Source organism: Corylus avellana, chromosome 10 (genome assembly GCF_965113065.1).
Source record: "Corylus avellana chromosome 10, dhCorAvel1.hap1.2, whole genome shotgun sequence".
In the NCBI taxonomy this organism is placed as follows: domain Eukaryota; kingdom Viridiplantae; phylum Streptophyta; class Magnoliopsida; order Fagales; family Betulaceae; genus Corylus; species Corylus avellana.
The window spans coordinates 19,386,918-19,447,865 of NC_142499.1; the positions used below are offsets into that span (position 1 = coordinate 19,386,918).

Sequence of the window (60,948 nt, forward strand, 5' to 3'; positions counted from 1 at the left end):
AACCATAAATAGTTTTACTCCTTGTTCTCAGTTTTAAAAATCGTTTTCACAAATAAATATACTTCTAGCCATAATAATACATGTATGTACGGTTGCATCTCCCGTAGCATATACATACTATTACATCCAGTAATAGATCATCGTCGAAAATCATCTTAATAAATCATCATCATAATGTATCATTATAAATCATCATTGTAAATCGTCATAATATATCATCATTGAAATTATATTATCATTTTCTCATATTATGGCCCATTTACACTATTACCCCTGTGTACAAGGGTTGCTGGTCTTGTGACCATGGCACTGAACTGAGGCCTCAGCCATGCCCGACCGTCAATTAACTCTTTCTTGGTGCACTCAACGGTCTAGTTGATGGAATACCACCTTTGGGCATAGCCTCCTTCAATGGTTTCGCCTCCATCCAAGTATCGGTACCGAACTCTTCTCATCTTTACTTATCTTGGGGCCAAAAATACTCTCCTCCATTCATGTGCCCTCATTTCATAACATTTATCTCATCTCTTGTACTTTTCTTTGTACTTCTTTTGATGCATCTTAGGGCAACATGTAGGAGGGTTTATCATCATTTTTCTTTCTTATAATCATCATCATTTCTCAACTTTCTTTTCTCAAAATGGAAACCTTTTCAAATATAAACTTGTTGTACTTAGAAAGCGTCTAAAGAAATAGAAACTTTCTACATAATTCATTTAGAAAATCCTTCATGCATGCAACATAACTTCATAATACGTAAATAAAATAATCATTTACAATTTGATACAAGAATAAATAAATAGCATGACATGAAGTAACTTTAGAAGGGGTAGTGAATTTACTTACCTTTAGATTGAAGCTAAAAGTGATCTGAAGGAATCTAGTTTGCTCCAATTCTGACTAACACCACTACTATATCTTTTGAAACTAATTTCTAAAGTCTGCTATCTTTTGTGTTCTTTCTTTCTTGCAGCCCTTGGTCTCGCCCTTTCTCTCTCTGTTCTGAGTAAACACTCTTAGAAAGAAGAAAGACCGAGTAAAAAGCGGAAGAAGGAAGAATATGTGCAAGAGATTGGATAGGAGTAGTGAAATTGTGAAGGAGAAGAGCTCTATTTATAGGAGAAAATCAAATACTATTCTACCTTCAATTTACAATTATACCCTCATTTTACTATTCCACCTACCCACTTAGTATACCTACCATTGACTATTCTACCTTCAATTTAAAATTCTACATTTCTTATACCTACCATTTACTATCATTTTATTTCACCAATTACCATACTTTAATTACCACTCTCTGTAATACCATAAATTTTCTAAGAATTAAAATCCTTGGCTCCAATGTATATTAAAATAACATCATTATCAAAATAATCTATTTAAATAGCTTTGAAAATTCTGGGGCACTACAATCTTCCCTCCTTATTAGAATTTCGTCCTCGAAATTCAAACCTATAATATTATCGTTCAATCTTCAAATTGAGGGATTCAGATTTAAAATATTCCTTTCAATCCTTCATCAAAGCCTACTCTCTTTTATCATATTGAAATTCCATCTCCTTCTTCTAGGAGTAAATCTTATTCACAGTCTAAAGTCTCGATTTCTGCAATCATTCATCAGTTCACACTAAAATCTTACCTCAAAATCTTTTCCATTGTTTTTTTTTTTCCAACCTCAATAACAACAATCGAGTTATTCATCGATAGTCTACAGTCAAGGTTTAAACATCAAATTAATAAATCATATAATCAATAGTCCATACCTCCAAACAGCATAGCCCTCCTTTCAAGCCTGCAATAATTTTCTCGATCTAGTTTAATCAATCTTATCAAAAAGGTGTAAAAAAAAAAATCATCCCTGCCTATATTCTCTTTAGTATCTCAGTATTCCAAATCATTCATACGAAATTTTAATATGATGCTCTAATAATTATTAACTTTTCACGATCATAAACCTATAAAAGTAAATAGCACCAACATTCTACAATTTATATTTTCCAAAAACATCATTACATGAATATACCTCAGAAGTGACATCATAATTCGATTCATTCTAAATACACACTATTTGTATTTTCTCATCCCAACTTTTGTGTCGATGCTACAATATCAGCGAAAATCTTCCAGTACTACATTTTTACTTGATAAATCATAACTCAACAATAGAAACTCGTAATTATGATTTCAACTCAAACGAAATACACGATTACATCAAATGTAAGATTCTCATCCATTCTTGACTAATACATATTGTGCTTGCTGCGTTCTAGAGATGAAATTGATAAGCAAGCAAAGTAGGATATGGGTAAGTTTCCAAGCTGGATGTCCCAAAACACTCATGTTATAATTTCTCTCCCTTGGGTCTTGCAAGGTCAAGAAGAGAAAAGAGAGAAAGATAGTCCTGTTACTTTCTAGAAATGAAGATTTGAAAAGCATTTCAGGACATGATGTGCATGTGACTCCTTCCTGAGACTTTCAAAATACCCACATCGGATGCTCTCTCTCTTCTGTCATATACGAAGACTTGAAGAAAAGAGAGATATTTAGCCTGAGAAGCATGATCAAGGATAATCTTGCTTCCTCAGGACATGATCAACGATAATCTTGCTTCAATGGTTTACTACTGAGAGTATAAGGTGTTGGGTTTGTGAATCAAGTCGTGATGCTGCATTTTCTTTTTTCTTTTTTTTTCTCTTGAGGATACGCTCAACTAGAAAAAAAAAAGTCGAGCTTTCATTGTATGGAAGGCTATTAGCAAAAGATTTCAGGCGAAGGGGTATGATCAGAAGGCATGTGTTGCAATGGAGAAAGAGGTGGAAATTTATAGGAAAGATTTCTGGTAATGAACGAGCGTGTGTGGTGCGCGTTGGCATGACAATTGCCCACGCATGGAATCCAAAGTCGTTGAGTGAATAGTAAGTTTGAAAAAATGAGCTCAGTCGAATTTATGACAGGAGACCAGATCCTACTTCAACGAGATCTTTTGACAAAAAAATCCTTCGCGGCCCGAGGTCGCCTAACGCTTTGTTGTTTACTGTTTATTTCACTTGAAGTGAAAAATTTCTTTAAAGCTACTCGTCTGCTGCTTCCAGAAACTTCAAAAAATCTCTTCAGTTTCTGACTCTCAGTCTCTTCTCAATACTTCATCTCTCCCAAATCCTTCGTATTCTCAACCATTTTTCCTTACTCTCCTAAATATGGGAGCATCATCATCATCTGTTAACAACATCGATTTGAATGTTGCTCTTGCAGCACAACCTATTGTTATTCCTATTATGCAACCGGATGTGCCTGCTGTTCCCCCTGAAGTGCCTGCTATACCTCCTGTTGTACCTGTTGCACACCCTAATGAACTTGCTACATATCCTGACGTATGGCAGCCAACTTTTGTCTTTGACAATCGTCCTATCACTATTCACGATTCTGTCATGCTCCATGATTCTACTGCTGTAGTAGTGGCCAAAGGTTTCGTAATTCCACGGGATCAAACGTTCTTAGCTGATAGGTTGGATACTGATGCTATTAATAATTCATTGGCATTCAGTATCCAAGGTGCTGCTTCAGTTTCTGACATGGCACAACGTTTGAGTGCCAGAAATGTTGAGCTGAAAGTCTCAAGAAACCAAATTGGGGTCTTACAGCGACTGCTCAAATACTACAAACGAAAACACGTGGATTTGAAGCAGGAGAATACTCAGCTGAAAAAGATGATGTTATCCTATGCAGAATACTTGGGACCAAAGGTGCTAGAAATGGAGAAGAATACCGAACGTCTCCAGCGACAGCACGAAAAACTTCGAGTCGATGTTCAGGGGTGTTGCAAGTCTCTCCGCACACGCTCTAGTCAGGTACCTCATTAGAAATAAATATTCTCTTCAATTATATAAATATATACGATTCTGCTCATACTAGGTTTTCTCTGTGCAGAAATAATCTTCCTGGAGCAGCTCTGAGGAATCATTACCACATGTCTCTTTATGCAACAAATTCCTTTTTTTTTTTCTTTTTTTTTTTATGGACACTGGTATGTAATATTATAAGAAGCTTGTTCTCCAAACATTTCTATTCGTAATCATTCAGTGCTCATTCAATATTCATTATGAAATCATTCTGTCATTGTAATAACTTCCTTTAAACAAACAATCTGTTTAAAAAGTAAATCACTCAATAAAACATCTAAGTATGCACCATCACATGTTATCAACCTCTAAAATACCTTAATATCATTGAACATATATCTTATAAGAGAAAATTTAGATCATGTCACTATATTATATCACTATATTATATTGTCTTTCAACTCTTACCTTTATACTTTAAATTACCTCAAGGATAATAATCCATTACTTTGGCTGTTGTTCTTTTCTTCATTTTGTCTTATGCACCTAGATAGTCTATTAATTTCTCTTGTTGCTTTTATGGATTTAATTCCTTATGTCTTGGAATGTTCTTAATATGCATGAGATGAAAATTTGTGCCAATGGACTTGTTTTTGTGGTTACCTAAAGAATGAGCTTATGTGGTATATTTTGCCTATGCTTTATCCCTTGTGCACATTTAAGCTTTAAATTGAGGTTTTGTTTCACTTTATTTGTGAGATCTGTTTGGTAACCATATGAGGTTTTTGACTAGTCATATTTTTCAAATTTGCTAATTGAACCTAGGGCTTATAAATTCATGCTTTCTCTTTTGTGATCAGCACCACAAGTTTAAGGACACTTTCTCATAGAGAAAAATAAAAAATAAAAATTAGTGAAACAAATAAAATCAAAAGATTATATTCCAAAAGGAATTTATTTCACTGTGTCAAACTTGTGCAAATTGTTTTACAAAGAGAAATGTATAGGATGAGAGTGACTAGGCTCTAGTATGATAAGGTTTGACTTTTGATTTGATATACTTGTCAAAACCTCATGGTGGTGAAACTTTCTCCTCATTTTGTAAGTTGACCATTTTTCTCTTTGAATGGCTTACACACACACCACACAAGCATGGGTTGAATGAAACATTTTTCTTTTCTTGGGTTAAGCAATATGAGTTTCTTGCCATTTCTAGTCTCATATATATTTTGCATATTTGGAGCATGTTTGGAATTTTCATTGTGCGATACATGAATCGTTGATGTGTGTATCATGTGTGTTCATTGGACTTTTGAGGAGGAGAAGTCTTGTTCATTTCAAGTTTCTTGTTGTTATTAAGTCATGCATTGAGGGGGAGTTTTGTTTTGTTTATACTTCTTGTATTTTTTTTTAAGTTTTGATCATGAGTATTTTTGTGTTGATGATACTCTTATTCCTGTTCTCCATATGTTTGATATGTTTTGTGAAGTGTTTCAAGAATCCTTTTGTCAATTTGTGACAAAAAGGTGAAGAAAATTGGATTGACAACAACCGTTTATCATGGATATCCCACATTTTGGTTGTCTTTGGATTCTGCTAGGTTTTGTCACCGAATTGCTAAAGGGGGAGTTTGTTAGTATTTTTGTTGGCTCAATTCGGTTCCAAAATGCAGAGGCTACTATTTACGGGCTCAAACACTGATATAAAATGCTCAGAATCGAATCTATAGAATTCATAATGTTGATTCATGTGTCATGATTGTCCATGCAAAGTTTCAGCTCAATCGAACCACAAACACCCATCGATTGAACCTGTTGATCAAGAACTAACGGAATTTCCAAATTGCTAATGATTGCTGATTTTCACCCTCCGTAGTCCATGTCCGGACAACAGTTTTAGAAGCTCTATTTCTTCTCCGCAAGGACCTGTCCGGACACCCCGTACTTATTATGCCCAAAAACATTTTTTTTGTGGGCCCAGGTGGTTTGATGTACTGATATATATACATCATTGTAGAAGAGAGATGCATGAATTTTTAGAACCCTAGAATTCGTGTGAGGCTGTGCTTGAGTGATTATTTTATTGTGAGCCAAATTGATTCCCTTTAGAGGATTTTTGTTAGTTTTGAGAACAAAATCAAGTTGTAGCAATTCTCATAATTATACAACCAACATACATAAACTGAAAATCTATAAATTAAGATACAATCAAACCATTGTGCTTGAATAGGGTTACATCAATACCCCACAAAGGGTTTTAGCCGCTCATGACTCTACTAAGCTCCAATAACTATTTGCTGAATTTTTACTCTAGGTAGCAGTGATGTCTTTCTTTAATGTTTATAGGCCTATTTATAGGGATTCGGAAAAACCTAGAAGCCCTAAAAACCCTATGAAAATTGTAGGTCAGTCTCTCATTCCAAGTGGGAGACTAAAAACCCAATCCAAGGTGGAAAAGGATTGCTGCCGCATTTTGGAAAGCCGAGTGCGCTCGATCTCACGGTATGTGTGCTCGAGTGCACCTACACTCGAGCCTAAGCTGGAATATGCTCGAGTGCATCAGTGTGCTGCGCTAGATCCCAGGTCTCCAGAATGCTCCCAAAATGTCCTTTTAAGCCCAATTTCCACTGGAATTCTTTCATCTGTCATATAAGACCCTGAAACACAAAAACAAAACAAAATTAAACAAATAACAACGCTAAGGAATTAACATATGCAAGTTAAAAGGCTTGAATGTGCAACATTCATCGCTCATCAATGTTGTTGTTCTTCACATTTTGGGCTATGTCAAGGGTACCATGTTTCATGGTCTTCACTTCTCTTCTCATTAATCTCTTGAGTTCTAGGCCTACTCTTATGCTAATTGGGCTAGTGATCTCACTGATCGTCGTTCCACCACTGGATATTGTTTCTTACTTGAAACTTTTTTAATTCATGGTGCAGTATGAAACAATCTGTTGTTGCTCGATCTAGTACTGAAGCTGAGTATCGTGCTCTTGCTAACACTACATCTGGACTTCTTTGGTTACGATGGCTTTTTTTCGACATGGGTGTTCCTCATTCCACTAGTTCTCATGTTCATTGTGACAATCAAAGTGCCATATAGATTGCTCATAATTATGTTTTCCATGAGCGCACAAAACATTTCAAGATTGATTGTCATTTCATCCAGCATCATCTTCAGCATGGTATTTTACATCTTCATTATGTCACCTCTGTAGATCAATTGGCTGATATTTTTCCCAAATCTCAGCCACCGGGACAACTCAATGATCTTATCTTCAAACTCAAGTTGGCTTCGCCCCCTATAGTTTGAGGGGGATGTTAGAATATTATATTTCCATAATATTTATGTGACAAAATATTTTCATAATATTCTCAATATATTACGGAAATATTCTCCATATATATTATTGCAATATTTGATACCGTATTCATTATTGTAAACATGTTGATTTTATGTGACTTTGTAATTATTGTATTTCCTTTCTTTTAGGGCCTTATTCAACTATAAATAGGTCATTTTATTGTACAATTAAACATACATCAAAAATACAAATTTCTTCTTTACAATTATCTTTCTGTTGTCTATTTTAACAAAAAGGTTGAGGAAACTCACTTCTAGTTGAGGAGAAAATGATGAAGAAAAATGGTTATGACACGCTTGGCCAGGTCACATCCAGGACAAGATCTGCTTCCTGCTCCAAAGGGAAGGAAAGTCCCTCTAACTTTTATATTCTATTACAAGAGAACTAACAATTCAATTAATAATTTCGAGAAATATCTCAAAAGAATTTTTTAAAAAAAAAAAAAATCATAATATGTACCAAATAATTAGAAAAAAAAAAAAATGTTTTACATATCTATCTAAGTATATATACCACTTACATCCCATCTTGATGGATTAAAAATCTTGTGGGCTTTCATAAGTTTCAGGATCCATACGAATAATTCCAAGCCAGACAAAAACTTTCCATGCTTTTGGTATTGTGTAGCCTAAAAAAAATAACTTTCACCTAATGAGCCATGTTATAAACAAGACGAAAATAAATAGTGAAGAAATACTTGTCATATTTGATTATCATTGATGCTAATATCGACTTTTGCCTCCTTGAATACCCCTATGAGACTTATTGTACGTAACATCTCATCAACTACCTATATCATGATAGGTAGTTGATGATATAGGTAGTTGATGAGATACATTAGCACCAATAATATATTGACAGGTGACAATCTAATCTAAACTATAAATTTATAAAATTATATGACAGGTGAAAAACCAGCCTCAGGGTCTCATATTTCGGCTTTCTGGGAAGGACATGCAAGCAAAGGCGGCAAATTTCAGTAAGGATGTGAACAGAGATTTTGAAACCAACAACTGGGACGGCGAGAAAGGTTTTCGTGAGGCCAAGTGTCAGGAGTTCGGACCAAAAGGAGACTAGCGTTCGTTGAATGCGTGTGAGAGGGATGGAGCAGAGCACGACCATATGACAGAATCTATTTGTTAGGTTTTAGGTTGGCCTAATTCAATGACTTGTCTTGTAATATTATTGTTGTTGATATCTTTCTTTGAGTGTTTAAAACTTTGGGTAATCGATTTTAGGTTCTCAAAGACTAGCTAAAGAAGTCTCTGTTTTCCCGTCAAAAGCCCTGTTAAAACGATACATGTAACGGGGAGTTACTGATTTCCCGTCAGGAGTGTCATTAGGACGAGACATGTAACGGTAGTTACTGTTTTCTCATCAGAAGTTGCATCAAGATGGAACATATAACGGAAGTTACTGTTTTCTCGTCAGGAGCTACGTCAGAACGAGGATGTGACATGAGTGAAGCTGAAGCTACTGTTTTATCGTTAGGAACCCTGTCAGAACGGGACATGTAACAAGACCATAGACGAAGCTACTGTTTTCTCGTCAGAGGCTACGTTAAGACGAGACAAGTAGTGGAAAGGAGACATTTGTTCTTCATGTCAGGACGAGATTGCTTTCTCGTTAAGACGTGGATTGTTTCAGATCTACAAATCTGGCTTTCACGTCATAATGAGAAAATGTCCCTAAAAAAAAATTGAAGACAAAATGATTGCACTGGGGTTATTCCACTATACATACAATATTAGGGGACACATCCCTAAACCTCAGTTTCATATATAATTATTTCAATTTTCTAAGGCATCATTGTCGGAATGCCGGCCCACAGAGAATATCCCACCACCTTACCTGGTGCCTGCTGGAGTCTTTAATTCAAGTGGTTGCTGGATCTGGGCCTGAAACTTGTGGCCCAGTTATAGACAACAGGCAGCTGAATCGGAGTTGTTCGCATTGACTCATTAATAGGAATCAAAGTGTTTGAATGATTTTTGATTCCGCACATTTCATTGATTTATACAGAGTATTTTATACATGGTGTTTGGTGTTTGTAAAATGAAAAGAAAATACAATTTGATTTTGGTGAATATATATTTTTCTTCTTGAAAATGCTAGGTCTTCTCCTCCTGATATTTCACACATTTCATCATCTCAATGTAATTAACTACGGGTATTTGACTTTTTTTGGTTTGATATCGATCATGGATGGTTAGATTTTTTTTTTTTTTTTTCCTCGGTTCCACGGTTAGGATTAGTATGAATTAATAGCTATCATTAATATTATTAGCCTTTCAGGGTTTTATATTATTCTACATCGAAGAACTTAATTTGGTAAGTCGTACTCCTGCCCATTGTACTATTCTCATTTAGCATGAATTAATATGTTACAATTAGCATATATATATATATATATATATATATATATATATATATATATAAAGGACATTCCCCATAAAAACTCAGTTACCTAAAGGTTAGGCGTATCTGCCAACCTAAAACCGCTAACTGCATCTGCCTAGTTAGACAGTTAGCGGTTTTTGCCAACTGCATACTAAAGCAATTACGTGATTAGCGATTAATAACCACCCGCTTGTACCAGCTTACCCATAACATTCACAACCGAACCTTATATATATATATAACAATTATTGGTCAAAATGTTGGTTTTGCAAAGCTACATTAATTAGTATTGTGCATGTGATAGTAGTTGGATAACAATATATTTTCTAGCACTATTACTCTTTCATAATTTATATTGTTTCATTTTTGTGATAAATAAAATGAAGATTTTAAAAGCCTTTAATTGTACATTAAACTTTAAAAGTTAATTTTTGCTTGTAGGTTTGTAGCTTTATACACATACATTTTGTTACAGGTCCATAACCCTGTAAATATATATTAGAATTATTATTAAATAAGATAATGATGTATTACTATTCTTATTAGGAAAATAAAGAGACTTGCTCATAAAGCAATATCTTTAGTAAGAAATATGGGATTTGTCTCCCATTAGAATTATATTTTATATTTATGTGTATTTCTAGTTTTGTCATGTATAGTAATCTATATAAACGTAAGAGTGATCAACAAAATATATGAGAAGTTTAATATTCAACTCTATTAGTTGTTTTGTGAGGTTTAAGGTTCCTCGAATTACCCTAAAATTTGAAGGCCCAGGATTCTTCGAATTATCCTACTAAACCCTATCAAAATCTATTGCTCTCGTTGATTATTCATCTATTATTATGAAGGCTTGTAACAACTTGGTATTAGGGCTACGTAACGACGACAAACCAAATCAAAATTCAAGAAAGCATAAAATCAAATAACATAAAGATTTTGGTACAGAGTGGAAACATTTTTAGAACTTTTCAAAAGTAAAACTATTTTGGGGGCCAACCAACCCTAAAGGCATTCACTATAGAATACTTGTGTTACATGTTGTTATACTTACAAAACCTTTGCAAGTTGTTATACTTTCAAAATCTTTGCAACTCCGAAGAATCAATCTTGTAACATTGGCAAACAACCTACAACCTAATCACCTCTCACCGCAATGGCTCCAAAAGTTTTTGCCTTCTTCTACACGAATCACCTTCACAAATGAAGCTCCTTTGCTTAAAACCATAACTCTATTGGTTGGAGGCTTTTCTGATGTTTGATTTGGCAAAGATGAAACTATGAGAAGTTTATGATCTGTTTAGGCTTAAGAAATACAGTAGTTAAACTTCTTTCACAACAAATACTTGTTAAGCTAGAAGTCATGGTATATGAGACTTATACAAGAGCGAGAGGAAGCAAGACTTTTTAAGCTGAGTCGGCTAGGGTTTCATAATTTTCTCACTTAGCACTTTAACGTCTGTGATATCTATTAGGTATTTTATTTCAAATACCTTAATCATATACAATATATATATACACAAAGTAATTTAAAAATTGAAATGAAAGAATTAGTAGCACTTGGACATACCAAATATACGAAATGAGCCCATTTGGGTTTATAATTTCAAAAGGTACAATTTAAAAATATTGATTTTAAAACATGGGATTTTTAAAAATGCAAATAAGTGTTGGATAATATCACAGTTTACCCTTTAAAATTGCAATATATATATATAAGTCGGACAAAATGATTGGCATTGGAATTATCCCACTATACATACAATATATATTAAGGGGACACATCCCTAAACCTCGGTTTCATATGACTTCTATATTAATCCAGTGCTAATCAACATATTCATCTGTAATTTTCACTGTCAACTGTCAACAGATCACAAAACCTTTAACAATTATATTTTATAAACTATCTCATGATTTGTGAGAAGTCCAATTTAGAAGTCAGTGAAAATTAGAATAAGCTATGAGACCCATTTAATTAATTAAAGTGCATGTTGTTCTCTTGCATGCTTAGTGAGCCAGAAGCTTCTTAACCTATAATATTAATGGCAAGGAAAAGATGCAAATTTGTTATCTTAATTAATAAAACTATAGAGGAAGAAAGTGGACTATAAAGAACAAGTGTGGTCCAAGAATGCAGCCTCCAATAGCTTGAAATTTTTGGTCCAACCAAAACTAAAAATCACATCTATAATGCTAGCTGTTTGTTTGGTCATCTTATTATGCATTGGTGTGAATTGTTAATTTAACGCAGCGTACAGGAATAAAAAAGCCATAAAATTAAGGATGTCAAAAGGAAGACCTTTAGAGGATGCCATAGTATAAATAACATTATATTAGATGCACTCGTATTTAACTTAATCTTTGGTAAATGGATCTTCTATATGATCCCAATCTCTTAAATTTTGTTTGAAATTTAGATAAAGAATGAGAGAAAATAGTGTGTAGCCTGAAGTGTTTGGGTGGGCCAAGGCCGCCTAGTACGAACCTACCTGCTCAACATCCTGTGTTTTGCAACTCCTTCTTTCATTCTCTACTATACCTGAATGAAAGAATCTCGGTCCTTCCATCTCTCTCACCCATTGTCTAGGCTATGCTCTAGCTAGACGTACCAAATGGCACTTATTCGCGCAAAACTCAAAACCCAAATTTTAAAAAAAAAAATGAAAAGAAAAGAAAGAGACAAGAGCATGACATTGATAATTGGACTTCACTGAAATGGATATGGTCATTAATTTTGGTTGGGCCAAAATATGTAGAATCGACCAACTTATCTTACTGCCTTTAATGTCATTGGCCCACATGCCTCTTGAGCATGGCTGTCCCCATTCTCTTATTAAAACCAGCAAAAGCTCAACGGAAGCAAAGTGAATTTACATCAGCCAATGGGATGTGGGTTCTTTTTTCTTTTTTCTTTTTTCTTAAGCATGTCGGTTCGATTATATCTACCAACTGGACAAAATAAACATACGGTTGCCTCGTAAAATGATTGAAGTTTACCCTTTTTTTAAAAAAAAAAATTTTAAAAAGAAAAAAGAAAAGGTATTATAGCAAGATATATGGCGTCTCCAAACTCTCTTTGAAAATTTTGTATAGTGGATTATAAAGTAATAATTGTTCATTTGTAAAAATAAATCATAAATATAGTGGATTATATATCTCATAAATGAGGCTTACCTAATTTATATATATATATATATATATATATATATATATAATAGAACAATTTTAACTTTTCCATCCTAGACCATGTGGTCACTTGTAAGGTTTGAATGAACTTTAAATTATGAAAAATTAATCTCCTGAAGTATGAATCAATTGAACTATAATACAAAATATATAGAAAAATTTTAAAACATATATATTATAAAATATAATCTAAATCATAAAAAATCCACTTCATTTCATCTAATAATGTACACTTATCTTGCACGACTAATGTTAAGGACCATTTTTTTATCCTCTTAATTATTATTGGAATTTGAAATAATTCACTATTAAATTTTAATTTAATAATAATTTTAAAAAATATGTCAGTTTTAAACAATAAAAAAATATTCCCTAAGAACACTAGTAACAGATGCCCTATATGCCATTCCCTTCCCTATGCTTAAAAAAAATCTCAAAAAAAAAAACTACAAAAACACACCCACATCAAAAGCCATATATTTAACCTACACCAAAGGGTATCTACATACCCAATGCATTTTTTTTTTTTTTTTTTTTTGAACAAATGCGAAATCTTATTCAATAACTGAAAGATCCAAAGGATCATAAAACAGCAAGGGAAGCTTCCTTCCTTACAATGCTACCGATTTCAAATGGTAGGGAATCCGACCAAGTAATCTCAGTAACAAAATTGAGAGCCAACTTTGCTAACCCATGGGCAACACCGTTGGGCTCTCTCTTTACATGGATAAAACGTGAATTTCCCAACCCAGTTAACCCAGCCACAACTCCTTCAATTAAATGCCCATAAGAACTCAAACAAGGTTGATCTAAGTTAATAGTTGTGATAATCTACTTGGCATCCCCCTCAAAGGTGATATCTGTCAACCCAATGTCCTTAGCAAAAATTGTTGCGTGAAGTGCAGCTTGAACCTCAGCCAAAACCGGATCAAACTTACTATCAATGGGGATCCCACGGGCTGCCACAAAATTACCCATGGAATCCCTAGCAATGAAATCCAAACCCGTTTTGCCTCTTGTGTTCTCTAAGGCCGCATCCCAGGTGATTTTAAACTCCCTCAGAGGTGGAGGCTTCCATTGTATCTGCTGTGATTCTAGGTTCTGATTGACAGCTACTTCCACTGTTGCCACTCAGTCCGTATTTAGCACTGGAGGGCGTATCTTGGATTCATGTAGAAGTTTATTGTCTCTGCTTACCGTTGAGGCCTTGATTTGCACACAAAATTGGATAAGGAACACTCCAATAAACATTCGGAAGCTGGAGGAATTTGTGGAAAGCTATGATGTGCAAGAGACAGAAGGTAAATCTTTGTAAATTATTTGACACTTTTCAATTAACTAAATCTTCTTCTATTGTCAATTGTCATTATATTTTACATATTATTTGATTTGATGATTTCATTGATTTGTACTTGTAGGGGTGCGGTGCTATGCCAATGTGCTATCCTCCAACAAGGCTTCTTTGGCTCACAAACTATGCTGGAGGGACTTGGGTCATTTGAGACTTTATTTATTCTATCCAGATTTGAGATTTGGTTTTATCCAGACTTGTTCGTGCTTACTGCTTTGCTTCCATTTGGTTTGTAATGTGTATCCAGATTTGTGATTTGTCTTTTTAACTTTTTCATTTGTATTTGGATTAATAGATTTGAGCTATTTATGACTATGTATGTGAAATATATAATGTAGTATGTGATGTTTTGGGCCAAGCCTTATTCAAAAACATTGGCTGGCCCAAAAAACAGCATATCTTTTTTTATATTTTTTGGAACATTTTGGCCCTAAACCCTTAAAATAAGAACAAAAAACAGGCAAATCAAAGGTCCAAAACACTTAAAAATCCCATTTTTTTTAAAAAAAAAAACGGTTATAATTGTCGGTTATTGGATTGAATAACCGCTAACCACCTAGGCGGTTGCGGTTGCGGTTATTAAAAACTGATAACCACCCAAGTCGGTTGCGGTTAGCGATTATAGCCAATAAATAATGATTATAACCGTTTGAACACCCCGAATATAACCTATCTTCTTTCATAGGTTATGATAAACTATCACCTTCATATAAGTCCTTTTGTCTTTCTGTTTCCAATTATTTTGAACCTCGGTTTTATCACCAAGCCATTAAACATCAACATTAGAAGGATGCCATGGATAATGAAATTTCTGCTCTTGAGTAGAACAAGACTTGGGTTCTCACTGATCTGCCTCCACATAAGGTTTCCATTGGTTGCAAATGGGTTTTTAAGATCAAATATAAGGCAGATGGATCAATTGAAAGGTATAAAGCAAGGTTAGTTGCCACGGGTTACACACAATGTGAAGGATTGGATTATTCTGAAACATTTTCTCCAGTTGCAAAGCTTACTACTGTGAGGTGTTTATTGGCTCTTGCTGCTATTAATAATTGGTCCTTGCATCAGTTGGATGTTAATAATGCCTTCCTTCATGGGGAATTGAAGGAAGAGGTCTACATGAAGTTGCCTCCCGGATATGCTAACAAGGGGGAGTCTATGGTTTGTAGGCTCACAAAGTCTCTTCTTGGTTTAAAGCAGGCTTCTAGGCAATAGTTTGATAAATTTTCTATTACTTTGATCAATCATGGATTTTCTCAATCAAATGCAGACTACTCTCTCTTCACTAGAATGTAGGGTTCTGTTTTTATAGCCTTGTTAGTGTATGTAGATGACATCATTATAGCAAGTAATAATGATGATGCAGTTGCAGCTTTAACCAAGTACCTCTATGCTCAATTTAAGTTGAAAGATCTTGGAGATGAAAAAAATTTTCTAGGCTTGGAAATAACTCAAAGTGCAAAAGGAATTTCTTTGTGTCAAAGGAAATATGCCCTAGAAATTTTGGAGGATTCTGGTCTGTTAGCCTCCAAACCAGCAAAATTTCCCATGGAATCCAATCTTAAACTATCTAAAACAGAAGGTGAGCTTCTAGCAGATCCTACAAGCTATAGAAGATTGGTTGGCAGGCTGCTCTATCTCACTATTACCAGACCAGACATCTCCTACTCAAATCCTTGGTCAATTTATGGACTGCCCTAGACAGCCACACCTTGATGATGCAAACAGAGTTTTGAGATATATCAAGAGTGCTCCTGGCCAAGGTCTGTTTTATCCAGCATCTTCAAAACTTCATCTTAAGGGTTTTTGTGATTCTGATTGGGCAGGATGTCCTGATACTCGTAGGTCTGTGAGTGGTTATTGCATTTTCCTTAGAGATTCTTTAATCTCATGGAAATCAAAGAAACAGCACACTATCTCCAGATCCTCTGTAAAAGCTGAATATAGGGCTATGACTTCTTCTACTTGTGAGATTGTGTGCCTTCTAAGCTTGTTTACGGATCTTCATGTTTCACACTCTCAATCTGCCATTCTTTTTTGTGATAGTCAGGCTGCATTACACATTGCTGCAAACCCCGTCTACCATGAGAGGACAAAGCATGTATAAATTGATTGCCATCTCATTCGGGAGAAAATTTAGCAATGAGTCATTCGCACTTTGCTTGTTACTTCTCAACATCAAATTGCTGATTTGTTCACTAAGTCTCTTGGTTTAGGTCCATTTATGCATCTAATGTCCAAGATGAATGTCTCTAATATATTTCCTTCATCTTGAGGGGTATAAGCGAATGAAGATGAGCTGGAATCTGTTTTGTTAGTTGAAGAGCAGTTAGCATTGTAGTTAGAAGTTAGTTTATTTTCTGTTAATCTAGTTTGTACATAACAGTTTATTGTTATATTCATATGGCAGCTTGTATATGATATATATACTGCAAATGTACAAGAAACAATTCACAAAATGCAATATACAGAGAATTCCTTCTCTCCATTATCTCTCATTTCTCTGCTTTCTAAATTGGTATTGCTTTGTTGACACATACATTTATAATGTAAAAATAAACCTCATCCCATAATAGTATGCAAAAATGCTCTGATAACCCACCGTTCTATTCTATATCTAATAAACCTCGAAATTTTAATTTTGGTTCGCTGACAAATAGTTTTGAAGTTGCTTGTAATTTCTAACGCGTTGTGATGACGCATTGTATGCAACAAGTTAACATTAACTGTCACTTTCTTATATTCTCAGCATTATCATTATATTAACAATCCTTCTGATCATGATCATGACTAGCTTGTTACAAAATATAAGGAGTGTCCCACGTGATAAGTATTAATTAAAACCACATGTAACTTGCGTCGATCTAAACTTCAACATTCTATACAACTCCTCATTCAAAATGACTCATCATTAATTATTCTATTAATAAACGTCGATAAATGGTGTCGTTTTCCGAATCGGGATCCCTTGCAAATCCCAATTACAGCAACCCCGATTCTCGTTTCCCACATGCCTTGGTTGGCATTAATAAATCCAGTCCTGTAATGACTGAGTACAACCATAAGATAACCTCAACTAATAAAAAATAAACCAATTTGGTTGCCAGATATATGTATATAATTTGTGATTTGGCACCGCACCACCATATATATATGTAGTTCATTTCATCGAATGCATATTGTGAGTGAGGAAGAGAGGAAATTGATGAAGATGGAGTTGAATTTTGTGTGTTTGATTGTTGCAGCTTTATTGGGTGGGTGGGTTTTTGTATTTTGGTTTCTCAAGAGAGTGAACGAGTGGTATTATGTTGGCAGGGTGGGAGAAATGGCATACCCTCTCCCACCGGGTGATATGGGATGGCCTTTTATTGGGAACATGTTGTCTCTCATGAAATGTCTAAGAGCTGGTGACCCTAACTCTTTCATCTATAACCTTGTCTCCAGGTCTCTCTCTCTCTCTCATCCCACTCTATATATATATAGTAGTAGACAAAATTGCATGAACGCATGCTTAATTGCCTCCTTGCGATTTCTTTGGTTCAATTTTCTTTCTTTATCAACACATATAAAAGCAGTCATTATTATTGCATAATATTCCAATTTTATTTTATTTTTTTCGTTTAGATAACTAAGCTTGCACCCATATTTGAGGACTTAAGATTATAAGTTTTGCTGATATTAATAATTGTTAGATATGCATTTAAGATAGAGACTAGGAAACCGAGCTAAATATTAAATGTACGTTCAAGTCTAACTTTTATAACTTTGTTTCGAATACTAGTAGAGTTTAAGCCAAGCTTATGTTATAGGTTGGACTCGTTTAATAAATGATCTTAACATTTTATTCAAGTTTGATTCATTTAATAAATAAATTGAACCAAGAATAAAATTTAGATAAGTATGAGTTTGAACTCTTCATGAGCAGTTCGGTTACTTTACAACCCTGCAAGGGAGGAACAATATTATATTATTTTTTATTATTATTATTATTATTTTGCATAAGTTCTTTGAAAATGTGAAATAGATCATTCCCTTTGTTTTCCGTCCGAAATTGTGACATTCGTTAATATCATGTTTGGATTTTTGACACATGATAGTAAAATAATAAATTTTGAATTATTTAATTAAAAAAATGAAGGGATGGCTAGCGGTAGGATTGCCCCCTACCACCCCCAACCTGAATGAGGTGGTAGCCAGCCACCCCATGGGGGTTTGGGTGTGGCCAGCTGCCACACCATAGCTGTTGGGGGTGGCTTCCCCACTACTGGCGGCCCCTTCATTTTTTATTTTTCATTTTTCATTTTTTATTTTTCATTTTTTTTAGAGATTTGATTTTTTAATTAAATTTAATAAAAAAATTATTATTTTAATGTGATGTAACAAAAATGTTAATGTAGCACTAACATATGGCACAATTTTGGACGGAAAACCAACGAAAGAATTGATTTCACATTTTCAAAGAATTTATGCAATTAATATTAATTGGGAAAAAAAAATTTGAGGTGTGATCTGTTTTATTTAGAGATTTATCTAAAATTTTCCCTAAATTTAACTAAGAAAAAAAAAAAAAAAAACTTTTTATAATTTTTCCAAGCCAATTTATTCGATCACTTCCATTCAAACAAAATTATATTGTCAGATTACGTATTAATCAAGTGATATCTTATTTCCTCGCTAAAATTTACTAGTATTCATATAAAAGAATCACAAAATGACAAATGTTTTGTTGGCGACACAGATATAGGAACAGTGCAGGCATCTACAAAATGCACCTGTTAGGGAGCCCAACTGTCGTCGTTTACACGCCTGAATTATGTCGGCGTGTCTTGACAAATGAGGAGCATTTCAAACATGGTTATCCTAAATCCACAGATCTTTTAACAGGGAGAAAAGGCTTACAAAATACTTCAAACGCAGAACACAGGCGTTTGCGCCGCATAATCGCGAATCCCATCAACGGACACCAGGCACTAGCAATATATGTCGAACATATAGAGGACGTTGTGATTAATTCCTTGGATGAATGGGCTAGCATGAACAAGCCATTCGAGCTCTTAACAGAAATGAAGAGGGCTATCGTCAAGGCCATGACGCGCATTTTCATAGGTTCTATTAGTGATTCTACTTTCTCGACAACACAGAATCTGTTTAATGACTATTTTGAGGGACTAGTTTCCATGGCCATTGATATCCCGGGATTTGCTTTCCATAAAGCATTCAAGGTAAAATTTCTTTGTTATATGAATCATTTACTTAAAACAATGTATTTTGAAATTCACTACATCATTTCACGATTCAAGGCATCCCTATTTTTCTCAAATGGTATCCTATGAACCAAATTAGATTCATACTGTTGATCATTTCGCGATTCATACTGTTGATTCATGATGATTTGCACCCCCTTTTATATATATATATAAGGTGAAGGTGGTATGAACCACTTTTGTCGAGAGCTGTACATATATAGAAGTATATACATTTCTCAAATGGTATCCTATGAACCAAATTAGACTCTCCTTTTTTTTCTCAGCTATGAATCAAGTTAGATTGATACTGGCTTAATTAAATGGATATCAGGCTAAAAAAGAGTTGGTGAAAGTCCTTCAATCTGTCTTGGACGAAAAGAGGATGACGGCTAAAAGTAATGATGAACACAAGGGAAAGAAAGATATGATGGATTTGCTAATGGAGGTTGAGGATGAGGATGGTCAAAAATTGGAAGATGAGGATATCGTAGCTTTACTGGTCAGCTTCTTTGCAGCTGGTTTTGGGAGCACGACAACTAATACACTACGGGCAATAGTACACCTATCAGAACATCCTGAAGCCCTAAAAAAAGCCAAGGTATGGAGCTTTGAAGAGGCTTTAATTAGTTGGTTTAAACCTCAAAAGTCAACAGAGCTTCTTATAATTTGATATAATCCATTTTCCAGGAAGAACAAGAGGATATCACGAAGAGAAGACCATCTACCCAGAAAGGATTGAACTTTAAGGATATTAAACAAATGCAATATCTTGCCAAGGTATGGAGTTTTGACTTTTTCATTCCTTTTGTCTATAATCCATAGATTTGTAATTTAGATTAGAATGTCACCCGTCAATATATTATTGGTGCTGATGTATCTAAGTGGCCACGTAACATTAACTTTTTGGGCTTGGTGTGTGTACTGCCTCTAGATGACCAAACCTGAGAAGTGTGTGACATTAATGACTTATTTTTTCTTTTTTTAATAGAGAAGTAAGCCATAGGAATCTATTCTATAAAATTCAAACTACAAGAGCTAATTCTTTGTTCTTTTTTAATAGAGATGCAAACCACATGCATAGATTGATTTTGCAAAAAAAAAACAAAACAAAAAAAATTCTAAAATAAAGGAGACCATCTACAATTGTGTTTCTAATGCTCATGCTTAATTAGAAGCTTAGCAAAACCCTCAATACATGTACCAAGCTGCAAACTCCTATATGAAAAAACTTAATTGACTGCAATTAACACCTATTCGGATTGTATAGGTGCTTTACAAAATATTGTGCGAAAATAGATCTGACCTAACACAAAATAATCAACCAAATACAAACATGTAATGAACAATAAAGAACACAGGTATTTGGTTAAGAAGAGGAAACCATTTAGAGAATTCTCTGAATATAAAACCTCTTCAGAGCAGTTAAACCCAGGAAATCACTCCACTATAAAAGAAACACGAAATTACACAATGTCAACTTGCAAAACCTTTGGTCGTGACAATCCAGTGTACTAGACAAGTGACCCACTTGTACACTAGCATAGTAGTTCTTCTAGAACCTATGGGGATTTTTTTCTATATGAGTTCCTTCACCAGAACTCCGATTGGCTTCAAGTGTTGATCGTAGAAACAAGGATGAGATTTCTCACATTTACTCTAATAGAGATACAAACGCTCCAGTTCGATATCTCTATCACTCTCTCTTAGCTCATAGTATTCGCTCTCTAAATACATACATAACAATGTGCATAAAGATCGTTTAAAAAGAAATCCGCACAACAATAAAGCAGCTGTGTCCGGACACAGCTAGGATTACATAGGCGTAAACCCTCAATGTCCGGACAGCCAAGCCTAGTGTCCGGATAGGCCAAGTAGAATGGAATTTCTGTAAATGTTGTTCGTACACGGCTTCTGGCTATCCGGACAGGTCTTCGAAATAAACTTTCTGAAAATGCTATCTGGACACTGCTTCTGGCTGTCCGGACAAGATGCTCATTTTCATTTGATTACGTGCAAACCACCGAATGTGCCAAAACATAAACTAACACTTTCATTTTATGTTCATGATATAGGTAATTGATGAGATGTTGCGCATAACAAGTCTCACAGGGTTATTCCGAGAGGCAAAAATCGATATAAGCATCGATGGTAAGTAGACATGGCCAATATTTCTTGACTATTTATTTTCCACTAGTTTATATATAATATATGGCTCATCAGGCAAAACTTATTTATTTTCAATTTTTCAGGCTACACAATACCAAAAGGATGGAAAGTTTTTGTCTGGCTTGGAATTATTCATATGGATCCTGAAACTTATGAAAGCCCACAAGATTTTAATCCGTCAAGATGGGATGTAAGTGGTATTCTTAGATATGTAAAACATTTTTTTTTTCTAATTATTTGGTACGTACATATTATGCTTTCTTTCTTTCTTTTTTTATTTCTTTGAAATATTTCTCGAAATAATTGAATAATTACTTCTCTTGTAATAGAATATAAAAACCAAAGGAGGGGCTTTCCTTCCCTTTGGAGCAGGAAGCAGATCTTGTCCTGGAATGGACTTGTCCAAGCTTGTCATAACCATTTTCCTTCATTTATTTCTCCTTAACTACAAGTGAGTTTCCTCAACTTTTCAATATGGCCAACTTTCTCCTCTTGTTTTTCTCCAAGGGAATGAAACATCATCACGAACAACATATATATGCTCTATTAGACCTCCCTAGAAAGTTAGTTGACTAAGGAATTACTTCAATTTTGTTAACATAATCTACTAACAAAGTATCTTTTTTGTTTGTTTGTTTATTTTTATAAATATTTACTCCTTTCTATTCTTAAAATGGTTTCTATTACGAGTACTGCAGGCTCAAGCGGATTAATCCAGAATCTCCACTACATTACTCATTAATGGGATCAATGGTCGAAGACAACTACCTCGTTGAAATTATAAAGATCCCATAAACCATACTAATATGTACATGTGATGCTTTGTTTTGGGTCACGTTTTACTTGCTTTATTAATAAATAAATGCCTTGCACTATGCAATAGTACTGTGTATGAAAATATTGTTAACTTATCGTGTATATATATAATCAGATTAATTAGCCTTGTATTCCAAAGATGAGATGCCTTCAATCTTATTTACATCCCTTACATTTAAGCTTTTTGAAGTTCTTACTTGAATTGGGAATTTGATACAATATGATTTTATATGTATCAGCTTGCTGCAAATTTTTATTTTATCATTGAGAGGTGGTGACTTATTTTTCTTCAAATTTGAACAATTCGTTCAAATTGGACAAGCTAAATGAGGTCCATGCTATGAAGAATAGGAAGCAAGAAAATAACTTATATAAGGACTTGGAACAAGCCAAGTCTTTTGTGTCCTCCATAAGAGAGTGACAAGTAAGCATGGGACACCAAAGAGAAGATAGACGAAAACACCGGATCAGGTCCTATTTCTCTCTCATTCATCGTTAAAAACCCTTTTCTAGCTCCCTATTCTCTAAAAAAGAAACACCCAAACAACTTCAGCCAACCACTCTCTGGATGACCCACCAACATAAGCCAAAAGCCACCGTCGATGTAGGTCACAGGGCCACAATTAAGTTTCTGGCCCAGATTGGTACCCTAGCATCTACTTGAATTAAAGACTCCAGCAGGCACCAGGTAAGGTGGTGGGATATTCTCTGTGGGCCGGCCTTCCGACAATGATGCCTTAGAAAATTGAAAATAATTATATATGAAACTGAGGTTTTGGGATGTGTCCCCTAAATATTGTGCGTATAGTGGGATAATCTCAGTGCAATCATTTTGTCTGACTTTTATATTTTTTTTTTTTTCAAGTCACTGAGAAAAAAGTAATGCTATATATTTAGTAGACTTCCATATTACTGTCATATAATTATAATGATGTAACAATAAAATTCAACATTTTGATCAACAAAGGCTTGTAAAAATAAAAATCAATGGCTGATATTCATTGTCATATCATCATAATTGTATGACAATATAGCAGTAGTATTAAAGTTTACTAAATTATATTGTTTCTCATAAGGAACAAGTTATAAGATGGGAGTCTTTTCCATTCATGATTCGAATGAAAGAGAAAATGAAAGACCAAATCATGAATACTTCCGAACAGAATGCTAGACTTAGAAACAACCTATCAAACTATACAATGCGCACAGCTTATATATACATAAGTCAGACAAAATGATTGGTATTGGAATTATCCCATTATACATACAATATATATTAAGCGGACACATCCATCAACCCTAGTTTCGTATGACTTCTACATTAATTAATCTAGTACTAATCAATATATTCATCTGTCAACCGTCAACAGATCACAAAACCTTTAACAATTATATTTTATAAACTATCTCATGACTTGTGAGAAGACCAATTTAGAAGTCAGTGACGTTGTGCAAAAAACACGCGATCACAATTACGGTTAAATAAGGCTAGAACAATCACACACAAGATAACACCAAAATTTAAATAGTTCCCTCAATATGAGGTACGTCTATTGGCGGAGGCGATCACAAAGAAATTCACTATGAAAGATGGAGTACAAAAACATTGTAGAAAGAAAATCACTCATACTCAAAACCTCAATACACTCAAATTTCATTATCACACAATAGAGATTATTTCCCAAAGAGAATACAAAAGACAAGAATACTAACTCTTCTTCTTTTGCTGGGATACGATGGTGGTTGGTCTCTATTTCTTTTCCTCTTCCACTTAGCACCCTTTCTTTTTCTCCCTTATTTTGGCTCCTCCAAAATCAAGAGCGACGCCCTTTTATCACACACATTGCAGCCCACCTTTCTCTCTTTTAGAGACTAGTCTTTGTGCGGCTCTATCTTGTGATACGGTGCTTGCCGCCCTCAAACACAGCAGCCCACAAAATTATACTTGCGCGGCTATATTTTGCTTCTCTTGTGCACACAAAAAGAACCAAAAAGTACGTATATATAGCAAGCAAACTAGGTTACTTTTGGGAGAAAAGTCCACGTCGGTGCATTCCTCTCCCACTCCAAGTTGGAATATGAAACCAAAGCTTACAAGGACTAGTAAAAGCAATGGATCCCACACCAAACCTTGATGGGTCAAGGCACACACGTCAACAAGTGAAAATTAGAATAAGCTAGGAGACCCATTTAATTAAAGTGCATGTTATTCTCTTGCATGCTTAGTGAGCCAGAAGCTTCTCTAACCTATAATATTAATGGCAAGGAAAAGTTGAGATTAGTATTATATAGAGCTCCAATGATGGATCCAATTCTAAGGGCATGCATCTCAATTCTTTAATAGAACATGGAAATTTGTTATCTTAATTAATAAAACTATAGAGGAAGAGAGTGGACTATAAAGAACAAGTGTGGTCCAAGAATGCAGCCTTCAATTTTTGGTCCAACCAAAACTAAAAATCACATCTATAATGCTAGCTGTTTGTTTGGTCATCTTATTATGCATTGGTGTAAATTGTTAATTTAACACAGCATACAAGAATAAAAAAGCCATAAAATTAAGGATGTCAAAAGGAAGACAAGAAGGTTATATATAGACCTTTAGAGGATGCCATAATATAAATAACATTATATTAGATCGATGTACTCGTATTTAACTTTTAATCTTTGGTAAATGGATTCTCTATATGATCCTGATCTCTTAAATTTTGTTCGAAATTTGGATAGAGAATGAGAGAAAATGGTGTGTAGCCTGAAATGTTTGGGTGGGCCGGGCCACCTAGTGTGACAGACATATCTGCTCAGCATCCCGTGTTTTACAACTCTCGCTTTCATTCTCTACCCGAATTTTAGGAAATTCAAACAAAAACTTCTAAATAATCTCGGTCCTTCCGTCTCTCTCACCCATTGTCAAGGCTACGCTCTAGACGTGGAGAAGGATCCTCTCCATTTCACTTAAAATGGAGAGAGTCCATTTAATGTATTTAAGGGGCATAGTTGTCCAAAAAAATTTGTTCAAAAACTAAATGTACAACTATGCCCCTCTAAATACACTAAATAGACTCTCTCCATTTCCAGTGAAATTGAGAGGATCCTTTTCCAATAGACGTACCAAATGGCACTTGTTCGCGCAAAACTCAAAACCCAAAACTAAAAATAAATAAATAAATGTTAAATTCACTTTACCCCTGAAGTTTCAGAAATTTTTCAATTCGAACTTCAATGTTTAAAAATTGGTAATGTACCCCCTAATGTTTCAAAAAAAATTAATTTAGACCCTCTGTTACTAATTTCCGTCTAATTAAACGGAAATTTAAAATTAAAAAAAAAACATTGAGGGTAATTACGTAATTTCAAAGATTTTCGTCCAATTTAATGAAAATTAATAATGAAATGTCTGAATTGAAAATTTTTGAAATATTAAGGAAATACATTGTCAATTTTTAAACATTAACGCTCGAATTAAAAAATTCATAAAACTTCCGAGATAAAGTAAATTTAACCCAGTAAATAAACATCGGAGAGAAAAGAGCCAAGAGCATGACGTTGATAATTGGACTGCACTGAAATGGATATGATCATTAATTTTGGTTGGGCCAAAATATGCAGAATCAACAAACTTATCTTACTGCCTTTAATGTCATTGACCCACATGCCTCTTGAAGCTTGAGCATGGCTGTCCCCATTATTAAAACCAGCAAGCTGAATTTACATCAGCCAGCGGGATATGGGTTCTTTTTTCCTTTTTCTTTTTTCTTTAGCATGTCGGTTCGATTATATCTACCAACTGGACAAAATAAACATACGGTTGCCTCGTAAAATGATTGAAGTTTACCTTTTTTAAAATAAAAAAAATGTATTATAGCAAGATATATGGCGTACGTCTCCAAACTCTCTTTGAAAATTTTGTATAGATTAGGTTCCTAAACGTAATAATTGTTCATTTGTAAAAATAAATCATAAATATATACAGTGGATCATCTCATAAATGAGGCTTACCTAATTTGTTTATATATAAAAATAAATAAATAAATAAAAATAGGGCAATTTTAACTTTTCCATCCTAGACCATGTGGTCACTTGTAAGGTTTGAATGAACTTTAAATTATGAAAAATTAATCTCCTAAAGTATGAATCAATTGAACTATAATACAAAATATATAGAAAAAATTTAAAACATATATATATATTATAAAATATAATCTAAATCATAAAAAATCCACTTCATTTCATCTAATAATGTACACCTATCTAGCACCTCCATTTTTTTATCCTCTTAATTATTATTGGAATTTGAAATAATTCACTATTAAATTTTAATTTAATAAAAAAAAAAAAATACGTCAATTACTATTGTAGGGTCACGAATCTGATAAAATTTCAAGTCAATCATTGGTTGTTAGCACTGACATCAACACAGAAGAAAATGAGGCTTATCATCATGAGAATCCTACGCCTTAGAATGAAACGCCCACAACCACCACAGGAATGTTCAATGTTCATGCATCTAATATATATAAGAAACTTCCTAGAACAATAAAAAGCATTCATCTACGTCATAATAAACATCATGAGCTATCCTTAAACTACCGTCAGATTGTTCAAATTAGGTTTGAAAACGTATTTAAATGTTTGTTAAATTGTGATTTGAGTTTTAAAATTGTAATTTGGTATTTAAAATCATGTATTTTTAAAATTGCTTCTCTTTGTCTTGAATTTTAAAATGTAGATTTTTTTTTTTTTTTTTGACATTTTAAAATCATCATTTTTTTTATCTTTTCAAAGCATTCCTAAATATAACACTCTTCACAAGTTTATTTAAAAATGTATATTTGGCCTAGGAAATTGCAAACCAAACGTTCTCTTACACATGTCAAATGTGACATTATCCCGATCGATAGAGCATTCTCATTCGACTACCAAAAATAATTATTTTGACGGGCCAAAATGGGACCAAAATTGACTTATATTTAGCTCGGTAAAATGTTGAAACATTTGGTGAGACAATATACTATTCACCAAATTTACTTTATACGCTATTTGAGGTCTGTTTGAGATTGAGTTCGAGAGATTTTGCTTTTAACATTCAAAAAGTCTGTTTGAAAAAAAAAAAAAAAATACTCGTTTGGTAAAAAAAACAAAAAAAAACACTTTTAATGGTCGAAAAAATGGTAAAAATGCACTTTTGGCAAAAACTTAAAAATGAAGCTTTTATCGAAAAACTCTTTTTGATTTAAAAGCTCTATTTTTCAAACGCAATCCCAAACATGTTTTTACTTATAAATGTAAAAATTAAAAATGCAAAAAAAAAAAAAAAAAAAAAATCTAACATTCTCTCTTATCTCAAAGAATGAATAAAGAAATATTTTAAAACGAATATTTAAATATAAATAATAAAAAATTGAAAATTAAAATAGAGAAGTGAATGTAAACACTTTAAAGATAAGATAGAAAAAAATAATAATTTTTTTTTGTAACTAAAGTGAAAATTAATTTGTTCAACCAAAAGTGAATGCTCTTCTTCTCCCATTAACAATCAAGATTAGTTTTTAAGATTTAGTTCAATCAGTTTTGAATTATACCTAATGAAACGAAGGTCATTAATTGAAATATATTCTTTCTTGTACGGCCGTGTTAAAAAAAAAAAAAAAAAAAAAAAGATTAATTGGCATGATGGCGGCAAATATAGACAACACAGAGGAGCCAAATCCTGACTTCTAGAAATTGATTTTACATAATCTGCCAAAGATTTGTCTGAGTAAAATATTCTACAAGTAAAAATTGTTTTGTTTGCTTGTTGGAGCAAAAGAAGATGACAGAGAAGCTAAAAAGCAAGTCAACCGTCCACCCTCCCTTCCTATTGGCTTAGTTGGCCGAGGTCTAAAAAGGCTACCAATGGAACTCCCAAAAGCGGAGACCTTTTCTCTCATCAATCAGAGAAGAAACCAGAGAGAGACCCAATACAGAAAGTTGCACCAAAAATCCATTTCAAGTCTTTGCTCAATCACTTCGATCTGCGCTAAAGAGAAAGTGGGTGATCTTTTCCGTGTTCTATTTCCTTTCTGTTTCGTTTATTGTTGTTGCCCATTTGCTATTTTACCTAGTCTTCTTTCAGAAGACTGAGTTTTTGGCAAATTTGCAACAATCTTAAATCATAAAAAGAAAAAAGAAAACAAAAAGAAACTTGCTTTGGATCTGTGTTTCTTAAAAGGGTTAGTTCGGTTTTCTCTGAATTTCAAAGTTCCTTTTGTATCTGAAAGTCTTGGTGAGAGTTTTGAGAGGATCTGTTTTGGATGGGGGCTTGCATAAGCAATCGGATTAAGGCCGTGACTCCTCATACAGGTAGCTTTCGTTTTGTTCCATTTTGTTTTCGTTGTGTTTTTCTAAAAAAAAAAAAAAAAAAAAAAAAAGTTTTTCAGTGCTTGATTGAGCTCAGTTTGACTTAGGATGTTAAATTTACTATCTTTATTGCCTTTACCTTGCTAAATTAGCTGCCTTGTGGAAATATATAAGTTTCAAGATTGTCTTTGTTTGCCTAAACATGCATGGCTTGTTTGAATTGTTCAAACAATTTTGGATGAGATATTAATTTAGTAGTATTTGATCTGCATCTGATGTTTTGGTTCAAATTTGAATGAATTAACTTTTGTGAGAGTAATACCTCTCGGGAATGGGATGCTTTGAAATTGCAGAATAAATTGATTAATTTCCTCATGATGTACTTGTTGCACAACTAGGGTGCCATAAACTTCCTGACAATTATTCAAACACTAAAACTACTATCTCAAGAGGATGCTTAGATGAATTTTGTATTGCTTTGAGGGATTTTGCTTTCAAAAACATTATGATTGGGGGTTCGTTTTGAAAATCAGTTTTGATGATGAATGGTGGGAATGTTGCGGGTTTTGGCACATAAAAGCTTGTCTCAATGGCTTTTGTGTAGGGTTCAATTCAAAAAATGTGAGCAGAGATGGGAATTACTTTAGTAATTCAAGTAGCAAGTTCTCATCGGCTTCCGTACCCATGACTCCTAGGAGTGAGGGTGAGATCTTGGAGATCTCCAATTTGAAGAATTACGGCTTCAGCGAACTCAAAATGGCTACAAGAAACTTCCGCCCTGATAGTGTATTAGGAGAGGGTGGATTTGGTTCTGTTTTTAAGGGGTGGATTGATGAGCATTCACTTACAGCTACCAGGCCTGGGACTGGCATAGTGATTGCTGTGAAGAGGCTGAACCAAGAAGGGCTCCAGGGTCACAAGGAATGGTTGGTGAGTATTAGTTCCCTTCTTAGTTCTCTATTCGTTTTTTGGTCAGTGCATTTTCTTGCTTGGGGAAATTGAATTTTATGAATTTAGGCCAGAATTGCAAGTTTCAATCAGAGGAGCTCTGTTATATAAGGATGTTTTGAGAAATAGGTATTTATAGGATATCACCCATTTCGCCTTAATATAATTGATTAGTGCAAGCAGCCAATTCAATTGACATTGACCGTTCATACTTTTTGTGGGAACTTGTTAGATTGGCAAGATTACAACTTGCCAAACAGCACAACAATCAGAAAATTCTTAATGAGCATTAGTTGATTTTTTGTTGTATTGTTGGATATACAGGCAGAAATCAACTATTTAGGGCAGTTGCATCATCCTAATCTTGTCAACTTGATTGGTTATTGCTTAGAGGATGACCATCGGCTTCTAGTATATGAGTTCATGCCTAAGGGAAGCATGGAAAATCATCTATTTCGAAGTGAGTTCTTTATATCCCCTTTAACAATCAACCCGTTATTAAAAAACAAACTTCAAGTTTTTTTTTCTGTTTTTCCTTTAAGATATGCATATTGTAATTGTGACGCTGGATTATTGTGGAAGCAGGGGGATCTCACTTCCATCCACTTTCTTGGAGCTTCCGAATGAAAATTGCTCTTGATGCTGCAAAGGGACTTGCTTTTCTTCACAATGCTGAATCACAAGTTATATATCGTGACTTTAAGACTTCTAATATCCTGCTTGATTCGGTATGTACTTTGGCTAGGCTGTTTGATCAAATTTCTGGATAAGTTTTAGAATTCAATCAGACTTATTTTCTGCTATGCTGCCTCTTTTGCAGGATTACAATGCAAAACTGTCTGATTTTGGTCTGGCCAGGGATGGACCAAAAGGTGGTAAAAGCCATGTCTCTACTAGGGTTTTGGGAACCTACGGATATGCTGCTCCAGAGTATCTAGCCACAGGTACTCTTTCAATATGTATGCTTCTTCAATAAAGTCATTTTTTTATGTGAACTCTTAACTCCACTCCACAAACCTTTGTGCTATAGGTGATTGAATATGGTAAGATGTACCTTTTTTATGCCATTCTCTCCATGCAAACCTGAATTTCTGTCTGAAATAAATAGTAGTATACTTTTTCATTATCCATTAGAACGCTTTTTAGAGCCTTTATTTTGAGAGTTGCAAAGTGTATCAGTAAAATTCTACTCAGAAATGCTCAAACCTGTTTAAATATTAGAATTACTTTCCTCCAAGTGCTTTTGTACAAATGTCCGAGAGATACGAGCCTTCTCTAACGGTTTGTTCTGACGATCTTTCCATGAGCACTCTGGCCAAGAGGGATGAAAGTTGGTTTTTTATTTTGTTGAATTTGCTTGGTCAGGTTTTGTAACAGTACATGGCTCAATTACTGATGTATTGATATGTACAAAACTGAATCAATGTATTGTGTCCTGATGATTAATTGCATGTTTTATTGGGTAGGTCATCTGACTGCCAAAAGTGATGTATATAGCTTTGGAGTCGTACTTTTAGAAATTTTATCTGGCCTTCGAGTCATAGACAAGAACCGGCCATCTGGACGACAGAACCTGGTGGAGTGGGCAAAACCTTACCTGAACAAAAAACAAAAGATTTTCCGTGTTCTAGATGTTCGCCTCGAAGGTCAGTACTCACTGGATAGGGCACAAAAGGCCGCTTACCTTGCACTTCAATGCATTGCTGTGGAAGCCAAGAACAGACCCAACATGGATGAGGTGGTAATAGCATTGGAGGAGCTTCAGGACACACCAAAAAGTAATGAAAACGAGCCCCATGTAAATGCTCATAGCCTTTCCAATGGAATTCCTGCTGTCTCATGCAGAGATACCGTGAAGGAGGATTCAAACTTCACTGTTTACCCGAGGCCTTCTGCTAGTCTGGTTCATGCTTAAGGGAAGGAAAAGTTTTTTAAGTAGCAGATATATCTTTTTCTGTATTGAATGACTCATGGCAGGGTCTGGACACAGTTTCAGGATTCAAGCATGAAGCATGCACCATGCACCATTACAATGTTTCCTTGAACATTGTACAGTTTTTTGCTTTTGTATATGTACTAGAGCTAGCTTTTAAATATTTTCTGCTTTACACAAGAAGCATGAAAGGCCCCTCAATCTCATGCGTGGTTCCAGGAATGTGTTTGATTATGATTGAAACCAGAGATGATATGTAAAACTAGAATTGAGTCTTAGTTTTTTTCTGGGAATGAAGTGGTCATGTTGGTTCTAGTGGACCTGGAGATATGTGATGCAGTGGATAGCGTCAAAGGTTTTAGAATCCACCATAAAGAATCAAAGATTACAGGAAATCACCAGAATCTTCCAGGAAAAATAGAGATTCCCTCGTTTGCCCATAAACTACTATATATAGGCAATGTAATGCTCCAATAAATTAAGAAAATCCTAATGAGCCCCAATCGAATTCTAAGTGTTCCCGTGTTTAGCGAATATACTAGTAGATCTTTGCTTAAGAAAAAAAAATCTAGTTACCACCCTAATGATAAAAACTAAATTTAAAGAAATCAACAAAAAATGACCTTGTCAACCAATTAACCATATTTTTTTCACATAGACAATAAAAAAAATAATGGCATCATATTAATTTAGCCTGGTTCAAAGAACATGTTGATGTTAGGCATTGTTTATTGCTTATATTGTTATCTCTGTATACTAAACACTAAAGATCAAGCAAGAAGAGACTCATTTGTTACGAGGATTTAAAAATTGACACCAAAATATTTAAAAAAAAAAAAATAAGAGAGAGAGAAGTTATAGTGTTACTGAGTCATCCTATCAATGAACAACGCCTAGTTAAAGCCATGCATAGGAAAGAACACTCTACATATGTTGTAAGGAAGGCAATCACTTGAAGTATATACATTCTGAATATCCTATTACTCTCTTTCTTTCTTTTTTATTAAATTTTTTACTGACTTAAGCATTGGAGATATCTTCTCGATCGTTTATGCCCCTCGATTAGTCTTCAAGCTTACCTCCAATCTCTCTCATACATGCATGCATTCTTGGTCCGAGGTTGGCCGTGAGATCAACTAATATTATTCAAAGACTAAAATCATATTTTGACCAAATTCTATTTTGAAGGCAAGAAAGAGCTATTACGTAGGAAACATGGGACTACAAGAAAGAAAGTTGATAGATCTGCAGGCCTACAATATTCCCGCATATATAGAACATTGGCGTCATTGTCGTTTGCTTGTCTGGCCATTTTCTTTTCACATCTTGACAGCCATTTTTCTTGTAAACAATCCATATTAACAAATTTAAAATTGCTAGATTAATGAAACGTGTCCGAGAATAAACCTTTGTTTAATGGCAAAATGAAGTAGTTAATTGTATATGAACTAATTAATTAATAATATCCATGCATATGTCATTTATCTTATTGAGAATGCTAACATTGACTTGCTAATATATAATATCATGAAGGTAGAGCAGGGGGAGAAGGACCCATTGAAACGGGAATGTGAGTTCATCCGAATTCCCAATCCCAGCATGTTTTAAGTTTTCTTCTCTGGACTTGGTCCTGCCATTTAATTAGGGGGAACCGGAGGCTCATCAGAAAAATAAAATAGAAGACTCGTAGATGCAAGCAACCCAGGCCTAAGCCTACCCCTTTACAACATATAACTTCAAGAGACAAGACAAGATTTCAACCTCTCTTTAAGGATCTTCTTCTTCTTCTTCCTCAGAGAGAGAGAGAGAGAGAGAGAGAGAGAGATGGCCAGAGGTATGCTGGAGGTTTTGCTGGCTAATGTCCAAGGCATTCGAGACAAAGATTTCCTTGGTAATTTTTCATTTTGCTTAATTTCATGGTACAATTTATATTTTGGATATTACTTTGTCCTTCTATATATTACCTTTTTTTTTTTTTTTTTTTTTTTTGGTAATTGTCTACTTTTGCTAAGTTTTGTTTAAATTTACAGCTAAGATGAATCCTTACGTTGTAATTCGATATGGAAATCAAGAGTGTACGAGCAGTGTGGCTCGAGGTAGGCCAATATATATGACCCCCATGAAAAATGCTAAACATTCTAAATTTTTGTTTTAAAAGTTGGCTTTCAAATGATGTGTTACTACCCTATGAGTTAGTGACACACTTTCCAAAATAATAAATCTCATGAGATAGTGAGACGTCATTTGAAAAGAAAATTTTGAAAAGAAAATTTGGGATGTATAGCATTTCTCAACCTATGCATGTGCTTTGATTTATGAGACTTTTTTAAAAACAAAAACAAAAAAATGGAAATTGCATGCAGGAGAAGGAAAGAAACGAGTATGGAACGAGAAATTAACGTTCAACGCCGAGTACCCAGGTGGTGAAGATCACAAATATAAGCTTACTTTTCAAATTATGGACAACCACAAAACCTCCCACCATGTCTTTGTTGGTGAAACTACGTACGTAAAATCTCTCTCTTTCTCTCTCTCTCTCTCTCTCTCTGATCTAAATAAAGACAATTATTTACTGAGGTTGTCGAGTTGGTGTGTGCAGAATATATGTGAAGGATGTGGTGTCGTTGGGGGTGGAGACGGGAAAGGCTGAACTTCGACGTGGCAAGTATAGGGTTGTCCTTCCGGACAACACTTACTCCGGCGAGATTTGTGTCGCTGTAACTTTCACCCATATTCTGTAAACGTACAACTTCAATGTGTTCCCTTGTTTATCATGCATCTATGAATATGATTTCAAGCTTCAACTTAATAAAAAGATTGAAAAAAGATTGTGCATCCATCGCATCTTTTTACCATCAATATTTTTTTTTATATTTGATTCATCTTATCTTACAAATTAACTATTAGATTTATGCACTTCACATAAGTCAATGGTGCTCATCTTATCTTCGGTTCACTTGAACCGGAGAAAATCTTCTTCCGAGTATATGACATTTCTGTTTTGCCTGCACAAAGGAGCGCTCAGGTGTTGAAAACTTCTAGCCAACCCCAATCAAACTGGGCTTTATTCTACCTATTTTAACAATCCTACTATATGGGCTAACTGAAAATTAAAAATGTTTCGGCTCATTCCGAGCCTGTTGGAGCCCAGATTCGAAGTTGGTCCGTCCAGCCGTCTAGACATCATGCGCATCAACGTACGTATGTCCAAACGAGAGGCGTTAATTGTTTCTTCGGCGTGAAATCTTTTTTTTTTTTTTTTTTTGAAAACAATTTTTAACTGAAGACATTTTTTGAAAAAATGGTTTTTTCTTTTTTTTCTTTTTTTTGGCTGTTTGTTTGCAATTCTAAAAATAGTTTGAAATGTATTTTTCAGCTTTTCAGCTCGTATGAAAAATTATCAAATATTATTTTATAGTTTCGTATAATTTAAGGAGCTGCAAGATAGAGAAAGACGAGAAATAAGAATAACAAATGAAGAAACTATGAAAATAGGTCTTTGAATGGTGTAATTGAGATTCAATATAATTGTATGTTCATATAATCATATTGCTTGTAATTTAGACAATCAATTGTGAGACAGTCATATAATCATATTGCTTATAACCATCATAAATGGTTGTTTTTGTCAACAAAAAATATTTCAAGTCAACCACTATTTTGTGTCACGCCAAATATTCAAAAATAAAAAAGAAACTTTTTTCGAAAAAAAAAAACATATATATTTTACGGTAAAATTCCAAAACAGGAATAAAAGTGCCCATAAGCTTTTTAATAAAATCTCCTAATAAACTTCCTGGTAACCCTTGTCCTATTATTGGAAAAAAAAAAAATCCTAATAAATGCCCAAGTGAATAGGTACTAGTATTATTTTACGGCTGAACCTTTCATCTGGCCGTCTTAGCTCAGCCGGTAGAGCGCGTGGCTTTTAACCACGTGGTCGTGGGTTCGATTCCCACAGACGGCGTAGCTGTTGTTGTGTCACCAAAGCCTTTTCCTTTTGGCCCTTTGGGGTTCCGCCCATGGCAGTATAGGCTCAGGCTTAGAGTGAGCCCCCTTCGAACCCTGCAAGTGGTTCAGGCCCTTCTTCTTCCTTTTTTTTCTTTGTTTTTTTTCAAGTGTTTTCTTTTGTAAAATCTATATCATTAATCAATCCATTAACTGGACAATTAACCTGTGGATTGCAAATAATCACGAACATCCCCCACCCACTTGTAAACCCAGGAAAGCATTGGCATCAGGACAAATTTGACTGCAGATTGATCACAAGCTTTCAAAAGGATTCCCAGTTTCAAGAAAGTTATATAAGTATTCTTTTTTTTCTTTGATTCATGTTCCATTATCATCTGTCTCTATAAACCTCAACCCCCATTTGCGAAAAGATTCTTCAAAAAGAAAAGCACCGACAAAAGTAAAACAGATCAGACGACCCCAATACCCTTCTCTGTTAAGCCATTGTGGTGCATCAAGCTAATTGGTGGATTAAAGGAAACAACTGCGAAGTAGGTCCCGCCTGGCCTGTTGTTACGTTCCGAAAGTCGTGCTTCCGATAAGGTATAAATTCCACGTCTTTTGTTGCAGACCAGGCAGGGGTTTCCTCTTTTGTTGCAGAAGATATCATCCAAATACATCCTACCACCGGCCTAATATTTCCCAACAAGACAAGCACAATGGCTATGCCATATGTCAAAGACTCACCCTTATGGGCCTTTTTTGTGAAAGGATTTTGGATGGCAGCTTGGTTTTTGTTTGCTGGTGCCGGACTAAGAAACTGACAGCTTCGTTGTGCATCCAAGGTGTTAATTGGGTTGAAATCATATCAAAACATAAATATATTCTTATATTATATGTTAATTATAATTTGATTAATTTAGTTAAACGGGTAAAAGGAAGTATGTTTCATGTTTGTTGAGTTGGGTATTTTGTTTTCTAACTTAGAACTCAAGCGGGGATTTTAATGATATTTATTAATCTTAATTTAAGGAATATGTTTGTATTTAAAATATTTCAAATGTACTTAAATCATACATGAAAGAAGTATGTAATTCATAAGACTTTAAACTGTGGATTCACCTTAATCTTTGTTTTTATCCAATTTTCTTTATTTCTGTCATTATTATTATTCCGCTTAACCTATTGTGTTTCTATATTGATTGGCCACTGGAGAATAAAGTTAAAGCTTGAAGGCTTTCAGAATCTAATAGGCACATTTCTCAAGATATTGGAAAAATTATCTCTTAAATAATAAAATTTTCTTCTAAATTAGATTTGAGTAATTTTTTTTAATTTAGTCTATTAAATTAAGATGTATTCAAAATGCATTAAAAAAATGGACAGAGTTTTCTTTCGAACTGGATTTGAAGAACTTTCTATAACTCGATCTATAAAAATGACGTGCCATTTAAACATGTGAGATACACATGTTTTTTTATAACAGGGACAAAGTTAGAATAAATAATATTAAAAACTCATATGCATCTCGCATGGTATTAAAAAATGAACACATGACATTTTTATAGACTGGGTTGAAGAAAGTTCCTCCAACCCAATTTAGAGGAAAACTCTATCAACAAAATTAACCTGATATTTTTTTGTTTAGAATTTCGAATTCTATTCTATTATTAGATATCAATATTCTAAACGAAAATAAAATCTTTTTATTATTATTTTTTAATAAAAATATTTTTATTTATTTTTATTATAGTTAGATTATTAGGGCTATACGAACTCGAACCGTAGACCTTCTCGGTAAATCAAATCAAACTGATTATTATCAAAAACGATTTGAACTGTTTCAAAGACCCAAAATGCATCTTTTTTTGCATTGAGCTCTTTCTTTAACTGATATAAATATCGGCTAGTCTACCACATTTTTTTTCTTGACAGCAAGATAAGGAGATGGCTCCGTGTTTTCAATAAAAATAAAGCAGCACGACCAAAGTATTGTTTCAAAGAAGGATTATTCTGACATAGGTACGTAGGGGGTTAAAAAAAAAATGGGAGAAAACTTTATCATGCAGTAAAAGTAGTAAAGTAGGTGTGCAGGGGAAATTCAATAGGCAAGGCAGGCTAGGCAGCAAACAAGGTGCAAAGAAGAGATGAAGGGTAATGACAAGCGACAGGAAATTAACGAAAGTAAATCGACAACTCAGAGCCAGAGCAGCTGCCAGCGCACATGCTGTCCTGAACATCAACCGACAGGTCACAGGAGGGAGGTCTACTTCCCATTGCCTCATCGGTACCATCACCGCCTCATTGCTTTTCCCCCTTATAAGAATTATTCTCTATAAATCAACGAATTATCAACCAATTTGTCCTTTTCTTTTTAATAAAAAAATTATAAAAATTATGGGCCATTAAAATGTATGTTGATGTTATTCATTTTCAAGTAATAATATTCACAGACACGGGCATTTACGCTTGACTAAAACGCGTATATAGCTGCCATCAAACCAATCAGCACCAGTATAATGAATAGGCACATCGACAAAGTCGTTGGCATATGACGCGTTTTTGCTTTTACATCCCACGGTTTCTCCAGCACCAATTAATGCCGCACTAAAATTAGTTAATGCAAAATTCATTATTTCACTTTCTTTTCCTTTTTAGTTAGCTATTCCACGTACAAAAGCATGAGTACGAGTCACGGGTTTAAGATAACCGTATAAAAAATTGTAAGCCCTTATTAACCCTTCCAAACAACCATAGTTAATGCAACAAGAAGGGCATAAAAGACACTTAAAAAAGTTTCTCATTACACTATATATATATTATATATTAAAGTATCGAAAACATATATAATAAGAGCTGCGGGCTACATGTTTCTTATTGCAGCCACTTCAGCCCATACACTTTAAACTCGGCCGCCATTAAGACAGACACACGTTTAAAGGAACATAATAAAGCTAAAAAGAAAAAGTTACCACACACTCACTGAGTGACTTTCCTACCTATCACCATTTTTTTTTTTCACCTTCTATTACTTTACTACCCCACCACTTCCAAATTTTCCCGGGAAAATAAAGGAAAATTGAAAGCGGGAAACTTAAAGAAGTTAAAAATTAAAAATATATAGCGCGAGAAAAAGGACTCAGACGCGGAAATTCTTTCCATTGAAAGTCTGACCGAACTGCCAATGTGCTGGTGCCACGTTCCATGAGGTGGAGGTGCGCTTGTCACTGCCCGTGACCCTGAACGACAGAGCCTGGCCCATTAAAACGGCGTTGGATTGCCAGTTCTGGCCCCAGTTGCGGCTCATGCTCATCCAGGCAGTGTTCGTCCCCTTCACGCTCACGCGCACGATATCTCCTGCGCCCGCGACGTTGGTGACCAGAACCAGGTTGAAGTAACGGAATCCATTGATCGTGAATCTGATTCCTCCTTGCTTTCGGCATGGGACCCTGTAATAAACATTAAAAATTAACATCAACAAAAAGTTATTTAAGATTTAATTACATTACGAATAACTCTTGCGACGGTTACAAACCCTAGGTTTGACTGGTATTTCCGGTAGCAAAACTTATGAGTGACCCATCACACGCATGGGACAGCGCGAAACATGTCGAGGATTTTCTCACTTTTTGGGAAAGCACAGCCCTATCCTGATTTTCCGGTGACATTATATTCAATAAATAATTAATAATGTTATCCATCGTTAATTACTGAAATACCCTGGAACTGAGTGGAAACTGGAAACTGTGGAATTCCTCAATTCCCCCAACCCAGTCAGGGTTTACTTAACCAGTTGGTTTTGGCGTGTTCCTAAAAGACCCTGGGTTATTTCATAAAAAATAGATGAGATTTGTGAAAAAGTAAGGTTATTCTAGTCAAACTGCCCGGAGCACGCCAAGCCAAAAGACCAAAAGGTTCAGGGAATAAAAAAAAAATGGTTTCCGTTGGAAGCTTGGGTAAACGACGTAAAAACCTGAACGGATTCTCAACCAACACTGCCACTAGCGCAGAGATTCTGTTAGCCTCTTGTTTGCTTCTCGAGAAAACTAACGGGAAAGAAAATGCTAGGACACATAAATTCAACATATACCGCTGTATGGTTCCGAGGAAAATCAACTTGTCAATTCCTTTGTTTATTTTTTTTTTATGAAAAAAGCTTCGCAATTTAGAGAAACAATAAACAATAAGGGCAGTTTAGTCAACCCAAAAAGAAAAGAAACAAAGCCAAATCTATAGAGAAAAAGAACCAGGCCCACAAAGCGTTAAAGCAAAACAGAGCAGGGACGTTCACTCACCGGCGGTAGGAAACGGGGACGATTCCGGCGCGGTACTCAGCGATCTTAAGGAACATGGGCATGGCGAGGTCGAAGTGAGGCCTGGGGGGGTTGCACCAGCCGCCATTGTCGCTGGGTTGAGCAAAGTTGGGGGGGCAGAAGTTGGTGGCCGTGACTAAAATGGAAGGGCTGCCAGGGTTGCACCACCTGGGGTCGTTGGCACACTTGATCTCGAAGCACGCGCCACAGCTCAGCCCGTTGTTGAAGAGCGCAGTGCTCAATGCAGCCGTATTCACTCCGTAGCCTTGGCTGTAGAGATTGCCGTATCCACAGGCACCACCTGCAGGCATTGAGACCAGAAATGGTTATTAGAGTTTCGTTCTAACATAGGTCCGTGGTGTAAACACCACCAGAACTTTAGAAATTACATATGCTGTGGAGAGATTGAACAGAGCTAAGAAAATCTAATCAATGGGTAAAAAATTCTCTAACATTGTGAATTTGAACAGCAAAATAAGGATTATATATTCATTTAGCATGTCTCATCAAGTTATAAATGAAGGAAACGAGGAGAAAAACTGGGGGTTTCGCATAAACGGACATTATGAGTTGAGGGACATGATATTTTGACGAAAAATGCAGAGGGGTATATCTCCATAGTTGTACAAGAAAGCAGGGGAATGGGTAAATGGGATTTTATGAGGTTAGCAAGAAGAAAGGTTGAGAGTATGGAGAGAGTACCCATAGTTCCAGAGGCGTCGTTGCCACCATAGAAGGTAGCGTGGGCGCTCTCCCACTGCCCATCGGTGTAAATCCCGGGGATTCTAGCGTCAGCCACCGCAAAGAGAATGAGAAGTGTAGCAATGCTTAGCACACTCATTGGAGCCATTGTGTGTTTGTGGGAGACAGACACAGAGAGAGAGAGAGAGAGAGAGAGAGAGGAGTGCGTTGGGGTTGGGTGAGGCGAATGGAAAGCAGGATGAACGTGGGGGTACTTATGGAGTGGCCTAGGGTTGGGGGGTGGGGGAAATCAACAGCAGAGCGAGAGCAAAGGGTCTGATATTATTACTACGTATTTAATGCTCTTTCTCTCTCCTCTCTCTCTCTCTCTCACACACACGTAGATCTATTTTGTGTAATTAAATCCTTTTTAATTTTTTTTTAATTTTATAATTCGTCCTATTTTCCTTTTCCTTCAAGAAATAGTTTGGATCACTCTTTAGATTGACGAGCGTGGAAGTAGTATTCATGTGCACCACACATGGCCACTTCATGTTCATTTTCGTTTTTTTTATATTTTTATTTTTGAAATATCTTTTTTTTTTTTTTTTTTTTTTTGGTTGGTCACAACTTGGATTCATATTCCAAATTCCAAAGAAAAGAATACATCCATAGGATTAATGGACTACTTAGGTTGAATTAAGGCTTTTGATTTCACACCTAATTATTCTTCTTGATACAACTTTAAGCATCTTTTGTTTACCATAAATCTAATCGGTGGAGTATAACTCTTCAAGAACAAAACCCCATTTTCCTCCGATCTATTTGACTTCTTATTAACTTGACACCTGGCAAAACATAGCAATTTTATGGTATTAAAATGAAAGAAAGAAACATTATGGTGAGATTTTCAGAATTTGAAAGGTAAAGCCAGCGATAAGCCACGTAATTAAGGCCAAGGGGATATGTAATGTAACATTGCCCCTTCAATTTTATTTGTATCAAAATTTAATGGCTTTTGTATAATATAATATTTTATCTCCCACTCCCACCGCATCAACTTTCTCTCAAGTTGCTGGAGTTGGGATAAGTTCAATTGATCCACCAACCAAGTAGATCCACCGTTCATTCCATCAACTATAAAAAAGCACTTATCCATTTTCCTTTCAAAAAAACACCTCTACTTTGAAGCCATCTTGCTTCTATCACAAGTATTGAGGATATGGCTGTAATTTTATCATAAATAAACGAAATTCTTTTAAAGTAGAATAAACTAAAAAGTAATAATATTTTTTTAAAAAAAAAATTAAAAATTAAAAAATGGAGAATCCGAGTACCAAAGCCGCGAAAGGGCCGCAAAGAGAAAAAGTTAAAGCTCGCCAATGGAACGAAGATACGAAGACGATGATAAAACAAAGAGGGGAAAATAAACGCGTAAAGTGAGGGACCATTGTCCGTATATAGCTATCAGCTCGTGTGAATAGCTATCGGCTCTAACCGTATAGTGGGACCCATCTCGAGCCTCACGCCCGCTCTTTGCCGCCCCTTCCTTCCCCGCTTGCTCGCCCACTCACTCTCACGGCTTAGAATTACGTCATACAGATTTTCAGGGACCAATTTCGGCTATTATTGAATGAATCCACAGAATAAAAATAAAAATCGGTTATTATTGGGCAGAGGGGCAGAGCCGAACGCCCACTCTCCACCAATCCTAACTACTATTCTCAGTTGCTCTCCTTTCCATAAAAACATTTGAAAATGTTATTTTTCATTTCCATCCATCACTCATTCATATTTTTTTAAAAATCCATCACTAAATTTGTAATTTTTGTATTGATAAATGTTTGGTTTCAATTTCTTTTGTCCATTTCTGCACAAAAGATATGCAAATCCACAATCGATACTATAGGGCTCACGTACATGTACTAACAATTACAATTTTATCTTCAAAATAAATAAATAAATAAAAATTAAAAATTTTAGGAGGTCACCCCTCACCAACCGAGAGATGAGAGGTGACCGTCCACCCCTCATTGGTTGGGTCAACTAGCCTTCCATTGTCATAACAAAAACAATTAATCGTTCCTCATTAAGCGAGGAGTGGATGTCTCAAAAAAGAATAACCAATTGTCTGTCATGCTCTCCCACATTGATGAGGGGCGATCGGTCACCTCGTCGAAGGGTAGCATGAGGGGAGCCACCCAGCCCTCAATTGGTGAGGTGCAACTCATTTTTTTCAATTTTTATTTTAGGATAAAATTATAATCGTGCATGAGTCATTAGCAATGCCACATGTCAATTGGTAATGGGTTGTAACATAGATCCACATGTACTTTTAATGGTTTATTTCAAAGTAAGAATCATTTTGGACAATTTGAAAACCACATGGACCTTCAAAATACTTTTAATACCACAAGACCCTTTTTTTTATTTTTTTAGTTTAAGAAAAGGTAATGTATTTCTATACAATATTTATACAAGAATTATCTTGAAATTAGGAAGATTCATGGCAGGTGATATGTTTGTGATTATCTCCATCCAAACTTATTTTGGCATATGAAGTTTATAATTTTGATTATACAAGGAATAACAGGATGGTTTTGGAAGTACGACAATATGTTTTTGTCGACTTTCATATATTTAGAAAATGTGCATTTATGTTCAACCATTTCCTTATCCAAACCAAATCTTAACTTTCTCCAGCTTGCAAGCAAACGTTACAGCTTTGTTTGTTTATATGTTTTTTATTGGTGTTTTCATATGACATAAAGATAAAATTCAGGGAAAACTTTACTTAACTTCTATAAACTTTCATCACATTTCTATTTATTCCTATAAGCTTCAAAGAATCAAAATCTCTCAATTAAGTGTATTCATTTTTCATTCATTTTTTTTTTTCAATTAGGATTTGAGGGGCATGTCAAAATTTTCAAAATACCACATATTTTTTAGGAAAAAAAAATATGCAAGGATTTAGGCGTTGGTCAGGATTTAACAAAATTTGCAAATATACCCACATGAATCTTCGAAGAAAAAAATTATTTTCTTTTTAAAATAGGGGTATTTTGTAAATGTTGACACGATTTAACAAAAATCCTAAAATATGGGCGAAATTGAAAAAAAGAAAAAAAAAAAAAAAGAAAAAGAAAAAAAGAAAGATGCACTAAATTGAGTTTTTAAAGTTTATGAGAGTAATTGCAAAAAAGGACAATTCATGAGGTTAAGTAGAGTTTCCCCTCAAATTTACTTATATATTTTTAGAAATATTTGTGTTTAGAATATTCATTAATATTTTTATTTTAAGAAAAAAAATAAAAAATGTAGCAAATGCAACGGTAGATTTTCTCCACAAAAGAGACTTGGAAAGTAAAGAATTAAGAGACAAGCAAGCAAGGTAAAGCTTGTTTGGGAGTGCGTTTAATAATTAAAAAGTCAATTTGAGAAAGAAAAAAATATTCGTTTGGTAAAAAAAATTAAAATTATTTTTAAGGGTCAAAAAAGCTTAAGAATTGTCAAAACGCTTTTGGTCAAAGTTTAAAAATGAAGTTTTCGCACCAAAAAAAAAAAAAAAAAAAACCACATTTTGACTTAAAAACTGTATTTTTTAAACGCAATTCTAAACAAACTAAAAAACGTAAAGACGTTTAAATCCAGAGAGGGGAAAGGTAACATAATATAACATAAAATAATACTAACACATTATTATTATTATTATTATTATTATTATAAGGGTAAGAGTAAGGTTGAGGATGTGATGTCGCATCAATGCCGGCTAAAGGCATGTGAGGTTCCTTTGAGTCGGTTGCTGGGAGTCAAAGGCCCATGGAGAGTGTCTCATGATTCAACGTTCAAACTCTCCTTTTTGTCCATCCAAAAGGCCCAACTCCCATGTGATCCGAATTATTGTTTTCCTTCATCTTTTGCTTCTTCCACACTATTCCCTCCGCTTCCACATGTACCACGTCCGTTGTCTACCATTAAGCGTTTCCACTTGTCCCCCTCAAATCTTTTATTTCTATATCTTTCCCCTTCAAATCAAATACATTTTTAATTACTATTCAATACTTATTTATAATATACAAACATAAATGTTATATACTACATTTTTATTTCACAATTATCTCGTAATAAGTTTAAATGTTATGTACCATGTGCCAATGTTGGCCGGTGCCCATCATCTCTTCCACTTCGGTCACTGCTGATTTGTTAGTTGTGTTGTTTGTTTTGAATAATAGTTTTCTCTTTAAATCCGCTATCGTGAGCGACTACGAGAAAAATAATGTAATTTTTTCGACCGTTTTTGGTGGATGAGGAGTAGATCTAGTATTCTCAGGAGCAAATCTGTGCTTTTATGGCGGTTTTTCTGTTGAGGCTGAATTTTCTCTGTTTTTTGTTGTCTGTATTTTTGTTTAAATAATGATTGTCTAGACTTTTGGATTGTAGATGTGATATGTTTTCAGAGCGAAGAAGATGAGCTACTTATGCATTGAGTTGATTCTGTTTAGAACAGATCTGGTGTTACAACTGAAAAGTAGTCATAGACTAACGAAATTGATGTCATAAATAGATCTTGAATGTTTGATTTTTATGTAAGCATTTATGATTTGTAACTTTGTAGCTTCGACTATAATTTTTTAGAACTTTTTGCTCTATGATATAAGAGCGTTATGCTCGTGATCCTGATACTAAAATTTTTTCAAAAAAATAAATTCACAGTCTATTTTATATATATCATTTTCTTGTCTTTATTTATATTATATTTATTATCCTGCCGGCCGTACCTCCTTACACCAGCTGATGGAGGCGCTCGAATTAAAACGGCTTAACTTTCACTCAATAAGCCATAACAATAATCTATTAATACTTACCCGCCAAAATAGAAAATATATAATAAGAAAATCATACCGTTTTATTTCATTTTCAGCCTTCAACTAAATCTTAATTTTAATTAACCAGAATATGTTTGATGCAATATATGACACGCGTCACACGGGGGACACTCGTGTTGCTTTCACATTGCACCAATTTTTGCTAATATATATTCTCATTCGTCAATGATCGGTCGATATTCAGTCTCGGCACCGGTGCCACGTGTTCATCGGAATCGAAGGCGGTGAAATAGTTGATAAGGTGGGTGCAGTTTGACACGTAAGGCCTAGCTAGGTAAAAAGGTTGGAAGGTGTCCCACTCAACGACCAACCAGATCTAGCGAATCGGCCACATCAGCAAACGCAATGAAGTGTGCTTCAACCACACAGCACCAACCATGCATGCCGATTTTGCCAAAGACATGTGAACGTGACACCAATATCGCCACCGGAACCAATCTCCACGTAGGCATGTGAATGTGATGATTCCATTTTTATCCATTTTACCTTATTTCACACGGCTATGACACACAAGAAAAAAAGAAATATATAGATTATTATGGCCTATGGGTCTCCAATATCTCTCTCTTTTTTTTTTTTTTTTTTTTTTTTTTAAGGGTAAAATTTTCTTAACTTCCTCAAACTACCACCTCAATGACAATCTACCCCCAAATTATTAATTACGACAATTTACCTACCAAACTACCAAAACAATGACAATGTACCCTAAAATGCTAGCAAAATGACGAAATTACCCTTATAAAATTTTTAATAAGACAAAAATACCCTTAAAATTTTAAATTTAGTATTTTTATTTTTATTTTAGTAAGAGTAATTTTGTTTTTTTTTTTTTTTTTTTTTTTAAATTGGAGGTACATTGTCATTGTTTTGGTAGTTTAGAGGGTAGATTGTCATTGGGGTGATAGTTTGAAGAGGTTAATGGACTTTACCATTTTTATTATTATTATTATTGGCTAGCCAGAGACGAAGCTATGCACAAACCGGGATGGGCCATGGCCACCCCAGTTTTACAATTTTTTTTTAATTAATTTTACTTTAAAAATTTGCATTTAAAACAAAATCTTTTAACTTGGCTGTGAACTTAAAAGAAAGCAGTCAATTCACAATTTTATGTTTGGCCTAGACAAATAAAAACAGTCCAAATTTTTTAAGAATACTTTGTGCCTCTCAAACAAGAAAAATCCATACGTCCATAATGCCCCAAATCCATGAATTAAAATGCCCTACGTCTTTTCCCAAAATCCATATTGTTTTCTAGAGTGCAATATGCATACGAGGATAATGCGTTTTTTCGTAGAGCTAAGGGTAGGGTTTACTTAATAAATACTAATTTTATTTTTTATATGTTGATTTAATATTTAATATTCATATATTTATCATTCATTCTTTAACCTTCTATTTTAATATATTTCTCATTCATACTTTGGCGTCTGTCGATAAAAATTCTTAATTCCATCCCTGAATGTATTGCTGCTGGGATTTCATTTATATATTCTATAATCTTGGATGGTGGGTGATTTTCAGCTGTCCTTTTGACTTAATTTGCATACACCTCTTGGGATCCAAATTCCAAACTCACATGAGATTCTATTATTATTATTATTTTGTATGTTTGTTAAATGTTAATAGTGTTCATATATATAACTTGTGGACTTAATTAAAGACCCTAAACGATGGAGGACAATGCATGCATCCCACTAATTACTAAGATAGCCCTAATCATGAGCTCCTATATTTTCTTAAAAAGTCGGTGAGCATGCTGCAGCTACAAGACATTGTCCTTTTTTTGTGGGGCTTTCACTCCAATATTAATCTCTCTCAATTGGGATCAAAACCAATTTTGGTTTAAATTTTGATACAATATTGGGAATAACTTTTATAGAAATTCAACACAAATCAAATTTTTTTGTACTCTTCATTTAAAGATAGACGTACACATCAGCGTAAAAAGCAACAGAAAAGTTTAAGATGAAAATTTCTCTCCGACTCTTCACCGATGACGGATTCTTTTCCCGCATTGGCATCTCTATATATGTTGGAATTTAAAAATCAAAGTTTTTTCATGTACACGAGATTATCTTCTTGGGTATAGCTAGGTGTGAGTTGGCCTGGGGGCCAAAGAGAATGGTATACAGCTCACTTAGATTTATGAGACATGACTGTATTGTGTTATATATACTAAAAATTGATGAGTTTGGTCGGGTTCTGTAACTCTTCCATGCAAAAGGATAGTACCTAAAAGTCAATTGTTCCGTACCAACATGATATGTTCTTAATTTAATTTAAGCATTGCCAAATGCTTTTAAAATTGTCGGTGAGTCGTATTTTTTTTTTTTTTTTTTGAGAAGCATTATAAAACGACTTGCTGTTGTGATCAAGGAATATATCTCACATGCATTTTTACTTTGATAATATATATATATATATATATTTTATCTTTCTGTCGAAGACTTTTAACATTTCTTATGTATCACTGCACACTTATCCTCTTCTTGCTTTCATTTGTCAAAAGTTTTATTTTTAAATTCATAAAGATATGTATATGTGATTTTCTTATTCAATTAATTAGTATTTGTGAGAGAAGGTTGTGGGTATTTAATTTTCTATGGCGAGTAATGAGCCACAGTAATCGAATGATCGAATAGTTGACCGTACTTGTAGTGTAAGGCTTGAGAATTCTTTCCATTTTTTTTTTTTTTTAATGCTTCAGATTAATTATAAGATCGATGTTAATTGCCTCCTGCAAGTTTTAAATTTGATTTAAATTTTGAAATGATTTTTCAATTTTAATCATTACAAAACTAATAATATAAAATATATATTATCAAACTAATGATTATGCTCTGCAAAGTAAAATTTAAAGTTAGACAAAGCTTCATGAGAGCATTTTGGAGCCCTTGTTACTCAACAATTAATACAAGCCATCGATCACTAACTAGTTGTATTCAAGTGTATATATATATATATATATTTTTTCTTTCTCATAATAGGTTGATTATGTTTTCTTGCAAGAATATTCATCATTTAGGGTTGGATATTTGATTATCGTACTAGTATTTTCCCCACCTACTTCAGTTTTTCTATAAATAAAGACATTTGTATTATAAATAGTAAAATTTTAGCAAATTCGATTTGTCAGTCTCCTTTTAACAAACACCGAAGCACCATTATCAGTCTCCTTCCTCTTTCTTGCTTTTGCTAGAATTCTCTGTATTTTATTATTTGCCATAAATTTCTGCATCAAGCAATATTGGTTGTATTGGTTGTAATAAGTAGTTACAAGTGTAAAAAACATGATTAACATGGGCAAAACTTGTTGGTAAAGCATGAAGATGGAAATAATGGATCCTTCCCACATGAGAAAGAGGGATCGATCGAGGGATATTGTCATGGGTATTTGAAGCAAGAGTGCAAGGAGCTACAATTGCATGTGCGTCAACCTTATTGAAGGGGGACAAATAGACACCACATGAGACTTCGATTTGTTTGCCTCATGACTCATGACCCATCAATCTCTGCATCCATGTGATCATCATCATCATCATCATGGCCTAAATAGAAACAACCCACAATGACGCATGCATCATCCTCCCAATTCCCCACGTTTAATTATCACCATACCATAATTATCAAACTCTATTAATACGGCTCTCATGCTTCATGATTTTCATATATATATATATTCAAATGCATTAATAGTTGGTTGGCGGTGATTGGGCCAAAGACAAAGACAGAAGTTTGGCTCGTACTACAAACATAGGATCTGCAGAAAGGATATGTGGGGCATGGAAATTTCAATTTTAGAGAAGATTTGGAAATCAAATTGCTCACAATTAAGTTACCACCTTTTGGGTGAGTTATGAGGAATTTGTACGTAGCTAAGATTCAAGATAGTACTCCTGATTATTTATTTTTTTAATGAATATGTCAATAAAATTAATTTGGTAATTGGGATTTGATATAACTTACTAGAGGAGAATTTAAAAAGGCATAGTAATTAATTAAATTGCCGACAAGAAATGAAACTTATGTCAATTCTTGCAGGATGGCATCTTAATATTTCGATTAATGTTGTCGCCAGTAGCTTTCACACCATTCAAGTACTGATTGCGGTTTTCCTTGAATATTCTTTTGTGGTCCTAAATTCTTTTTTCTTGGATTTTAATGGCTAGATTAATGTGGTGTTTTATTTTGGTTTAAAATAAACTGACACGTGTTCAAAACAAAATACCTATGAATTATCGTATACTCTATTAAAGAAAAATATGTGTTTTAGATAAGCAAAACACAAGCCATTGAACGTGACTTTGGGGTCATATTAATTAGTTAAACTTAAATTAACACAATTTGAAAATTATTGTACACAATCTGCTTAGAGATCCTCTAAAGGGCCATCGTCCAATAATTGAGTTTCAATTAGGATGTTCTTCCTCCCTGGCTCTCAAAAGGTAGGTAGCTAGTGACTCCTATTTGATGGCCAACAACCACTACTACAGACCTAAGTACATTTGTTGATACCTAACATGCAGGACCAAAGCAGTTGGCCTCACAAAATGGTGGCAGCAGCACTGCATTTGTTGGCCACTGGGGTCTTGTTAGTACACTAATTACTAAGAGGGAGTGAGTGATAGTTTGATATATATTGGCGTTGAAGAATGTTATTTAATAAACTTTTGTATGATTGCCATACAACTGAATAATGTGAGAGTGGTTTATTTTTACTGTCACATCATTCAGTTGTATGACAGTTAAACAGAAGTTTACTAAATAGATTTTTTTTTTTTTTAATTTTTTATTTATTTTTATTGATGGTAGGTTAGAGCCTATAAAAATGAAATAGTAGTTACAAGAGTTGACATATCATATTCATAAATTTAAGCTTTGGGTATTCATTGCTTAAATGGTATCTCACTCAATATATCATATATGAAGAGGTATATGCTCCCACAAGTCAAAGAGATACTAGTTCATTTGTTTATTTTCATGTAACTATGTATGCTAACATCTATAGATATATAGGAGAAAACCCAATTGACACCAAGTGCCCGCTTGGTTAATGGAGAATGAGTGTCTTAAATGTATGGATTTAGTAAGTATATTGACACCAAGGGAGTTGAGGGGTGGTTGAGTAGAGTAATGCTATTTAATAGAGTATTATACGACTATTAAATCATTATTTTTTTTTACGAACATTAATCTAAGGATTGATTTTCATTGCTACATTATCAAGTTATATGACTGTCGCATAACAGTCCTACTAAATAGCATTACTCGATCGACCAACCTCAACCAGTTTCATTGGGGTGGCTATCCCGAGCAGTCTTGGCCGACCATCTGTTGAATTTTTTTTCTCTTCCTTTGAATGTTGACATAGCTCGATTTGGGCTGCTCATTCTTCATCCAAGGAATTACATATTCTTGTATTTCTTTAAAATTGAGAGACCTCAATCCTTGAGGGGCAACAACCACAACTACCGACTAACTACCTCTCAAAACTCATCATGCCAGCCTAACAGGTCAAAACTCAAAAGCAATTAGCTCCACAAAATGGTGACAAAGGTGCTGTACTGGGTGGCCACTCGGGGTCATGTGTTAGTACACCCGGATCAGCAAATCCTAGCCCATCCCATCATCATCATCATCTATTGCAACTTTTGATGCAAGTTCTAAATCATGTGAAACCCTAAAAGAATTATTAACTGAAATTTGTTTCTCATGAAAGATCTTGTGGAGTGAATCTCGTGATATTCTGGCGATTGTTCAATGTGCCCCTGCCACTGCCATTTCCCAATATACTATCGATTTCCCAGAGCCTGTGAGGACTTTTAATCATTCCTTCGTTGATAGACAGAATTAATCCCCCCAGCTCCCTATCTCTTTCATGCCTGTATCACTACCTTTGTCTGTTTCAATGGAAATGAAGCTAAGGAATATGCCAGTACTACCAGTTTAGGCATTATGATGACGAATCATGTTGTTTTGTCTATGGCATAAAATCTATTGTCTACCCTATTTTCAAAAATTTCGGAGGTCAGTATATCTGCAAGATGACGTTTTCTACACAAATAATATTTTCACACATCAAAATTATAAATCTCGTCTTGTAGTTCCAACAGGAGATGCATCAGAGCGAGTGCCCCAAGTCTATCCAGTTGGCAACCTTTTTAACTTCCATGAGTAATTCCCAGTTCCAAAGCAAGCTAAAGTGTTATCGATACTGACACCTACACCAGGGATCTTGGAAGCTATTGGTTCCTCTCTTGTTAGATTATCGGATCCGTAAAATGTTCTTTTTCAGAAAATATTTTTTTAATTTTTCCACGTATGAAAAATGAGGGACGACAAAAATCAGTTTGCAACTTCCAGCAACCTCCTGCAAAGATTCAACAATTTGAGAAGGAAAAAATCAAAACTCAAAAAATAATTTATGAAATTAAAAATTGAAAATCATTTATCAAAACTAAATAAGCTTTTTTAGTCAAACTGAAAATATTTTCAATTTACTATTATTTTCAGTTACACCAAACACCGAAAAATATAAAAATATATTTTTTTAAAAAATATTTAACGCCGAAATAAATAGAGCATAAAAAAATAAGCCAAGAAAATTGCCAATCCCAGCCTCGCATATGGCAACAGGCAATTAAGCAAATGAAATGCCAGTTTTACTCTCACCTAGAAAACAGAACACTCGAGCAAAACTCATATCAGTCTGCTAATGTAATTCGTATGAAATTTGTGATAGAAGGTATATTAGCTTTTTTCTTCTTTTGGGATACAAGAGAAGAAAGTGATAAAAACTTGATATACCATATTGTTACTTTCACTTGGGGCTACACTAACAGAGATATAATATATGGTATACATGACTACAGTGAGCCACTGAGAGGTCTCCTTTGTATAGATCAGCATTGAAGAACAAAATCAACATACAGAAATAAATGACCAACCCACCTTAGCCATGTATCAATCAAAATCTACAGAACGAGAAATGCCTTGAAGCTATTCTTGATCCATCAGATTTGTGGTTTCTGGGACATGGTTCGACATAGAGATGGAATTTGAATCAATGTATGCTTGTCATGGAACACAACACGGGCAGTCGCTTCTGCAGATGGCGATGTTTATGAACATTCTTCTTGAAAAGTGATGTTTTGGCTGTTTGACAGTATGTCTCAGCACTTCTAAAGGTTGCAGAGGTTATAATCATTCTGTAACAAAACAATGAAGCTACGGCAAGTAAATTCTCATTCTCCCAAAATATCAGCAAAGACCAACTTTGGTGTTGGTGCAAGTAATACAAACCCGGTATATGGGAAAAAACGCTTCTTTGATGATAAGTTCCAGCCAAAAGAATCTCTTTGTATCCCTCAAATAACCTCCTTAAGCTCAAGAAAGTCGTCACGTGGATGAGCTTCTTCGACTCGAACTACTACTTCATCTCCAATCTGTGATCCCACAGAGACCGATAAAGAAGCTTGAAATCCCACCTGCAAAGATTGAATATTGATTCAGAAAAAAATATATATATATATATATATTCCATTGTAGTTGCGAGGCGATCCAATCTGTGATGGAAACTGCAAAAGCTTTAGAATTTCAAATCAAATAAATAAACTAAAAAAAGAGGTTGAGGTGGGAAGGGAAAAACAACATACAAAGATAAACATGCTACAGAGACGAAAGCCATAAAGACCTCATGGATGCTGCAATTTATGTATGATGCCCTGTCCTGTAATTGCATATTCTGCTTCTACTTCTGCATCTTCTTCTTCTTGGCTAATACAGATGAAATGTTTATTTCCAATTTCTACTACTTTTAATATAAAACTTACACCAAGGGCATGGGCGATAGTATCAGTTTGAAAATTTGTTTAGAGTGGTGCGGTGAAATATTAATTCATTATATAATAGCATTTAATCGTAATGGCTGGAGGTGCGACAATACATGTTTAGAGAAAGATTGGAACATACTTGTCTCATTCAATCAGGAACTATGCGTAAAAGAGAGGAAATGTCGAATAGCATGGAGTGAAATTGAGATTGTGGGGAAAATAAGGTTATGATGGCGTCTGGGCTGAGGCAGAAAAGATAATTAAAGCTCTCTAAAGAGATAATATAAGCAATCCCCCAGGCTCAGTTTGTGTGATTGTTTATAATATTTATATGCCTAAAGAGCATCAAAGATGAGCACAGTCAGCTGGTTGAACAACCAAATTGAGATCAGCCAGCTGATGATTGCATTTTGACGTGCGAAGGCAACAAAAATTGATGAAACCAGTTAAGCAAGTAGACCTGAGCCTGGATGAGTTAAAGTTACTCATCATTGAGGCGAAGGTTTATATGTTCACATTGGTTTCTATGTTCACATCATCACCAAATATCTTTCTCAGCTTCATCTCGTAAACCTCAGTCCTGCATCTCCAGTGTGACTTTAGGAGGGGTTTATACTATTTATTTGCACCACCGTCAAATCAAGTTAGCGAATTTCTGTCCCAACAATGGCAAGAGCGTTACCATGGCCTATACTCTTTATAGTCCAATCACCCTAAAAAACTTCAAACACTTTTGCACTACTTGACATAATGTATAAGAAAGATTTTTGAAGGATGCAATCACCCTAACAAATAAAAGCGTACCTCAACTAACAATAAGGCTGCAACCCGATCTTTAATGAATCTCAGGATCAATGCACGATATCTTCTTCCTTTTGGTTGCCTTCTAAAGTATTCTAATATCCAATACCGGAGACTACTGCCAAATAGCCTCTTTGCTACTCTAGAGTGCATGTTTACACTTGATGCAATCCCTTCTAGCTGACCGGCTGAGAAAGGAAGAGATTCACCCCTAAGATATGCTTTGACCTGCCCGTACACAGGAATTTATAAAAATGTCAAAAAAAAAAAAAAAAAAAAAAAAACAGAATCGTCAATGTACATACACATAGGACATTCATATGCTATGACAGGACCAAACAAAATGAACCTGATAATGTGCAAGAAGATCCATATATCTACGAATAGGAGATGTAAACTGAACATAACCAGGAAGTCCCATAATCCCATGGCGTATAGGCTTCCTGAAATCAATTTCAGCAGCACGCATTACTTTAACAATGGCAAAGCTCCTAACGGGTCCCTCTGGAAGATGTGCAAATGCAGATAGATCAATATTTGACTGGGGCTGTCCTCTGTAGGGTAAGGGAATGTTATTGCAACAACCAAATGTGGCTATAACTTCCCCACAGAGTATCATCATCTCAGAGACCAGTCGCATTGCAGGGTCTGCTTGGTTTTCGACGTAAAGATTGATAATAGGCTCTGGATCATCTGGGTTAGCCACCTTGATGCGTGTGTCTAATGTGGCTGTGTCAACTCCACCCTGAAAAATCCATAAAAAATCAATGTCACAGAAGAAAGAGAGGTGATCAGACAAATTATGTGGTGTAAAAGACCCCATCCAAAGTGTACAAGATGGAATCTTATTTTATCCAATCTTTTTACGAAACTTTCTAGAACCCTTGAGTGGCAAAAAGGACGTAGTTTGAAGTGCAACGCAGCTCCCTGGATAAATACAATCTCGAGTGCTTGTCATCCAAAGTTTACGAAACTTTCTAGAACCCTTGAGTGGCAAAAAGGATGTAGTTTGAAGTACAACGCAGCTCCCTGGATAAATACAATCTCGAATGCTTGTCATCCAAAGTTTAGTGCATGTTACCACGACTAAGATATCATCTATTAGCCTCTAATCAAATCACAATAGATCTAATCCTTTCATGACTTCTTATGATCTTAACTAAAAGAAATATATAATTTGTGCTTCATCTGAATGCATATTCGACTGTGAATATCGTGTACTGTAAATTCATCATATAGTGTGGAAAAGCACAGAATAAAATAGACATATGTACTTCATATGAATGCATATTCGACCGTGAATATCTTGTACTGTAAATTCATCATATAGTGTGGAAAAGCACAGAATAAAATACATATATGTTACATCCCTCAGTTAAGTGTAAGCTATGGATGTGGAAGCAACATTCTCAATTCAAAACTGTGAAATGTATCTATGTTAAATCAGAGTGCTTGTATATACGAGTTTTTCTTTTTTTCTTTTTGAATATTCATGAACTTCTTTGGATTCTACATGGATTTTAACTCATACCATAGCAAGCTTCCTCAGAGTCCATGGATATTTGGAACCACCAACAGATTTCTTAGAACCTTAATGAACTGTGGATTCTTTTAGAGTTGAATTCATCTGATTATAACCTGTTGTTGTCGCCACTGAGACCGTAAAGTTGCTGCCTCGGATAGAATTTTCAGTTCAACCTCCTCTTCCAGGTTCAAATGAAGCAGCTCAGATGCACTCTCGTATGTCAGCATATAAGTGGGTTTGATTATTGAGTTGTCCACTGAGTACTCCGCAATGCTACAAAAGCATATAGAGTGTGAAGCAAATATCATTTGTAAGAAATCATCTTCAGATGCGTGTAGCTTCCATATGCGTATATCTCCAGGTCCACCAAGAGTAAAATACGTTGATCTTAATGATGATAAGAGGACTCAAAATTTTTAAATGTCACACATATCAGGGCAACAACCTCAAAAACTCTAAGGTCATATTCACGCGTCCTAAGAAGATTGTAACAATTGTATTCCAAACAGCAACTTAAACACGTGTTTCATCAGAAAATTATAGTAATGCGGGATCTCCTAAATTCCTAAAATTCCCTCATCACAAACAATTACCAGCGCATGGAATAAATAACATCACATACTTTCTTCTTTTTTCTTTTTTTTTTTTGGTAACTCGCAAACATAATTAACTCATCACAGAGCCAGTGTAGAACAAATGGACTCGTTCAAGTTCCAGAGGACATTCCCCATAAAAACTCAGCAAGGATATTTCTAGGTAGGATTTTATGGCCAAAAGATACAAACAAGTGGGCCCACAATCTTATAAGTCCTATAGACAAAGTAATGTTAAATTTTTACTAACTTTGAAAGAAAACATGCCAATAAACTAAAAGGTTTACCTGCCATCAGAACGCAGCACAACAGATACTGTAACAGCATTGCAGATCTCTCCTTGTTTCAAACTCATTCCCTCCATGGCAAGTTTCTCTGGAAACATTGGATAAGTGGCAGTTGGCAAGAATATAGAAGTTCCTCTTCTCATTGCCTCCCTACGCAAAGTGAATGATATCAAATATGAGTATAGGACAAGAATTAACTAACATCTCTTATAATATCTCAAAAGCTACCTGTCTACTTTGCTCCCAGGTTGCACAAATCTTGTTGCATCTGCAACATGTATCCAGATCTTAATCCGGCCATCTTGCAACCTTGTTGCACTCAGGGCATCATCAAGCTACATATAATTTACTCAGTTAGCCATTAGACACCATATTATGCCAGTAACTTCACTGAGAGTAGAAAAAAAATGTATTACCTCGTCAGCCTCATCAACATCAATGGCGTAAACCTTTAAGTGAGTGAGATCTTTTCTATCATTCTAAAGACAGAGCATCAAATAAGCATATAGTAACAAGAGATCCTGAAAGTCTAATAAAAGAACTCAGATATCACCCAATACTGAATCTTTTTTCCCACAGGGTTTAGTTGTTAAAAAGCAAACAGGAAAGTCTCTTGACTGCACAGAAGGATTGATTAACTACAGTCAAAATTTCAAAATTTTGAAAAATTGAATCTCAAAATTTCCTTGTAATGATTTTCTAAGAGCATGGATGATCATTCATACAAACCTGACACCCCATCCATCCCAAAATACATAGAAGTTTACAAATGGCAGGAATTGTAGTGAAACAAAATAAAAGTAATATCCTTCCTAAAATGCCCTTAGTTGAGTCAAGAAATGTGGATTCAAATGTGAAATTAAGGTGGATTCAAGTTTAAGGCTAATATAAAAAGTTAAATGGGTAGTTCTTTCATTTTCAATTCTCATATATTTTAGGACAGCCCAGAAAGGCAAGCACCTCATCTATTTTGGGACAGAGGGAGTATTCAACAATATAATTCTTGCACAGATATTTTAGAATTATTTGTAGACCAGAAAGCAGGCTTACCTCATCTGGATCAGATGACTCCAACAAAAGACTTTCAGCAGCTGATATTATCTCGTCCGAATGATCAGTAGAAATATTGAACTTTAAGAGATCAAGATTGACATGTACAGAAAAATAACCAATATCTATAAGGAGATTTACAGCTGTTGATGCTGTTCTCACAAGTCCCATTGCCTTGAGGATCTGAGAAGAAGAAAGGCACGTTATACAAAAGAATAACAAATTGGGTATGCAGTGGATATACATAGCATTTCAGAAACATCAAAGATCATTGGTTCAAGCTAAAACTTTCTACATTAGTTAATGGAAGGACTCATCTTGATCAGCCAATCAATTTAGGACAGAAGAAATATAAATTCACATGCAAAACTATAATAAACACAGTCAAGTTAGACATGTTACCATCCCAGCTGTTTTCTTTTGGTCGTCGTCTTTGCAGGCATCAATGGCATAAGATTCTAGAGATTCAATTTTGTGTCTAATTTTCTCTTCAACCATCCAAGAAGATTTGGGAAGTTTAGCTTCAGAAGGCATTGCCTTAGCAGATTTCAATAATTGTACAAACTCCTGCAGTTCTTTCTCAGCAGCCTCCTTAGCAAGCTTCCTACGTGAAAGTTCTTCTACCTAGTTTTCCAAACAAATGGGATACCATCTTATTAGAATTACTGAAATGAAAGGAAGCAATTAATCATTGTAAATTTTGTCACTCTGCTGACTGATTAAACTCCCACTATTTTTTATATATGATAATTCAAGAATTTATAAAACAAAGATGTAACACAGGGCAAAGCATCATTAATACAATACCAGACCTGGTTTCAGCACATTGTATAGTAGCAAACACAATGATGAAAAGCAGTTCAAAAGAGAGAACATCAGTTAAACAGGATGAAGAAGAGAAATATTTTCAACATAAGAGTTGGCAAGTCCAATTCTTTATATGCCAACCAACCCGAAACAACTGAGTTAATCAGGATCAGGAAGGTGTTTCTTTAAATGAGCTGGCTTCGGGTAACCAAAATTAACCTAATGCAGATTTGAAAGCATGATGATTTTAAAATTTGATATAAAGTTATATTTGGTTGGCTAATGGACAGAAATTTTTGGCTAAATCCTGACAAAAGTCTCATGTACAAATCATTTAAGTTTTAACCTCAACCAAATCTTAACCAGCCCCAACCCCAATAAATGACAGTTCTAACTAAGAGTGAACATGGTAAAACGTTTCTCATACTATTTTTTTTGATAAGTAAAACATTTCTCATACTAAGATGAAAACATTGAAAAAAGGGTCTTCCTATCTGCCAGAAAAGCAGAAAATGTCCAGCTGCTCAAAAGGGAGCAACATCAACCAGTGGCAGAAAAAAACCAAAAAATTATAATCTAGTCCTTCGTTATTGTAGCCCTACCAATTTATAGTTGAGCCAAATAATTCAATTAACACAGACTATATATATGTGTGTGTGTGTGTGTGTTGAAGCCAAATCTAACATGTACCTGCACAGTAGGTCGAGGCCCATATAAAGAACGTGAACCTTTTGTCTCCAGCACACTAAAGTATATTTCATCTTTTGATAACAAAAGATGGGTACAATAGCTCTCAAGAGGCTCCGCACAACCAAAAATCATCTGTTTAATAAGCTATAAGGTCATTGGAGAGCATCAGAGTGATGACATAGAAATTGGACAACCTAAAAAAGTCAATACCTCTGCTAATTCTTCGGTTGTCACCGACTTATTTTTTTCTAGAAGCTCAACCCAAGCAAACTCAAGCAGTGCTGGATCCTGCACCAAATCAACAAATACTGACTTCATTTGTAACACAAACAATGAAACAGAAAAAACAAATGAAAAATGTGTAGCTATCCTTTCGTAAGCAAGAACAAACCAAGTTATCCTGTGCTCTCTGAACAAAATCCAAAATCTCCATGTGATCGAAATTCTCAATGCCTGGAACAATGTATGTAATTTGTTGAGGTTTGATGGAGGATGTGACACCATTCTGCCCTTGGAAGATCAAGAACTAGTTAGATAAACTGGAAAGCCTAAGACTTCTGATGCATTTGATTCAAGAAACAATGAGTTCCAACACCTAGCAACCTATTCAACATGCCGCATTAGTTGTTTCGACTAGAACCTGATCATACACCATCCAGTTCTTCTTCCCGTCAGGTCTCTGAGCAACTGCCAGCAAGACCCTATCAGAATCCTTCTTGAACTCCAGCAGCAACCCTTTCTCTAGTGCTCGGTTTGATAGCTTATCTTCAAGAAGCTCTCCGCTGCTCGTTAATCCAATTCTGATATATTCGTTTTCGTTATATATTATCTGTAAGTATATGCTCGGAAACTACCAAGAGAGAATTGGAAATGATGAAAATGAATAATTTCTCGGAAATCAAACAGTTCATATCCAAATTTCTTCTAGAATCGTAATAAAACAACGTAACCGCAATTAAGGAAAGATTTAGTTTATAAGAAACCTACTTGGAGGCAGCGCAAACTCTCTTCCTCTTGCGCATGAATTCGAGCTCTTCCATGACGCTCTCGACGAGACTGTGAACCGAACAGCTCCGAACACCGGCATGGCCGAAAAACTTCCGATCGGGCCGCAATATCGAGAACCGGAATCCCAATTTGCAGTAGCGGCGAAGCGGAAAGGTGCTGAAACTGTACAATCGGCACCGGACCGCGGAGAGAGGAGGAGACGAAGCGGAGCGAAAGATAGCGCAGCTGTTAACGGCTCGAACAGCCATCTTTGTCTGGAAGAAAAGCCCAGTCCTTAGGGTTTCATGCGGTGAAGGAAGATTGAGAGAAAGGAAAACCTAGGGCCGTTTGAGAAGGAGCGAGAGGATTTGTTTGCTCTGAAAGAGTTTGTGAGAGAGAGCAACGCGAGCGAGCGAGCTTCTGCGCTGCTTGTCGACGATAAAGCTAAGCTGGTGTAGATGAGGTTACCGAAATGCGTTCGAGAACCCGTTGAAAGGCGCAAAGAGTGTCCAATGGGCTTTAATTATGAGCTGAAAATTGACCCACTTGGGCTTTGACTTGCATGACCGTTTTCAATGGAATCAGACCCTTCTAATAAGAAAGAAAGATCTCCTAATCTATGGGTGCTTTTGGTAGTGCATTTTTTAAAAAATAATCTGTGATTTTAAACTAAATTGTAATTTTAGGGTGTTTGGGATTGTGATTTTAAAATAGCAAAAAAATCTACGATTTCCATAAATTGATTAGAGGGTGCTTATTTGAAAAAGTGCGAATTTAAAACAAAATCACGATTTCTATTAAAAAGATATTTGGCGCAATAGTTACCTTTTTTTGAATGAAAATAAAAAAAATACTAAGAAGACCCACCTAAAATATATTAAAACCCTTCTTTTCTCTTTTTTTTTTTTTTCTTCATCCTCTCTGTCTCGTTCATCCTTTCTC

At 34.9% G+C, this 60,948-nt stretch overlaps 5 protein-coding genes and 1 non-coding gene across 8 annotated transcripts; 4 read left to right on the plus strand and 2 right to left on the minus strand.

The window, feature by feature from the left end:
* Nucleotides 1–17,321: 17,321 nt before the first annotated feature.
* Nucleotides 17,322–22,356, plus strand: LOC132162428 ((1S)-1-hydroxy-luvungin A synthase CYP88A37). Its single transcript, XM_059572669.2, has 8 exons — nt 17,322–17,593; nt 18,888–19,371; nt 19,727–19,993; nt 20,083–20,172; nt 21,468–21,543; nt 21,645–21,751; nt 21,891–22,012; nt 22,260–22,356. The coding sequence occupies exons 1-8, from the start codon at nt 17,322–17,324 to the stop codon at nt 22,354–22,356; spliced, it is 1,515 nt and encodes a 504-aa protein (XP_059428652.2).
* Nucleotides 22,357–28,205: 5,849 nt separating this feature from the next.
* LOC132191343 (receptor-like cytoplasmic kinase 176) lies at nt 28,206–31,788 on the plus strand. The gene is made up of 7 exons (XM_059606302.2): nt 28,206–28,407; nt 28,638–28,719; nt 29,321–29,646; nt 29,989–30,124; nt 30,250–30,392; nt 30,485–30,608; nt 31,131–31,788. The coding sequence occupies exons 2-7, from the start codon at nt 28,671–28,673 to the stop codon at nt 31,577–31,579; spliced, it is 1,227 nt and encodes a 408-aa protein (XP_059462285.2). The 5' UTR covers nt 28,206–28,407; nt 28,638–28,670; the 3' UTR covers nt 31,580–31,788.
* A 1,633-nt stretch (nt 31,789–33,421) lies between these two features.
* Nucleotides 33,422–34,338, plus strand: LOC132162429 (16 kDa phloem protein 1-like). Its single transcript, XM_059572670.2, has 4 exons — nt 33,422–33,488; nt 33,628–33,693; nt 33,961–34,102; nt 34,197–34,338. Exons 1-4 carry the CDS (start codon nt 33,422–33,424, stop codon nt 34,336–34,338), a joined length of 417 nt encoding a protein of 138 aa, XP_059428653.1.
* Nucleotides 34,339–35,491: 1,153 nt separating this feature from the next.
* TRNAK-UUU (transfer RNA lysine (anticodon UUU)) lies at nt 35,492–35,564 on the plus strand. The gene has a single exon. It is a non-coding gene; the product is annotated as a tRNA-Lys (tRNA).
* Nucleotides 35,565–38,322: 2,758 nt separating this feature from the next.
* LOC132191416 (expansin-A4) lies at nt 38,323–40,839 on the minus strand. Its single transcript, XM_059606416.2, has 3 exons — nt 40,564–40,839; nt 39,844–40,162; nt 38,323–38,997 (listed from the first exon to the last, which is right to left on the minus strand). Exons 1-3 carry the CDS (start codon nt 40,709–40,711, stop codon nt 38,688–38,690), a joined length of 777 nt encoding a protein of 258 aa, XP_059462399.1. The 5' UTR covers nt 40,712–40,839; the 3' UTR covers nt 38,323–38,687.
* A 10,321-nt stretch (nt 40,840–51,160) lies between these two features.
* On the minus strand, nt 51,161–60,461 carry EMB2730 (Ribonuclease II/R family protein). 3 transcript variants are annotated; one of them, XR_009441287.2, is made up of 15 exons: nt 60,007–60,461; nt 59,660–59,819; nt 59,411–59,524; nt 59,230–59,307; nt 59,020–59,151; nt 57,925–58,146; nt 57,523–57,705; nt 56,889–56,951; nt 56,701–56,807; nt 56,473–56,622; nt 55,706–55,865; nt 54,417–54,812; nt 54,071–54,295; nt 52,386–52,921; nt 51,161–51,804 (listed from the first exon to the last, which is right to left on the minus strand). XR_009441287.2 is itself a non-coding variant. In XM_059606474.2 (14 exons), the coding sequence occupies exons 1-14, from the start codon at nt 60,273–60,275 to the stop codon at nt 52,802–52,804; spliced, it is 2,379 nt and encodes a 792-aa protein (XP_059462457.2). In that variant the 5' UTR covers nt 60,276–60,461; the 3' UTR covers nt 52,156–52,801. The 3 variants fall into 3 exon arrangements, 1 of the variants encoding a protein (XP_059462457.2); XR_009441286.2 differs by lacking the exon at nt 51,161–51,804 and having other exon boundaries at nt 52,156–52,642; nt 52,737–52,921; XM_059606474.2 differs by lacking the exon at nt 51,161–51,804 and having other exon boundaries at nt 52,156–52,921.
* Between the last annotated feature and the right edge of the window lie 487 nt (nt 60,462–60,948).

Excerpts from the sequence above, each read along its gene's own strand:
- LOC132191343 (XM_059606302.2), top strand. The coding sequence starts at position 28,671 with ATGGGGGCTTGCATAAGCAATCGGATTAAGGCCGTGACTCCTCATACA. Across the intron at positions 30,393-30,484 it reads CTAATATCCTGCTTGATTCG|GATTACAATGCAAAACTGTC; the intron begins GTATGTACTTTG and ends CCTCTTTTGCAG. Across the intron at positions 30,609-31,130 it reads TCCAGAGTATCTAGCCACAG|GTCATCTGACTGCCAAAAGT; the intron begins GTACTCTTTCAA and ends TTTATTGGGTAG.
- EMB2730 (XM_059606474.2), bottom strand. The coding sequence starts at position 60,275 with ATGGCTGTTCGAGCCGTTAACAGCTGCGCTATCTTTCGCTCCGCTTCG. Across the intron at positions 58,147-59,019 it reads GGCCTCGACCTACTGTGCAG|GTAGAAGAACTTTCACGTAG; the intron begins GTACATGTTAGA and ends TTGGAAAACTAG. Across the intron at positions 56,952-57,522 it reads AGTCATCTGATCCAGATGAG|AATGATAGAAAAGATCTCAC; the intron begins GTAAGCCTGCTT and ends CTCTGTCTTTAG.
- LOC132162428 (XM_059572669.2), top strand. The coding sequence starts at position 17,322 with ATGCATATTGTGAGTGAGGAAGAGAGGAAATTGATGAAGATGGAGTTG. Across the intron at positions 19,372-19,726 it reads CTTTCCATAAAGCATTCAAG|GCTAAAAAAGAGTTGGTGAA; the intron begins GTAAAATTTCTT and ends AATGGATATCAG. Across the intron at positions 21,752-21,890 it reads TTAATCCGTCAAGATGGGAT|AATATAAAAACCAAAGGAGG; the intron begins GTAAGTGGTATT and ends CTCTTGTAATAG.
- LOC132191416 (XM_059606416.2), bottom strand. The coding sequence starts at position 40,711 with ATGGCTCCAATGAGTGTGCTAAGCATTGCTACACTTCTCATTCTCTTT. Across the intron at positions 40,163-40,563 it reads CGACGCCTCTGGAACTATGG|GTGGTGCCTGTGGATACGGC; the intron begins GTACTCTCTCCA and ends CAATGCCTGCAG. Across the intron at positions 38,998-39,843 it reads GTCCCCGTTTCCTACCGCCG|GGTCCCATGCCGAAAGCAAG; the intron begins GTGAGTGAACGT and ends TGTTTATTACAG.
- LOC132162429 (XM_059572670.2), top strand. The coding sequence starts at position 33,422 with ATGGCCAGAGGTATGCTGGAGGTTTTGCTGGCTAATGTCCAAGGCATT. Across the intron at positions 33,489-33,627 it reads TCGAGACAAAGATTTCCTTG|CTAAGATGAATCCTTACGTT; the intron begins GTAATTTTTCAT and ends TTAAATTTACAG. Across the intron at positions 33,694-33,960 it reads TACGAGCAGTGTGGCTCGAG|GAGAAGGAAAGAAACGAGTA; the intron begins GTAGGCCAATAT and ends AATTGCATGCAG.